This window comes from Rutilus rutilus, assembly GCF_951802725.1.
Source record: "Rutilus rutilus genome assembly, chromosome: 23".
NCBI classification, from domain to species: Eukaryota; Metazoa; Chordata; class Actinopteri; order Cypriniformes; family Leuciscidae; genus Rutilus; species Rutilus rutilus.
Window position 1 is genome coordinate 17566589 of NC_140233.1, and position 68593 is coordinate 17635181.

The window sequence follows — 68593 nt, forward strand, 5'->3', positions numbered from 1 at the left end:
AGGCCTCAATTCAAATCTAACAAAGCAGCTGGGTGACAGCCTTGTACAGAGGGTCAGGGAACATGCAGTAAATTTGGAATCAATAAGTGTGATGACCATGCCCACGTTATTGGATCCCAGATTCAAAAAGCTGGGATTCTTAAGTCAAGGGAGACTGCAAGAAGCGGTATCAAGACTAAAATCTGAATGCGCTACTGTTATCAGAAGTTCTGGTCTCCATTCTGCTTCCACACCCCCAGCTCAGCTGCCAGCCTCTTCAGAAGCAGGTCAATCTACAAACAACAGTAGTATATGTCTTTGTTGTGTGAATGTTCACATTAGTGTTTAGTACTGTGAACCATTATTAATGGATTTTTTTTCTTTGTTCCTTTATTATTAGGTGACCTTTGGCATCTACTGGATAGCACGGTTCATCACAGCAGAAGGAAGTGCAAGTGCAACAGCAGATGCTACTGTAGAAGTGGACCGATATTTAACAGAAGTGAATCTCACAAGATCTGAGGATCCACTAGTATATTGGGCTCAACACAAGCTGATGTATCCTCATTTATATCAGCTGGCACTGGTGTTTTCATGTTCCCCTGCATCCTCTGTTCCATGTGAAAGGATCTTTTCCAAGGCTGGAGAGGTTTTGTCCAAGAAGAGGAATCGTCTAAACCCCAACACACTTGAAAAGATTCTGTTCCTCAATAAAAATCATTTGTAATTCTTCCTTCACCCACCGCAAACTGCAGTGTTGCAGTTTGCTCCTCTATATCCCCAGTCCCATAAGCACAACACTGCACTAAAACTAGTAACAGTTCAATGCACAAAACCCCCCAGAAACAATTATTCATCTTTCCCACCCCACACTTTTCTGTTGTAGTTTGCTTTATTACACTCCCTCCACCATAAGCACTGCACTCAACACAATCTCACTTTTGTTGTTCATACTGTCACTATCCAAACAATTTATGAATAATTAATGAACTGTGTGTGACAGTTGTCTCTGCACAAGTAAATTCAGACAGAGAAAAATACATATTTTATTTTATACTCAGGCAAAAATGTCTGCTCAGGTCTTTTTATTATTGCAAATGAAAGGTTACAGACATTAACAGCGAGAAGAAAATAAATAAATACATAAAACGGGGGGGGGGGGGGGGGGGGATTGGGGCACTGGTTCAGAATGAATTAATTTGTCTGCTATTTCTTTGCACAGTCGCTAGGTGTCACTAGTGAGCAATGTTGAATGAAGCTTCGAGTAATGAACCTTTATCTGAAGCAATGGCCTGCGAGGTCTCAGTGGTTCAGAAAGCCTCATTTTGCCATCACTATTGGTCGGTCAATCTGTAACGTCTCAGGGTTGATGAAGAAGATGAAGGTAGGCAAAGATACTAAATACTCAATATTTATTTAAACTGAAGAATATACAGAACAGTGTGCGTGCATAAACAGAGTGCTAACACAAACATTGACCGACCAGTGAAGGGTGAACAGAAGGAACTTAAATACACACACAGATGAACACAAGACAGGTGATGCAGATAATGATGATGATGAACAGGTGGGTAATGAAGGGAGTGAGTTCAGGTGTGGAAACAAGGAGGATTCTGGGAACTGTAGTGAAGACAAGACGATGACAGACGGTGAATGTGACAATAGGCCACCGGCAGCCAGTTAAGCGACAATAAAATTGGAGTGATATGTTCATGTCTGCGGACCCCAGTTAGGAATCTGGCAGCAGCGTTTTGGACCATTTGAAGCCTTGTAATAGAAAACTTGGGTAATCCTGCATATAAGGAATTACAATAATCCAGGCGGGACAGAACAAATGCATGTATAGTTCTTTCAAGCTCTAATGGTGATAAGAAAGACTTTACTCTGGATAGCAGCTTCAAGTGATAAAAACATGATTTAACTACTGTGCTTATATGTTTATCAAGCTTAAAGGGGTCATATAATGGTACATGCACTTTTACAAGTTGATTGCACTGAAATGTCTGTTGGCAGTGCCTGTACACAACCATCCTATCATGATAAAAATCCATCCAGTGGTTTTGTTTTAATCTCCTTATATGTTTGACCATCTCTGAAATCAAGCCGTTCGATATTGTGACGTCATAAGATCGTACGCCCCTCCCGCTATTGTGATTGACAGCCGTGTTTCAACACAAGACCCGCCCTGAGCAAGCTGTGACAGCCGCCGTCATAGTAGTCCGCCATTGTTGATATGCTGGAGTAGAATGGCGTCTAAGCGATTGTGGTGTTCTGTTCTTAGATGTAATAAGGAACACAGCAGTCATTTGGATGTTCCTAAATCCGAGCCGTTGAAGAAGCAGTGGCTGAGTTTTGTTTTTGAAGCCATATGCCCAAAGGATTGACGCGGGGATTCCCTCACGGGGATTCCCCACGATCGTCTGTGCTTTCATGTTTGCGCGAATCATTTCACACCAGACAGCTTCACAAACGAGAAAAAACGGATCGGTACCAACGTGTTCCTGCTGAACCTCCAGAAGATGTGAGTGTAATGTTTTATTAACCTTTATATTAGTATTTATATTAATCTTTGCGAAATTTGCAAACCTTGCTGCAGGCTTCACGATGAATGCGTCTAAGGTTTACACTCAGGGTACATTACGGCATGTTTTCTATGTACGACGTTCTCAATATAATTCATAATCCCACGTTTATAACGAATAACACGTGGTTATTGTGTTAGATACGGTCAGAGAATGTCTAATACGGTGTACCCACAGAACAGAGGGGCGGGGTGAGCAAAGCTCATTATCATTTAAAGACACATGCACTGAAACGGCGTGCTGAAAACAGAGCTGTTTTTGACCAGGTAAAATTAGTGTTTTCTTACAATACTAATGAGAATTTTTAATTAAAGTATATTACAAACTTTTAATTTAGACCCTAAAGAATCATATTAGCTTGTACAAAAATGGCATTATATGACCCCTTTAAGAGAGGAATCCAACGTAACTCCCAGACTCCTAACGGTAGGTTTAATATCACAAAATTGGTTTGCAGCATTAAAGGTGGTTTTTCCATTTCCTATGGAGGGCCCAAACACAATAGCCTCAGTTTTGCTTGCATTCAGATGTAAAAAATTTGCGGACATCCAGGATTGTATTTCATTTAAACATGCAAAAAGGGTTTCCAGGCCCTTTGAGTCAGTACTTTGAGTCAGTTTAAAAGGCAGATAGATTTGAGTATCGTCTGCATATAAATGAAAAGACACTCCATATTTCCTAAGAATTGATCCCAGCGGTAACATATATAATGAGAACAAAGTAGGAGCCAAAATGGAACCTTGTGGATCGCCACAGGCAAGAGGAGTTACAGATGAAACAGAACCTCCAATGCTAACTGAAAAGGTTCTATTTGTAAGGTAAGACTTGAACCAATTGAGAGCATTTCCTCGGATGCCCACAAACTTTTCAAGACGTGATAATAAAATACTATGGTCAACAGTATCAAATGCTGCACTCAGATCTAAAAGAATTAGAATGACAGAATCCCCAGAATCAAGAGATAAAAAAAATATCATTCAAAACTCTTAACAAAGCCGATTCAGTACTGTGGTTGATCCTAAAACCAGACTGGAATTTTTCACGAATACTATTCTCATCAAGAAAGCTCTGTAACTGTAGTAACACAGTTTTCTCAAGAATCGTAGAAATAAATGATAAATTTGAAATGGGTCTGAAATTTGATAGATCTGTAATGTCCGTGTTTGGCTTTTTCAATACAGGTTTCACCATGGCATGTTTACAGAGGGCAGGAACAAAACCTGAGTGAAGGCACTTGTTTATAATGGACAAAATCCAAGACCCAATGTTATGAAATATTAATTTGAAAAACCATGTAGGCACAATATCAAGAGATGAGATAGTAGGCTTGAGCATAGCGACTTTATCTGTTAGACTGGTTAAAGTAATTGGCTCAAAGGAATTTAAAAACCTGGTAGCCGTGGGAGTATCCGAAAAGTCAATGGTGGAAGGTACTATAGACTGTCAAATTTTAGTAAAATTTAAGAAATTTTCACATGTAGAAACAGATTCAGTCAGATAATTATTAGCCACAGGATTAAAAACCGAATTTAAAACCTTGAATAACATCCTAGGATTGTTTGAGTTTCTCGCTATTGTGATAGAAAAATTAAAGCATAAGATAATAAACTGTATTTTGAACTAACTCTGATTCTAACAGTAATAACACATCATTTTGATTTCCTCTTTTTAGGTCTAACATTCTAACACTTGGAAGCACATTGTACTAGGACGTTTTGTTCTTGTCTATTTGGGTGATGGAAAAATTGTTTAATGCTGACTATAACAAAATCAAGAATATCTGTCTATCCTGTCTCGTGATATATTGAGTAATCAACAGAACTTTTAACCTTTACTTGTGTTTTTTATGTTTTTGCAAATGCCACCAGACAGAGGGTGAAAAGGAGGGGGCTTGCATCAATCTGTTAATAGTAAATGACGATATATAAAGTCATGAGTTAGGCTGGTGATTTAGTTTCTGTGCGTCATGTTTTTATCCTATATAACCTGATGTATTTTTCTATGTGGGTGAGATTTCTTTGAGAACTGCTCGAGAAACTCTCCCGGCCGTGATTAAAGCATTTTAAAGGACAATTGCCAGAGTTTGTCTGTCATTTTGCTGCGCAGCAATAGAATAAGTAAGTTAGGTGAAAGTGACTTAGTTAGAGTAATACTACAAAGCTGAAGTAAAAAGGTATTGGTGTCGAGTGTAGACGCCAGAGATATTAAGATAATTTGGGTGTCGAGTGCAGACGCCCCAGATAGTTAGATTAGGGGAAAAATCCTTCACACTATCAACTCAGAGAAATAATTAGACTTTGCTGTTTTAACAGCTCTTTGGTATGACCATAAAGCTTCTTGTAATATCTCATAGGACACCTGGAGCTTATCCTTTTTCCATCTCCGCTCCGCTCTTCGGCAGAGTTGTCTTAAGTGACGAGTGTTTGTAGTTCGAATCGAGTCCTCGTCCAACACACAACGGGTTGTGGGCAATATTAGCCGTTGAGTGTGCTGGAAAAAGAAGACCATCCAGGTGTCTTTGGAATACTCATTTTAACATACTAGGATTTGGGTCACACTAATTTCCAAAAGGAAACACGATGCATTAAGAGCCGGGGAGTGAAAACGTTTTGGTTAACTTGGTTACGGTTAATTTTACTTAATTTGTTTTCCAGGAAACATGCAAGTATCTTCTATTGCTTCTGAAGGGCAGTACTAAATATATATTTTTTTATATCTAAACAAAATAAGAAAAAATTGGACATCTTTATTCTGTTCAAAAGTTTCCACACTCCGAATAGGGTTAGTTCCCCAAAAAATGACAATTCTGTCATTAATTACTCACCCACATACACCGGTAAGACCTTCGTTTATCTTTCGAACACAAATGAAGATATTTTTGATTCAACTATTTCTTCTCTTCCGTGTCAGTCTCCTACGCTGTTCACGTTGTAATCACAGTGCAACACCTACCAGGTTCTATGTCAGAATGGCGGCTCAGAAATGGCCGGCTCCTGCGTGCATGCCTCGCAGTGCTCACGTTAACATCGTCGGAGAATGAGAAGTCCATCGTCACATGGACTTTTTTAACGATACATTTCTGGGCCTTGAAAGTGGGAATTGTATTGCAGTCTTTGGGGGATCAGAGAGCTCTTGGATCTCATAAAAAATATCTTCATTTTTGTTCTGAAGATGAACGTAGGTCTTATGGGTTTGGAACGACATGAGGGGGAGTAATTAATGACAGAATTTTCATTTTTGGGTGAACTAACCTTTTAATACACCGTGTTTCCTTCCAAAGCATCAGTGAATGTTTGAACCTTTTTAATAGTTGTGTTAAGAGTCCCTATATTGTCCTCTGTATGATTTTGGGATTCACGTTTTCACACTGTCACTGCTGGAAAGGGTTCAAATATGCAAAAGACGCTGGAAAACTGAAGAATTTGCAGGACTAGGAGGATTTTTCTGAAGAGCATTGAGCAGCAAGAGCACTGCTCAGGACAAACAAGGGACTCAAGAACAACCATCACAAAACAAAACAAAAATAAACAGTCATGGCTCATCCAGGTAACGACACGCAGTATTGAGAATTAAGGGTATGTAAACTTTTGAACAGGGTCGTTTTTATAAAAAAAATTGTCTTGTGGACTATATGTAAACATATTTTATGTAAAATATCTTATTTAGGACAGTACTAAATAAAATGAACAGGCATTTTGTATGATCCCTCTTATTTTGCTAAAATACGTAAAAATTTTCAGATTCTGCAAGGTGTATGTAAACTTTTGAAATGTATAAACATTTTAGTTGTGGAAAAAACATTAAATTTTAATTAAACATTAAAAAAACATTTAATTTTGAATTCCTACTGAAATAAATGGATTTCATGAAATTCCACCAAACAATCATTCAACCCTGTATTTTACTCAATATTAACTTGTGTCAATGATGTCAATGAACGTTGAAATGGTGCCAGTAATGGCGTAGTAACAATTGTTTTTATCATTTTGGTTTACAAGAAATTATGTTCAAAGTGTAGTTGTAGTTGATTTAAAAGTGAACTAAAATGATTGCCGTTATAGGGGATATGTTTTGGCGCCAAGGTAACAAATTAGATACATTTGTTAATTTAATGTAAAAATGGCATGGACAGCTAAATGTGCAAAATAATTGTGCAAGATTGTAATAGCATAAAAGTTCATTTAATTACTTGTGTGGGGGCTCATGACCTATCGACTGTCAGTACAGCACCATGCACACCTGGCCTAAGATGTAGCTCATATGGCCATGGCTAGTAGGGCTGTGCTCGAAATATATCAACAATGTATCGATTCGTCACACACTCCTTGTCGATATGAATATCAATGCAGCTGCTTCTGTATCAATTCCACTGCTCGAGCACAGACAGTGTTTAAAAAGAAATTGAAAAGTGTCAAGGTTTCTGAAACTAATGAACATATAAATAATAGGGCTGTGCAATTTATTGAATAGTTTCGATTTCGCCTTCCAACGATCATGAAAAACGATAGTCAAGATAAAACGATTATCGTGCGCAATTCTGTTCCTTTAAAGGGGTCATGAACTGCATTTTTAACCCTCTGGGCTTCTTCGTAAAATAGTTACACTTAGCTTCCTCCCGCCCGAAAACGGGCGAAGCCTTAACATTTTACTTTACTTTTTTCCCAGGATAACCAATCAAATATATTTTTGTTCTATAATGTTTTCTGATTATTATTTAGAATTTTAGAATTTTTTATGATACTTTGCATTAATTATATAATTTTTATGAGCTATTTTTTCCATTAGAATTAATATATATATTTTTATTTTATTTATTTTATTTTATTTTATTTTTCAATAAATGCAACATTTCACATCAAAATAGAGTGCAGGCCTAAAAAAAAAAAAAAAATTCAAGTGAGAAGAGCGCCATCTGGTGGCTTCAAAATGTATTAATTTATGTCATGTCCTATAACCGCCTATAGGCGGCCTATAGCTTTTTTATTTATTTATTTGATTTATTCCCATTCGGAAAGATTTTTTTTTATTACTAAGCAACCACTGAATGGAACAACACAAATTATATATCATTTTAAAGCTTAGGATCTCAGCTTTTTAATGCATCTAATTACATGTATTAACTCCTAACGAGTGCTGAGTAATCCCTCTAAAACCGAGTGTACCGCCAGCAGGTGCCGCCTAGCTGCGAAAATATTCATTACCATATTTTTCAAAAATGTCATTTGAAAGCTTAGAGTCTGAACTTTACAGTGAATGTATCCACTTTGAAAAACTCTTAAGTATTGCTGAGTTATTTGCTGATAAATAGAATTTCTTTTTTTTCATAATCTATAAAATAATGTACTGCAATGTGTCAAAAACATCATACAGCTCATGAAACATTCTCAGATAATTGAAAATGGCACTTCATTTTTTACAGCATATTATTACAATTAAAATGAGCCCAAAATTAACATAATCTATTGCTTTTATGACAAGATATTCTTCATGGAGAATGAGGGGGTGTCAAAGACTGTACAAAAAGGCTATCTCTTTTCCAAATGCTGTAACTTTTGATTCCTTTATCCAATTTTTTTTATTTTTTTATCCAGATGCAGCTAACATGTAGGGGGACTTCACTAAAAAAGAATTTTCCTCCTACCTTGAGTTATTCCATGACAAATAAGAAAGATATGCAAAATCATAATAAAAATTATATATATATATTGTATTTTATCCGCTGTTTCTTGGCAGGACAATGTCCAAATGTAATGTAATTTATATTTTCCAAAAATTTAAAAAGAGTTCTTTCAAACGATACCTACCTTTTGACTCTCCTTGCTATAGTTTTGGAGTTATTATGATTATATAATTTTTATATAGTTTGGGGCAAAATTTGCTGTTTCAGTCTTACCAGTTCATTTCTCTGTGTGTGTGTGTGTGTGTGTGTGTGTGTGTGTGTGTGTGTGTGTGTGTTTGTGTGTGTGGGTGTGTGTGTGTGTGTGGGGGGGGGGTGTCTTATTTGCACTCTTGATGTTTTAGAGTGTCACCCCTTCATTGCTGAACACTTTTTTTCAGCACAGTGGCTGATCTGTAGCTTGTACCACCAAAAGTTTCTCTGAGTTTTCCTATTTTTTCGTATTTCCCATTCATTTCCTATGTCCAGGGTTCCCACACCTTGGTTAACTTCAAATTCAAGGTCCTTTCAAGAACTTTCTAGGTCCAATACCCTCAAATTCAAGGATGTGTAGGATCTTAATGTGGGGACACATTTCAAGTGAGAGCAAGGTTACATCATGTTACCTTGTAAGATACATTGTTACAGTTTTGCGCACGTGAACGTCATGGCAACGTACAACACGAACTCACGCGGGAAACACTTAATGTAACGCGGAAATGCCCATAACTAACGAAAATCAAGCAAGTTTGTATGCATAGGCCACGAAGTGTAGGCGAAATAACACATTAGCGGACAGGAGCAAATAATATGGAATGTTTTACAGAAAACTTCTTGCAGAAAATAAATTCAAGCACTTTCAAGGACCTGTATCTATGTATGTTTATTTTCAAAAACTTTCCAGGGCCTTGAAATCTTATTTTCAGATTCACAAACTTTCAAGGATTTCAAGGACCCGTGGGAACCCTGTATGTCGCCCGTTTTCGGGCGGGAGGAAGCTAAGTGTGACTTTTTTTTTTACGACCCTTTAACATATCAGAATCAAAATCTCCTTGATTTTTTTGTGTGTTCATATAGGTAATAAAACAAAAGTCACCAAGTTTCACCCCCATCCGATGAAGCAAAAAAATTAAACAATTCGAAACGTTCAAGTTTTCGCCCGTTTTCGGGCGAAGAAGCCCAGAGGGTTAAAACATTTTATAATGTTCTCTGAGGTCCACTTATAATAATATATATATAAAAAAAACCATAATTTAGAAGTAATAATATTTTCTATCCTGTTTTTGGCCCTCTCTTTGAAACTCTGTTTTGAGGCGTGCCACATTAGAGACTTGGAAGTAAACACCCACTGCTAAAGCTATGATTGGATAATAGTTTTACACATAAAAATATTTTCAACGTCCCCGCATTACACGTGTGGACGAACATCTTTATTTACACTCACCTAAAGGATTATTAGGAACACCATACTAATACTGTGTTTGTCCCCCTTTCGTCTTCAGAACTGTCTTAATTCTACGTGGCATTGATTCAACAAGGTGCTGAAAGCATTCTTTAGAAATGTTGGCCCATATTGATAGGATAGCATCTTGCAGTTGATGGAGATTTGTGGGATGCACATCCAGGGCACGAAGCTCCCGTTCCACCACATCCCAAAGATGCTCTATTGGGTTGAGATCTGGTGACTGTGGGGGCCATTTTAGTACAGTGAACTCATTGTCATGTTCAAGAAACCAATTTGAAATGATTCGAGCTTTGTGACATGGTGCATTATCCTGCTGGAAGTAGCCATCAGAGGATGGGTACATGGTGGTCATAAAGGGATGGACATGGTCAGAAACAATGCTCAGGTAGGCCGTGGCATTTAAACGATGCCCAATTGGCACTAAGGGGCCTAAAGTGTGCCAAGAAAACATCCCCCACACCATTACACCACCACCACCAGCCTGCACAGTGGTAACAAGGTATGATGGATCCATGTTCTCATTCTGTTTACGCCAAATTCTGACTCTACCATCTGAATGTCTCAACAGAAATCGAGACTCATCAGACCAGGCAACATTTTTCCAGTCTTCAACTGTCCAAGCTCGTGCAAATTGTAGCCTCTTTTTCCTATTTGTAGTGGAGATGAGTGGTACCCGGTGGGGTCTTCTGCTGTTGTAGCCCATTCGCCTCAAGGTTGTGCGTGTTGTGGCTTCACAAATGCTTTGCTGCATACCTCGGTTGTAACGAGTGGTTATTTCAATCAAAGTTGCTCTTCTATCAGCTTGAATCAGTCGGCCCATTCTCCTCTGACCTCTAGCATCAACAAGGCATTTTCGCCCACAGGACTGCCGCATACTGGATGTTTTTCCCTTTTCACACCATTCTTTGTAAACCCTAGAAATGGTTGTGTGTGAAAATCCCAGTAACTGAGCAGATTGTGAAATACTCAGACCGGCCCGTCTGGCACCAACAACCATGCCACGCTCAAAATTGCTTAAATCACCTTTCTTTCCCATTCTGACATTCAGTTTGGAGTTCAGGAGATTGTCTTGACCAGGACCACACCCCTAAATGCATTGAAGCAACTGCCATGTGATTGGTTGATTAGATAATTGCATTAATGAGAAATTGAACAAGTGTTCCTAATAATCCTTTAGGTGAGTGTATATTTATTCCCTATGTATTTGTGAGGTACTTATAACATTAAATTAGTGTTTAAAGAGTGTTTAGTGTGAAAATCAAGTTTTTAATGTTGTGTATATGTCTATGTGGAGATTTGAATATGCTTTAAGACAAACCATGAGCAAATTCATAAGCAACACCATTGCTGAGTATTTTCTGCTTAAAACTGCAGTGAAAAAAAGACAGTCTCTAAAACACAGTTTAAAAATCACAGGTGTTTCTTACGTCACAAACTACCTTGTCACCAATCACATCAACATGCGTTTGAACTTTAGCATATCATTAACTGCGAAACAAGGGAGTCTCAAGAGAAGCCAGGTTATCCCGGTATATTTTTCTGTTGATAGGAAAAAGCAGGTACATTTAACGTTATGGTGGGTGAATTATGTATATGATGTATATTACGACGTTATGATGAACTAAATGCTTTTCTCCACGGCCATTCTAAGTTGTTCCAAGCGTTTCTAAGGATACTGATTTTCAGAAGGCAGATGTCTGACTCTGAGATGGCGAACGGGAACATGGTTTGTGTAACATTAGCAACACATTATTAGCTGTTTGATAACGTAGTCAAGCAAAAGGCAAATCATATTAATTACTATTATATGTCTGATGTTGTAGAGAGCGATACATAAAACACATTTAATACCATTCTGGCGGGGCTAATTTGCATATTCTTGGATCTGTGTATTTTAAATGAAACCAGGGTGTAAAGTTACATTAAAGCTATTTTAAGGTCATTTATGTCATTTTGATAATCAAAGATGAGTTTTAAGGGCTAAAATTGACTACAAGAGGACTTTAAACAAAGACAATACAGAAAGGTGTATATCTCATTACATAGGTGAAACATTTGCCAAATGTGAAACGTTAATGTGCATAACATATGCTTCATAAGTCTAGTTTGTGGCAAATAAAGTACTTGGAGTTACCACAGTTATAGTTGAAAAAGGATAACTAACAGTGTTTCATGTAAACGGAATTGTGAATGAATGTACCATCGTTTGTCGCATTGTAATTTTTATATTCATGTTCGTCATTTTCAGTAAAGTAAAAGTAAACTGAGTATATGAAACATTGTTACTCACCCTTGTGTGTGTTGCGAAATTACTGTCGGATTCAGTCGGCACTGCATCATCTTCGTCTCTATGGAAAGCCTGTTGAACTGCGTCTTGTTTATAAATAAATCTGCATTTCAATAAAGCAAACAAATGAGCAGTGTCTTACTGATGCAATCTTGAACTTTGTTAAAAAATAAAGTTCATCCATGCTTTCTTAATGTTAGGATCACAAGGAAGGCAATGCAAATAAGGCTATGTTTTTTCACAACTTGGCACTGCATCTTGTAATCCTCAGAGGCATCTATCATTCTGTTGCCCGAGTAATCCTGTGTTTGCGTCTCTCTGGTATTGGACTAACTAGGAAGATTTAAAGGGTTAGCGCATCACACACATAACCAGCTTCGGCCAATAGTGAGCCTACGTGGTGACGTACAACCCAGACGCGCTGCGCTGTTACACTACGTGAATTCATTCAGGCCCACACAGACGAAAATGAATAGTTGAATTGTCGTTATTTTTTGCACGCAAAAAGTATTCTCGTCGCTTGATAAACTTGTGGTTGAGCCAATGTAGTCACTTGGACTATTTTAACGATGTCTTTAAAAACTTTTCTGGGCCGGCAAGTTTCGATCCCATAGAAGCCTATGGAGTGAGCCAGCTCTCAGATTTCATCAAAAATATCTTAATTTGTGTTCCGAAGATGAACGAAAGTCTTACGGGGTTGGAACAACATGAGGGTGAGTGATTACTGACATAATTTTCATTTTTGGGTGAACTATCCCTTTAAGCTCTGAAACTGACCAATGAGGCCCGCCAGTTTGTCATTGTTGCCAAAATGACATTGGAAGATCAGAGCCTGACCTGTGCCTTGGATAAGCTGTTCAAGTTCTGCTGCTATCCCATATGAAAAAGTCAGTTGTGTGTTTCTGTTTTTTTAAGGACTGTTAAAGTTAAATATTTTGATGATTACTTTTACTCATATGCTGTGGAAAAGATGGAGGAGTACAGTAAAAATTCCTTCTGGTCTGTCAGAGTCCCAACCAATATATATATATTTTTTGGATGATCAGATCTACTTTAATCCAAGATACAAAGTTATGAAGTGATTGAAATGAGGTAAAGGGTTATCTGCCTAATGAAATTGGGGAAAGAAGAACTGTTTCTGCAGGTTGATTTTTGTGAATTTTATTGTCAATATTTAATGATTAATTAATGTGTTGAAGTTAAAAAATAGTTTATTTTATTGTTATTTTTTGTCTAAACTATTTATTGTGTCAAAACAGCTAATTTTTTTGTGTACGGTTTTAGGTGCTTATTTAAACAGCTTAGCCAATGACAGCACATGATGTGTTATGACACGTGTTAATCTTCCTGACACATTTCACCGTTGGATACAGTTTTAGTCAGTTCAACACATTCTTTCTAAGAGTGTAAAATAAGCTGAAAGTGTCAAATTTTAAGTGGTTAACCCTGACAGACCATGCTTGTAGTTGCCTTTAGGCACCATTTTCTAATGACAGCCATTAAAAAGTAACCATGTGTTCCTAGTTTTCTTTTACAAAAAGTATATTCATTCATACATTTTCAATATCATAGTAATGTTTTACCAGTGGCCAATTTTGTGTTGAGAGATCTTAAAAGCATGAAATGGACCTCTATACTGCCTTTCATGTCATATTTGTTTATTATGGTACCATGAGCCAATCATATTGTCATCATCTCGTATTTTTTTTTATTATTGTTTTTTTTTATTGCAACAGCAGAAAGATTAATCACAGCCCAATTGATAGTCTCAAAGTTGTGTTGTGGGGTTCTCTGTTAACCGAGCAACAATGATATGTCCTACTGAAGTATTTACAAAGCTAGTTTGATAATCTGATATTATGGTGCCCTGTCCTGGAGACTCGTTAAAATGGACTATTTTAATAAACTAGAACTGTATGAGAATATAATGCCATGTAGAATAAACTATTCTTCAGAATGGCTGTATGTTGAAGTTACTTTTTACCAAACCTAATGTGGACTCAAAGCAGCTAAGTTAGTCTGTATCTTTCAACAGCAATAGCCCAACCGGAGGTAAGTCAAGACAGTCAGAATCATAATGACAGAATGTTGATTTTACTTACCTCTTTCTTTCTTTCTTTCTTTCTTTCTTTAGTGAAACACACACACACACACACAAAACGGTAGGCAGCTTTCATACGCGCATGGTGATTTAAACACCAAGCACGATGATAATAATAAAAAGTAGCCTATCCCAAAGTCTCATTACAACTGGTGTGTAATGTTCCATGTCCTCTGAAGCCAAATGAATGATTTGTTAGAGGGATAACCTCGTTACTTGTCGTTATGCCTGCCGTTGCCTTTAAATATCATTCATTTGAAAAATAGCGCCTTTCGTTCTCGCAGGTCACGTGACCAACGATCGCAACCTTGCCGCGTGTTAAAGGCTATATTTCATTCAGAGCAATGACACTACAATATATAAAAGCATAATACATAATTTCTATAGGCTATAGGCCTATGCAATATTTGTTCATAATGTTACAATATGTAGATTACTTTTACTAGTTATAAGCTGCTTACCGGTATACTATTCATGTAGGCTAAACTGCTTTTATTTATATTCCATTGCAGCTTTAAACAGGTCTAAGGAATAATATGCACATGAATGAAATTAAACGTGTTGAACTCACCTCAACATGTCTTTTACAATCATTTAACCCGCCATGGGCAATGCTGAAGTCACTGTTACAAACTGTACAGTGTGCAAGACTATCATTATGTTTTACTCTTATAAGACAGGGGTACACTTTCATGTAGTCTGCCGTAAAATGTATCTTATACTTTCGTTTTTTGCATGTTTTTTTGTGGCACTCTCCCTTTGCCATGGCGCTCCTGTTTCTAGATACACTGAACTGATTAATTCGGTTCGGGAGAAGAGATAAAACCCGCCCACACTGACAATTGATTGGTTGATTTACCGAAACAGGCCAATCAGATGCTCTCTTTCTTACGTGCGCACACACGCAAGGTCTCTCGCTCCCTCTCCCTCTCTGCTGTGCACGCGCGCTCTGGCTCGCTCGCTCTAGATTCCGGGAGATTTTAACTCATTTGCTGATAAGGAGCCGCTATCAATATGCGGGAGACTCCCAGAACTTCCGGGAGACTTGGGATGTCTGTAGTCCACATGAAACGGCTTGCTTGCTGTTTAATAATAATCATTTCAAACGTAGTAAACTGGCAGCTGCAGTATAGTAATGAAAATATTTATCTTGAACTCTGCCATGGAAACTAGCATTAACCTTAATTAATCAATTAGCAAATTTGAGCGCTGACATAATTACCATAGACAGTATATAAACTGGACACAGCGACCCCATTGGATTCAACGGAGGCAAGTGAAGTCAATTAGAAGCACTAACTTCCTGATGGTCGAGCGTACTGCGCAGACTCACACTGAGCTTGACGACGTAGATGTGACGCGAGCAACCCGTCTGTCTTCTAGTAGCTGTGCCAAGCGAAATCTGAATCATTCCCTTCCGAAACTTGCAGAGACGGAGAGTGTGAGTAGGAGCTGTCCATGAGCTAGGAGCAGGAGAAACTTTTGCTAAGTATTCTGATTAATTACTTTGCCATTTTGCCTCCACGTCCCCCCGATTGCGCGCGAGCTTCTCCTCCTGTCCATACGGTAATCTCTCTACTGTGCGACAGAGAGTCGCGTTGGTATGACGCAATCGTTAGCCTATTTTTACAAAAACTGCTTCTACGGGGCCATAACGTAAGATACAAGGTAATGGAGCCTTTTATACATTTTCGTGTTTCTTTAGAAATAAATAATGGACAAATGGAGTCTTTAAACGCCTCAGATGTAAAGTTATTCGCTGTCAAAGTGACGCCAAAATGAATGGGAGTCAATGGGATGCTAACAGCAGGTGATGGTCTGATAGCCAATGGCGGCGCCCGGGGAAGCTTCAACATAATATGAAACGCTGCCCCCCTGATAATTACAGGGTGCCAGAGGGCGTGTTTAAAAAAAATAACGAACACACATCAGCCTAAATTTGTATAGCCTATAAATAATAAGAATTATACAGATTTTAGGCTACTTTGTAGGCTAACCATATAACGCACTTTGTCAGATTTGATGTTTCATGTTTATGTGTTCTCTCAAATTTAAATTGAGCAAACAATGATAGGCAATATTGCAATAAAATAACATACAAACAGGGCAAAACCTGCAGGGAACTTTCTGGGAAGGTTCTCTTTGGGTTATTAAATAAATAACCTACAAGGAACGTTCTGAGAAGGTTAAGGTTATAAAAATAAAACCTAAAAACAACCTGCAGGGAACATTCTGGGAAGGCTCTCTTTTGGTTATAAAATAAATTACCTGCAGGGAATGTTTCAAAGTTCTCTTTAGGTTAGAATAAATAACCTGCTTGGAACAATCTGGGAACATTCTCTTGGTTGCAAAAAAAGAACCTACAGAGAACGTTCAACATTCTTATTTGTTTCCCAAAAAAATAACCAAATGGGAAACATATGGGAATGTTAGGGGGATATTCTGTGTTTGCTGGTGTAACGGACGTAGGCCAGTAAGAGGCACTGGCCTCAAGAGGCACTAGCGAGTAGGACTGGTCTTTAGCGTCCTTGTTAGCGTGCCCGCCTCCCACGCCGGAGACCCCGGTTGGAATTTAAATAATTTTTTGTAGCTTGTGTGTGTCTATTCAAAAATATACTTCACATCTTCATTGAATCAATCGCTTGTATCCATTACAGTATTTTTTATCTTCATTTATACAATTAACCTGCTTTTGACTGTATACAGACAACATCTTATAAGCATGTTTTGCCTCTAAGTATAGTTAAGATCCAAGGAAATGTCACTTAATTGTCCCCATAGAAATGAATCCGTGGCTGGTAACCAGATTTCTCCATGGATGAGCGGTCCCTACCTTGCCTACCATTTCCTGCCTTAGTTATTGCCGCATCTCTGTGGTATATGAACCTGAGAAGCTGTTTCATACCTTAGTGGCACAGTGGCAGTAGTTTCTGGAAGGTCTGGTTTAAAAATGCTAAAGAACCGAAATGGCATTTAACAAACATAGGATTCTAAAAAGAATTTCCATTTTTTCACTGAGTACAACACTGTCCCTCTATCTGCTGAACTGCATAAGGAAGAATTGTCCTTCTAATGGCAAACGGGACCTGAATCACTTACTAAAGCAGGATGTTGGAGAACTACAGGCTTGTTCTGCTATTATCCAAGGAGACATGGACAGAGTGGACAAGGACATTTTTTGGAAACTAATGGCCTTGAAAAAAAAAACATCCCTGCTATCAGAGTCATTTTATCGCAGTGCAACCAAGGATTGTCCATCCTACATCCGAGACAGAGGGTTTCTGACGCTTTCTCTCAGTAAAGAGGAGAGAGATTTCCCCATTGCTTATTCCATGGTGATCCATGAGAAGATTGAGATGTTTGAAAGGCTCTTAAGAGCCATTTACACTCCTGACAATGTGTACTGTGTTCATATGGACCAGAGGTCTCCTGAGATCTTTAAAGAAGCAGTTAGGGCCATTGCGTCCTGTCTGATCAACGTGTTTGTGGCCAGCAAACTGGAGAATGTGATCTACGCCTCCTGGTCTCGAGTTCAAGCGGACATCAACTGCATGCAGGATCTGCTCAAGTCACCCGTCCAGTGGAGGTATCTGCTCAACACCTGTGGCACTGATTTCCCCATTAAAACCAATGCTGAAATGGTTCAGATCCTAAAACAACTGAACAGAAAGAACAGTTTGGAGTCTGAGGCTGTAGTGTCTAAAAATGTGCGCTGGCAGTATCATCACAATGTTACGAACGGTGTGATTCGGACCAACGTTAGAAAGTCACCCCCGCCAATTCAGAGCCCTATGTACTCAGGAAATGCTTACTTTGTGGTTTCAAGAGAGTTTGTGGATCACATCTTTAAAAGCAAAGAGACTCAAGATTTCATGGAATGGGAGAAAGACACATACAGTCCAGATGAGCACATGTGGGCTACGTTACAGCGGATGCCTTCAGTACCAGGATCGAACCCTCCAAACAGAAAGTACGAGCAATCGGACATGAACGCAATTGCTCGTCTAGTGAAGTGGAGCAACCATGAAGGGGATCTAAGGAGTGGGGCTCCCTACCCACCATGCACTGGGACGCACAGACGGGCGGTGTGTATTTATGGAGCTGGGGACTTGAAATGGATTGTGAGGCAACACCATCTTTTGGCAAACAAGTTTGATCCAGAAGTAGATGATGTGGCGATCAAATGTATGGAGGCTTTTTTAAGGTACAAAGCTATTAATGGTCGATCATTACTAACAGTTAAAAAAATCTGACATTATTTTATGATGCCAGTAGTGATGTGTTCAATAACTGTCTAGCATTTTTTTCTAAATATTCTTAGTATGATTTATTTATTTATTTAATTAGTACTGTGCATGTATATGAAGGACAAGCAAATATAATTTTCACAGTTTTCTAATTTGTTCTAGATAATAACAGAAGTACAGATACTGCTTTGTAAAAAAAAAAAAAAAAAAAAAAAAAAAATGCTGACACAATATTGATTAACTATTGCAGTGTATATTCACAATGACAATGTGATTTTTGTGTGGAAGTTTACTTCCAAAAACATAACATACAAGTACCCCACCCTTCCAAACCATTAATAAAGGTGAATTGGAAAATTTTTACTGGTTCAATTCATTTTTGATTGTTTCCTTACTGTCTCCTTTCCACATTTCTCCACATTCTCAAATCAAACAAGACATTCAGCAGTAAACAATACAGTCATGCTCAAAAGTTTACATACACCTTGCAGAATCTGCAAAATGTTAATTATTTTAGCAAAATAAGAGGGATCATACAAAAGGCCTGTTATTTTTTTGTTTAGTACTGTCCTGAATAAGATAGTTTACATAAAAGATGTTTACATATAGTCCACTAGACAAAAAAATAGCTGAATTTATAAAAACGACCCTGTTCAAAAGTTTACATACCCTTGATTCTCAATGCTGTGTGTCGTTAACTGGATGATCCACGACTGTTTTTTTTTTTTTTTTTTGTGATGGTTGTTCTTGAGTCCCTTGTTTGTCCTGAACAGTTAAACTGCCCAATGTTCTTCAGAAAAATCTTCAGATTTCCAGCATCTTTTGCGTATTTGAACCCTTTCCAGCAGTGACTGTATGATTTTGACATCCATCTTTTCACACTGAGGACAACTATTAAAAAGGTTCAAATATTCACTGATGCTCCTGATGGAAACATGAAGCAGTAAGAACCAGGGGGTGAAAACTTTTGAACAGGATGAAGATGCCCAAAGTTGTCTTTGTTTTTTTAAATATAAATATTTTTTCCTTTAATACTGCTCTTCGGAAGCAACAGAAGATACTTACATGTTTCCCAGAAGACAAATTAAGTACAATTTACCTTGATCTTCAAATTCAAAAAGTTTTGTGAACCTTTAAACAGCATCAGAGACCGAAACAGAATGAAGAGAAGAAATTGTTGAATAAAGTAAAGTTTTTTATTTTTTTATTTTTGCGCACAAAAAGTATTCTCGTTGCTTCATAAAATTTAGGTTAAACCACTGTAGTTTCTATTTTAATGTTTTTACTACCTTTCTGCTGACTATATGGGGGATCAGAAAGCTCTCAGATTTCATCAAAAATATCTTAATCTATGTTCCGAAGATGAACGAAGGTCTTACAGGTTTGGAACGACATGAGGGGGGAGTAATTAATTACAGAATTGTCTCTTTTTTTTTTTACTCGTGAAATGTGTATTGAGAAGAAACAATCCGTACAGTATGTCTGACTGGTAATGTGAATTTGAGTTTTTTGAAAGCATTATCTTCTAAAATGATGATGCTTGAATCTTTGCTTGAAACATCTCAACTATTGATATCTTTATGCAAGCTCTCAGCTCAAAAGGTAAAATCATAGTCAAATCCAATTAGTAAACCTTACTTAAAAAAGCATGCAAACCGATTGCCATGAAAAAAAAACAGAGTAAAGTGAAATAGGAATAGTATAGTACTAACAAGTGCCTGTCTAGTAGTGTAAACTTACAAGAGTGTTCCAGTAACTTAAAACTAATTTGTATAGTATACTTGATCATTTACTTTAGATGTACTTGTCTTGGTATAGACTACTCAGAATTACTATTTTTAACAACTAAATCATTTCAAGTAAAATGCACTTGAGAGTATTCCTAACTACTCATTTATGCTAGTTGTGTTAACTGATGTTTTCTGCATACAACTTGGAATTACTGAGTTTATTTTACTTCAAAAGCAATCCAGTTCATCTGTTAAAACCAAGCAAACCGATTGTCTTAAAAGAGCAAGTAAGCGTTACTCCAATAATTTAAGTTCTATCAATCTATTATAAACCATTGAGAATAGTTTCACAAATTTACAAAGATAGCATTTACAACTGGACAAATAAATTTAAGGCAATGATACAGTTCAAAGGTAAATTTATTGTATTTGTTTTCTTAACAACTGACACAGGGTTGGTCCACACAAGTTTGGATTGGGGTATACAATTTACGTAAATAGTCACTTTAGGCAAAAAAAAAAAAAAAAAAAACTTTATAATAAGGTTCATTAGTTAACATTAGTTAGTGTATGACCTAACATGAACTAACAATGAGCAATACATTTGCTATTGTATTAATTAATCTTTGTTAATGTTAGTCAATACAAATCCTTCTCTTTCACATCATTCTCCTATGCTGTTGACGTAGTGTAAACAGTACAGCGCTTATGGGTTGTACGTCAGAACGTAGGCTAATTATTGGCCGACGCTAGTCATGCGTGTGATGCATGTGATGCTGCCCAATAATAAGCTGACGTTCTGACGTAGAATGCAGAAGCGCTGTACTTTTTACACTATGTCAACTCAAGAACCAATGGGCTGACAATTTTAAACAAGTGCCTTAGTTTCCCTTTTATTTTTCTATCAACTAATCTAATTCCACTGTCATAAACGAATGTAATCTAATGCCAAACATCATCAATCTTGCACATTTGATTACTCAACAGGAGATTTTTCAGAGATTGCAGTTTTGGTGGGAGTTTGTTCTGTTCCAAACCAAGCATCAATTTCTGAATGAAGTTAAAAGTGGTTTTCATGTCTTTTGGGTAATCCAAATTTAAAGCATAAGACAGACCAAAATAGATGCAAATTGCCTGAGGCAGGTTCTGCAGATTATCCATTACAATACCAATCTCAACAATGATGGCAGTAGAGACTGGGCAAGGGTAGAGTTTATTTAGAGAGAGGGGTTCTTCTTCATCAATGACAGTCAGCACCCCAACAGATACTTGTGGCCAGGATTCATCAACATCACATACCTGAATGAAATCAAACAATATAAATATTACAACAGGGAAAAGTGAAAAGGAAGGAATGATTAATTGTCAGTTATCTGCCCTGCATACACTGTCTTTAATCCATGTCCCATTAAGTATATATCATTTATCTTTTTTTTAAATCCCGACTCTTAAAGGGATAGTTCACTCAAAAATGAAAATTAGCCCATGATTTACTCACGCTCAACTCCTCCTAGGTGCATTTGACATTTTTCTTTCAGACGAATGCAATCGGAGTTGTGTAAAAAAATGTCCTGGCTCTTCCAAGCTTTATAATGGCAGCGAATGGCCGTATATTTTTTGAAGTTGTGGTAGATTTTTCCCTAAACCTAACTATCTGGGTCTCGTCTACAAATCGATGTCCCCGAACGTCTACTGTCGACGTTTAGTCTTTCTGGGTCTCGTCTACAAATCGACGTCCCCATTCAATAATAGTCACCTAACTAACTTGTTCCCCTAAACTAGCTTCCTTCCTAAACAAGCTTCCTGCGCAGGAATAAATCGACAAACAGACCTGCAAATGTCCTTTAAATGCTTTAATCACGGCCAGGAGATCTTCCCGAGCAGTTCTCAGGGAATCTCTCCCAAGAAGCAAGGCCGGAGGATCTCAGACAAATTCCATTGAGAATCCCACCGTAAAACACAGAGAAAACAAATAAGACCAACATGTCACCTTCAATATGATTGGTTCAATTGGTTCAAAAGCCCCAACCTTTTTCCTCTGTCCCTGGCACAAGCAAACTCTGATTTTATGAAAACTTATCACAAGGTTTGAGAACTAGTCATCTGTCTAGTTTCACTTCCCCTTTCTGTTGTTTATACATACACATACTCAAAGTCACAAGTTTTCCCCAAAGAGTTTGGAAACATTATAAGCATATGAATGTTATTCCTGCAAGAAAAACAAATGTTAGTTGATTAATTAAAGTTGATTAATTAAAATCCATCACAAAGTCCATCAAAATGCATCCATCCATGATAAAAATGCATCTATCCATCATAAAAGTGCTCCACGCGTCTCCGGCGGTTAATAAAAACCTTCTGAAGTGAAGTGATGCGTTCATGTAAGAAAAATATCCATATTTAAAACTTTATTGACTAAATTAACTAGCTTCCGGCAGACAGCCGTACGCAAGTCGACTAACACCACAAGAGTAGCACTTGACGATGTATGACGTAGATGTAGGAGTAGCGTAAGTTTAGACGCCTCTCGCGGTTCAGACAAACAGGGCTGGGCAACAAACTCAAGCTCCTCCCACATTTCTCTTAAAAAATTGTCATTTTAGACATCTTATTCGTGACTGGTGTTTTGTTTTGCAAAACAGTTGCAGTTCCTCTGCACTTCCGCGTTGTGCATCAGGTCAAGTGTTACTCTTTCGCCGTAAATCTATGTGTACGGCTGTCTGCCAGAAGCTAGTTATCGTGGAGCACTTTTATGATGGATAACTTTTATCATGGATGGATACATTTTGATGGACTTCAAAAAATATACGGCCATTCACTGCCAGTATCAAGCTTGGAGGAGACAGGACATTTTTTAATATAACTCTGATTGTATTTATCAGAAAGTAGAATGTCATATACACCAAGGATGACTTGAGGGTTTAAAGTTAAACTATCCCTTTAAGTATGCAAGGTATTGAATTAAAGCCACAGTACAAATAATTTTGTTAAAGGGTAAATTCACCCAAAGATTTAAATTCTGTCATTAATTACTCTCCATACCTGTGAGACTTTTGTTCATCTTCAGAACACAGATGAAGTTATTTTTAATGAACATAAAATATGAAATGAAAACAAAAACAAGAACTTTCGTTCCCTCCATAGGCAGCCTAGGCATCTAGCACTTTAAAGCCCCAGAAAGGTAAGAAAGACAAAGTAATCCATGCAAGTCTAATGGTATAATCTTACATTTATGATGCAATGCAAGTAGCCTACTTTGTTTGTGCAAATAAACAATATTCCACTTCATTTACAAAAAAACTGACCTGCAATGCGTGTTCATGAGGACATCACAAAGTATGTGTGTTTTGCTAATGCATGAGCAGCCAGTTGTTGTTCTGTGATATTTGATAAGATTTAGTAAATACAAATTTTTTTTTTTTTTTTTTACAAAAAGCACTCATGTTGCTTCATGAAATGAGGTTAAACCTCTGTAGTCACATGAGCTACTTGAATGAGTTCTTTCATTGCTGCCTATGGAGGAACAGAAAGGACTGGGATTTCATTAAAAGTATCTTCATTTTATTGTACTGAAGATGAAAAAAAAAAGGGTTTATCACCCCACAACACTTTAGACAACAGCTAGATAGATTGTAAGCAAAACCATGATCACCTCAGAATAATAATAAAAAATGAAGGCTGCAGTAAACTCACCCCTGTATTAATTTGCTGCATAAACTCATCCAATTTCTCTCCAATGCTTCTTGAAGACTTGAAGATTGTGACAAAGCGTGGTCTGTAGCGATCCACAGAGCCATAAAAGTTACTCTGCAATCTGTAGATCTGTGGTGACTATCCTGTTAAATTCTGCAAACACCTACAACACAGGCAAAAAAAAAAGGTATGGGACAGTGTGGACATTTGTCAATGCATGGTCAGGCCTACAGGCCAATTCTAAAGCCAAACCTAAACAGAATGTGGTTTCAAATGGTGGAAAAAAGGGATATGAATAAGTACTTGCTTGTCTCTCTGTAAAAAGAGCTGGCCACTGCTCCATCTGCATCCACAATCTCATGTCTTCGCATTGAGAAGGTCTGGTCCATCTTTGATGCAATAAGAGCTCCACTAGGGTTAATGGGCTGCTTTAATGGGCTGCTGCCTCTCACTGGTTTAGTAACATAATTACATCCTTTGTTGCTACTTGCTTGTTTCAAGTAGTGTCACTCAAACAATTGAGTATAACTTGTTATTTTCACCCTGCAATTGACTAACTCAACAAAACCTAGTAAGAAGTATGTATTTTATATTACTGGGTAAAGTTAACTATGTGAGTCAGGAGAGCTATTGGATTTTACAGTGATCCTTTATCTTTGAATTTAAATAAAGTTTAAGCATGTGAAGTATCTCAGTGTGCGTTAATGTTCACATTTTATGTTCTTATTTTACAAAATCAAAACAATTAAACCTTTATCTAACAAGACACATACAAAATGACAGTTTTAGACAGCTGTTTTCTATTCTTTAACATTTTAGTGGCCACATCTGCCAGACCACATCACGCAGGCAGGTGGAAAATGGCTAATGAAGAATACAACAATTCTACATGTGTCTCGTTCAATGGTGTTAGGGACTGTGAACCGTATGACAAGTCCAGTAAACACTGTTTAATGCCATGTGTTTGCTCGATCTCTGCGAATCAGGATCAGGTTTTTCTTAAGTTATTCCTTAAAGCATTTCATCTCCATTGTCTAATAAATGCAAACGTTTCTTGCCTCTCCATATTCAGCTATGAATTACATGAATCATGTCAAGCATATTTTCAGTTCAAAACGATGAAATTTCTATGAACCGTAAAGCCCCGCCTTCTTTGATCTGATTGGTCATCTCAGACTTCAGATGAAAGATTTGTGAACATCACTGAATACTGCAAAATTCACTCTTCCGAAATTGCAATTGACATAGTGATAACTAACTTTTCCTTTCGCTCAAAAACGTTGAAGAGCCCCACCAATTTATTTCCATGGACTGCATATCGGAGTGATCACCCTTTACTTTATAAATAGCTTTTTCCTAGGTATATTTTTCACAGTCGTTTGTCAGGTAGGTTGTTCTAAGCATCTTAGAGATGATGTCACTGTTCTGCACAACCCGATTTAAACACGTTTAACATGTTCCTGGATCAACTTTGTCAGAGAGGAATTATCATGATTTAATGATCTGGTATACATAATTTTATTTCAGCTGTATTAAGTGACCTACCAAAATAGGGCCCATAAGACGGGTTCTAAAACAAACACAGGCAAGGTCATGCAATCTCAGTAGTAATGTAATAACCATCTATTATGTTTGTTATGCACTGTATTGTATTGCATTCTTCTTAGAATCTACACAAAGCCAGACAAAAGTAAGCAAAAGAAAGACAATTCATGAATTTATTTCATGATGATATCTTTTACAGATAACTTGCTATAGCCAAAATTCCCTGCATTTAGGGTACGTTTACACGGCGATGTAAAAAAACGTTTCCTTTGCTTTTTTCACGTACAGACAACATTGTCAAAACGTTCACAAGATTCTGCGAAAACGACTTAAAACGCTGTATTATGCTGCCAACTACTATAAGCCTAGTTGGTGATGTCGCTTTGTAAAGAAACAAACATTACTCACCTAGACTGAACACGTAATATGCGTCTTTGCTGTTTACATGGCGACAAAACCGGTATCGTTTTCAAAAACTTTTTTCAGTTTTTAGTTGAAAATGGTGATGTATAAAAGGCCCCTTAGACCTTCAAAGATTAAATGTCTCATGAACATGTCAAAGTGAATGGGTCGAAGCTACACGCTAAAATGGACGCTTCAATTAAGTGAAGTGAAGTCGAAGTAAGGATATCCCACACTTGGAATTTGTCCTCTGCATTTAACCCATCCAAGTTAGTGCACACACATTAGGAACAGTGAGTAGTGATGTTTGAGTTGGGGGAGGTAATATAGTGTCGCCGAAACTACATCATCTTTAAGTAAATATTGTTTCAAAAAGGCAGTATATTAAACGGACAACAATGAAACATAAGTAAAAGGACAATGGAATGTCTGTTCTCTGTTGCCTTTGATGTCACAGCTCAAGAAAGACAGTTGGGCTCCAGAGCTCTCACATAAACAATTCAGATACATAATTTAATTTGATGTGACCCTAACAGTCCATAATTATGCATATGCTCTAGTCATTGAGTGTGAGTTGGACACTTCCTATATCGCAGTACATAATAATGGGATTGAATGAGTGCACTTTATAATTTCCACTGTGGTTTCAGACTTCACTACAGAATGTCTCACAAACGTCTCATAAGGCCGTTTTGCATGTTCAGCAACATTCCTTCAGCCCCTGCCCTGGTACTGTATGTGAACACAGCACTGACAACAAGTTTAACAAGTGCATCATCCATTCATCTCTTTCTGTTTCATCTCTTTCTTTTAACCTACCCAAAATATTCATTATTAATTTTAGTTTAAAAAAAAAAAAATTAAAAAATTCATTTTATTCTGACAAAAGTGGGCAGCATCTTTGTACAGCAAAAGTAGTATAAAGAACAACACTAAATTAAGTTAGGCATCAAGGTTATAATTCCTCTGTAGAAATATATATATAAAAATCGGTCCAGATATGCTTATAACTGCAAACAGATTACTAGATCAGCTAAAAGAGTGGCAATAGGCTATATAAACATAGTTAACACATACTTGTCAGAAAAGCTACAGATCTGGTAACCAAAATATAAGATAATCAGCTTCCTCAAAGAGGCCACCCTAAGTTCAAAATCAAAAACATATGACACTTGTTACTTTAAATATTCCTTAATGCTTAAAAACATTTTTATTTATTTAATTTTTCTTAATTATCTTGGTGTGCAAAGTTTACTTTTTGACAATGCTCGTATTGACTGTAAGATCAGACAATCACACCTTCTAGCCACACCTCTGCTGTGTAACAATTTCTATACCTTTTCTTGTAGACGTTAGTCCTTCCCCTTTGTATATGCTTTGCTGGCTTCCTACCACACCTTTCTGGTATATTAACCAGAGAGACTGTTTTATACCTCACTGACACAGGTCTCCTCTCCTGGCAGGTTCTAATCTTAAAGAAATCAACATGGTATTTAACAATCAGAGGATTTTGAAAATTATCTCCATCCTTTCTGTGAGTACAACCTTGACCGTCCTCTTGATGAACCATCCGGAACAAAGGACAAATTGTTCAAATAAAGAAGAGACGGTCTTGAATCACTTACTAAAGCAGGATGTTGGAGAACTACAGGCTTGTTCTGCTATTATCCAAGGAGACATGGATGGAGTGGACAAGGACATTTTCAGGAATCTCATGACCTCGAAAAAAAGAAAATCCCTGCTATCAGAGTCATTTTATCTCAACGCAACCAAGGATTGTCCATCCTACATCCGAGACAGAGGGTTTCTGACGCTTTCTCTCAGTAAAGAGGAGAGAGATTTCCCCATTGCTTATTCCATGGTGATCCATGAGAAGATTGAGATGTTTGAAAGGCTCTTAAGAGCCATTTACACTCCTGACAATGTGTACTGTGTTCATATGGACCAGAGGTCTCCTGAGATCTTTAAAGAAGCAGTTAGGGCCATTGCGTCCTGTCTGACCAACGTGTTTGTGGCCAGCAAACTGGAGAATGTGATCTACGCCTCCTGGTCTCGAGTTCAAGCGGACATCAACTGCATGCAGGATCTGCTCAAGTCACCCGTCCAGTGGAGGTATCTGCTCAACACCTGTGGCACTGATTTCCCCATTAAAACCAATGCTGAAATGGTTCAGATTCTTAAACAACTGAACGGAAAGAACAGTTTGGAGTCTGAGACTGTACAGTCTAAAAATTGGCGCTGGCAGTATCATCACAATGTTACGAACAGTGTGATTCGGACCGATGTTAGAAAGTCACCCCCGCCAATTCAGAGCCCTATGTACTCAGGAAATGCTTACTTTGTGGTTTCAAGAGAGTTTGTGGATCACATCTTTAAAAGCAAAGAGATTCAAGATTTAATGGAATGGGAGAAAGACACATACAGTCCAGATGAGCACATGTGGGCTACGTTACAGCGGATGCCTTCAGTACCAGGATCGAACCCTCCAAATAGAAAGTACGAGCAATCGGACATGAACGCAATTGCTCGTCTAGTGAAGTGGAGCTACCATGAAGGAGATCTAAGGAGTGGGGCTCCCTACCCACCATGCACTGGGATGCACAGACGGGCGGTATGTATTTATGGAGCTGGGGACTTGAAATGGATTGTGAGGCAACACCATCTTTTGGCAAACAAGTTTGATCCAGAAGTAGATGATGTGGCGATCAAATGTATGGAGGCTTTTTTAAGGTACAAAGCTATTTATGGTCGATCATTACTAACAGTTAAAAAATCTGACATTATTTTATGATGGCAGTATATGATGGCAATAACTGTCCATCCATTTTTCTAAATATTGTCAATGATTTTCTATTAATTTAATTGAATATAAATGATGTAAGAAAATATCATGAATGTTTATGATTTAGTTTTTAAACTCTTTTTAAGTTATTGGCAGGATACAAATTGATCTATTCTACTACCACAAATGTGTTATATATATTTATTTACATTCTATCCATAAAAGCGTGTGTGTGTGTGTGCATATATTTATGTCAGAATTTGTGCAAAAAATGTGTGTCTTTAACATTATAAAGTCAGTACTGTGCAATATTAAGGACAATCAAATACAATTTGCAGTTTTCTTTTTTGTTCTAAAGGAGCTCATAATAGCAGTAAAGTAAAAAAAAACACACAAAAAAACCACTTCATGTCCTGTTCTCTGTAAGGGAAATGCTGACACAATACTGAAAAAATATTGCATTGTATAGTATTCACGATGACAATGTGATTTTTGAGTGGAAGTTTACTTGCAAAAACATAACATACAAGTACCCCACCCTCCCAAACCATTAATAAAGGTGAATTGGAAAAATGTTACTGGTTCAATTCATTTTTGATTGTTTCCTTACTGTCTCCTTTCCACATTTCTCCACGTTCTCAAATCAAACAAGACAAAGCAGTAAACAATATGTGGTATAACTATGAGATGTTCAGTGAGCAGATGACAGACAATGCCAGATTGTGGCCCTAAAAAACCCATTTCAGTCATAAAAATATATTAATCTTTCTCCTTTATCGCCTTTTGATATAAATATAGACATTTAAATGTAATGAAGAACATGCATCGACTAGTTCAAAAACAGAGTGCCTTAACTAAGGGCAAGATATAGGAACTAGAACATGTTGACAGTATCTACTTATTGAAATGATACATAAAAGGTTACTAAAATGTTTAACGCACAGAAACCAGATATCATCTTACAGGTGTTTGGCACACAAATGCAACAGGGAGAAAAAAGGTAACAAAGTAACAGGCAGTCAAAGCTTTAAAGGGATAGATCACTCGAAAATAAAATACAAATCTGACATAATTTACTCACCCTCATGTTGTTCCAAACCTCTGCAATATCTAAATATGACTCTTGTGTGGAAGACAAAAGGAGATATTTAGCAGAATGTACAAGTTGATCTATTCCATTCAATGAAAGTGAATGGGGACCACGGCTATCGAAAAGAGCAGCTTGGACATTCTGCTAAATGTCTACTTTTGTGTACCACAGGGGGGAAAAAAGTCATGAGGCTGAGTAAATAAGGACAATTTTCATTTTGGGTTGAAATATTCCTTTAAAAGGCACTTTTCTGACATCAAAATCTTGCGTTCTCCAGTTAAAAGAAACCCAATACATTCTCTTATTCTTCCAGCTTCTTCAACTCTTCTTCTAACTCACTCTGGCACTGCAGCAGTTGCTATCTCCACTTTTCCATGCATGTCCTTGTCAATCCTACAAAGAAAAAGAAAAATGATAACAGTATAAGGGATAAGAATAATAACTATACCAACACTTTAATTTGATTAGAAAAGAACAGCTTTTGATTTTTTTCCTCCACATAATTCAAGACAGAGAGAACAAAAAGATGGTCTCATGACTTTACACTCAAAGGTTTAGTTTAATCACAAAGACAACTTTTCGATTGAGGTTAAAAACAGTTATAGAAGCAAAAAAAAAGCATTTAAATCAATTCATGTGCAACTTGAGTCAGTTGATTCTGCACTGTTCATTGTACAAACAAAAAAAACAAAACAAAAAATGTATGAAGCTTGTAAGCATGTTAAACTGGTGTGGGTGGTTTTCAAGGTGTTGCCATAAGGCTGCTAAGAAGTTCTGAGTGTTTTTAGCATGATATGACATGGAAAACAATGTCTGTAAGTGCACTCTGACTCTTAACTCTCTGTATTGTCCCTACTTTGAGTTTTACACATTGCATCCTGCGAGCCTGCGACGTGTACAGTGGGACATGCAGTGAGCAGTGAGAATGTCCATCAGCCAGGCATGCATTTGAAAAAAAAAAAAAAGTAAACCACCCGTGATTTAACTGTTCAAATCCTTCACCATAAAATTTCATTTACTGGCATGGTCATACATACCATACTAACAGTGGCAGAACTGAGAGGACAGAACGTCAGAATCTAAATCTGTGAGACGTTCATTGCAAACACAAGCATTAGTGCATTTGGCCAAAGACCTGAATGGAATTAATAGCAGTAATTGGATGACTCAGATTTGGTGTTTGACTCAGATGTTCCATCTAAACAACACTTCTGTCCCCCACACCCCACTTTATTATTATTATTATATTTATTTATATATGGCCACTTTATTAGGTACACCTTGCTAGTTCTGGGTTGAACCCCATTTGCATTCAGATCTGCCTTAATTCTTCATAACATAGATTCAACAAGGTGACCTGCCACTCACTGGATATTTTCTCTTTTCAGACCAATCTAAACCCTAGAGATGGTTGTGTGTGAAAATTCCAGTAGCTCACCAGTTTCTGAAATACTCAAACCGGCCCGTCTGGCACCAACCAGTTCAACCACGTTTAAAGTCATGCAAGTCATCTTTCTTCCTCATTCTGACGCTCCGTTTGAACATCTGCAGATCGTCTTGACCATGGCTGCGTTCAGCCCCGACAAAACGTTGCACAACGGTGAAACAGTGATGCGTTGAACACACTGTTCTGATGACGCAAGAGTTGCAACTATGGCAGCTGAGAAGGCCATTCTTTGTGTTCTTTGTGAAGAATTTTCAGAGCCTGATGAAGTCGGTATAAATATGTGTTTAATACTACAAAATATGCCCGATGTTACAGTTACTGCACTTGCCGCCCAGAACAAAAGAGAACATCCCAATCGAGTGAAGGGATTGCTGAAACTGAAATGGAAGCACACATCTTACCTTATTCAGACTAAAACACACCTATTTAGCCTCACATACTGACTTTATTTGTAGTTCATACTGTTTTAATACCCTGTATTTTCTTTCTCATTTTTAGGAAAAGCACTTAATTACCATTGTTTATTTCTATACCAAATGTCATACACTTGCAATGAAGCTAAAAATATAAACAACTACATCATTATGTTGATATCCTATATTTTTACAATAAAACTTACGACAAACGTGTCTTCTAATATCCTCAGTTGTTGCGTATACCGAGCTGCATCGAACACATTTGTAAATTACTTTCCTTGAACCCATTGTGCGAGTTCACTTTAATACGGCGTGCTTTATATACATGTTGCTGCTGATTGGACTGCAGTTCTGACACACCCACCAAACAAGAGAAAACATATCTCAAACCCCGTTGCACACCGGTGCACGCCGTTTCCAGGAAACATGACGTTCAACCCGGAAACCGTAGCAAAACGTTGCGCACCGTTTTGAACTTGAACGTGCCCCATGTCTTTATGCCATAATGCTTTGAGTTGCTGCCATGTGATTGGCTGATTAGATATCAGTGTTGACAAGCAGCTGAACAGGTGTACCTAATAAAGTGGCCGGTGAGTGTATAGTATATGCATAAAAAAAGTGGTTGTTTTTAGTATACAACTGAGTCAACCAAAATAAAATAAATAAATAAAAATATTCTAATAAATCAATAACCTTATAAAGAAATTAACTGCCTCAGATGTTTGTTTTTTTATGGTGAACACAGCAAGGAATCTGAAACTGTAACAGCGATAGGACAAAAACTACAGGAAATATTGCTTGCCTCACTGGATTTTATCATGCAAGTCAAACCTTTTTGCTTAGGAAATGTGACAAATTGTGCTCAATGTAAAATTAAAAAGTGCAAAACAGCTGCATTATAATCAAAATAATTATAGTTAGATGGCACACAGAAGAAATTTAGCATCTTTATGACAATCAAGGATGAAAAGAAACTCAAAAAGCAACTTTTGGGCCAATGACCAAGTATAGGTGGACACTTAATAAAGCCAAACGCTTAATTGTTAGTTTCGTGCAATTCAGATGAAGTCTACAGAGATCTGGCAGGGATCTCTGGAATGAAAATACAGATACCTTTTATGTTTTTTCCTATTTTTTTCTTCGTCAAACCTTAGAAGAAAGGCAGGGAGAAGGGGTTAGGGCATAGAGAGTTTCTGAAGATACCACAGCCAACAGCAGCTAGTACTTAGCAGCAGATCAGACTTTCAATCAAATAATTACAAAGCTGGAATACTGCTGAGAGAAGAAAACAGTATGGAAGGTAATTTAGGTATTTAGCATTGTCCAGTGAAATGCATGTACAGTAGAAACAGATTTTTCCTATAAAAAAACAGGAAGTAGTGCTCTAACAGGCAGAAGGAGCATTCTAGAGGGATACTTACTCTTTAATACAGTCTGGTATGGAAACATACTCCATCGGAACAAGCTCAGCCAGGTCTGTCAGGCTGAACACATACTTGATTTTCTGGCTAAATTTTGAGCTGTAATTGGACATTTTGCAGTAAAATAAGGCAGCGTTAAGATATCAGGTCATTGCAGAAAATCAATTCATATTCAAACATATCTGAAGATAACTAGAAAAGGACTGACCTTATAAAAGGTTTCGTGAGGGCCAAGAGGGTGCGAATAAACCAGGACGGGTGCACGATTATCAAAGACTTTAAATTCTTCCTTAACCTTTAACAGAACAATGTTGTGCGAAACATAGATTATTATTTTGTTTTCAGGGTTCAGAGATTGTATATATTAAAAGTTTGAGAAAATGTTCACATACATACATACATACATACATACATACATACATACATACATATGTACAAGATTTTTTATGTTTTTAAAAGAAGTTTCTTCTCACCAAGGCTGCATTTATTTGATAAAAAAAAAACAAAAAAAACAGTAATATTGTAAAATATTATTAAAAATGGTTTAATTCAGAATATTTACTATTTTCTATGAATATATAGTAAAGTGTAATTTACTCCTGTGATCAAAGCAATTTTTCAGCATCATTACTTCTTACATTGCATTACATTCTTCAGAAATCATTCTAATATGATGATTTGATGCTCAAGAAACATTTCTCATTATCATCAATGTTGAAAACAGTTATTTACATTTTTATTTCAGGATTATTTGATGAATAGAAAGTTCAAAAGAACAGCATTTATCTGAAATAAAGCTTTTGTAACATTAAACAGTGACTACCGTTCAAAAGTTTGGTGTCAGTAAGAATTAATTTTACATTTTTTGGGGTGAATGAAATAAAAGAAATCAATCCTTTTATTCATCAAGGATGAATTAAATCGATCAAAAGTTACAGTAAAGACATTTATAATGTTACAAAAGATTCTACTTCAATAAAATGCTGTTCTTAACATAATATTTTTATATTATTCAAATGATCATTATTATTAAAATGTTTTTACACATTACTGACATTATTTTACAGCTGAACAGGTTTAAAGGGATACTTCACTTTTTTTGGAAATAGGCTCATTTTACAACTCCCCCAGAAGTTAAACAGTTGAGTTTTACCGTTTTCGAATCCATTCAGCCGATCTCCGGGTCTGGCAGTACCACTTTTAGCATAGCTTAGCATAGATCATTGAATCGGACAAGACCATTAGCATCTCTCTCAAAAAAATGACCAAAGAGTTTTGATATTTTTCCTATTTAAAACTTGACTCTTCTGTAGTTACATCGTGTACTAAGACCGACGGAAAAAGAAAAGTTGCGATTTTCTAGGCTGATATGGCTAGGGACTATACTCTCATTCCTGCGTAATAAACCATGAGTCCAGCAGGCGTAATGATATGACGCAGCGCCTGAAAATAGGTCTAATAGGTTAGACAAACTTAGTCCCGGTCACGTTGGAAGTTACTGAGCTGGGGACTATTTTCAGGCGCTGCGTCATATCATTACGCCAGCTGGACTCATGGTACGGCAGCAAAGTTTCTTGATTATTACGCAGGAATGAGAGTTTAGTTCCTAGCCACATCAGCCTAGAAAATAGCAACTTTTCATTTTACGTCGGTCTTAGTACACGATGTAACTACAGAAGAGTCAAGTTTTAAATAGGAACGAAACTCTTTGGTCATTTTTTTGAGAGAGATGCTTATGGTCCTGTCCGATTCAATGATCTATGCTAAGCTATGCTAAAAGTGGTACCGCCAGACCCGGAGTTCGGCTGAATGGATTCGAAAACGGTAAAACTCAATTGTTTAACTCTGGGGGAGTTGTAAAATGAGGCTATTTCCAAAAAAAGTGGAGTATCCCTTTAAAGGGTGATCCATGTTTGAAACAAAATGAGAGTGAGGATAAAGGTAGAAAGTTCATTTTTGGGTGAACTATCCCTTTAAATGACTAAAATGAAATTAAAGTCTGTTAGTAAATACTGTCAAAGAGCCACTCACCTTCGATCTATTTGCTGATAGCACTTCCTGAGCCAGCCCACACTGGGCATCTTTCGGCGCGAGGTGGCTCCGTTCAGGTATACAATCATATAGTTCTCAGCTACAAGCAGTTCTAGAGTTCCTATGACATACCTGAATGATACACAAAACGTTATTTGCAAAACTACCTGAGGTTTGAGGCATCTGGTGAGGACTTGTCTACAACACTTTCAGTGTGTCTAAGAAACAGTTATTCACGAGACTAAAGGTGCGGTCACATTAGTGAAAATTCAGCAAATTTTTAAGGACAAAAAAGGTACATTGTCTATTGAATTAATCAATGGTTTGGAAGTCACTTTTAAACAAAGCAACTTTCTGTTGGTCAAGAAGCCAAATCCACATAACCCACTTGTAAAACATTAAAATATAAAGAGTAAACATTTCACCCTCACACCAACTTCTCAATTGCGTGGAATCCTATTGAAATGCCAAACAGTGGTAAATGTGACTGCACCTTCAAATACGTCTAGACATGTTAAGTAGTTCAAAAGAAAGGCTTAAATCATTGGTCTCCAAAACAAAAAAAAGAGCCTCAGGTGGCACAAGTATGGACTATGGAGACAAAATTATGATGCATATTGTTGGGGAAAAAAGACAATACTGCAAATGGAAAAGGCTGTATTTAATTGCAAAAAGTATGTATGCTGTGACCGTAACCCAAGAATTGCGATATTTTCTTTGGAAAATAGTTGATAACATTGATAAAAAAATAAATAAAAGAAAAAATCAGATGAGATTAACACTGTACTATAATCTTATCAGTCCAAAGGGGAATCAATTTGTTTACAAAGTGACTAGGTTGGGCATACTAGACGTTTTAAATGTCAGTTTTCTCTTACTATTTTGAAGGGTTCTTGACAAGAATAAGTCATGTGGAACCACTAGAAACAACATCTAGAACTTACTTGAAAAGATTGTCCATGATGTATCTGTAGTTTGGTTGATTGCTCTCAGGCATAAAGCAAACAGCAAACACGATGATGGCATTCAATCCATCGCCATAGTAACCTGTGAAAAAGGGGAACATGTTTGAAAGTGGCCACTGGCAAACGTTTGAACACTAGTTCGCACTTTTACAGCTATTAAACAACTTGACTAATCCAATCTATCTAAATCAACAGCACAATGTAGAGTCTGTGTAATTGTTCATTAAATAACCACATGCAAAAGAGGCATTTAGAATGAAAGCAACAGCTGGAGGCTTGCAAAAAGGAGGACGTGACAGACAGTAACAGGCTCTTCTGACTGAAAAGGTTATCAGGAAAAGTGAGAATGCAGCTACATGCCATGAGAATGCTCTGAATGTATTCTGTATCTCATAATGACAGGTTTGAATTACATGGAATTCACTTCCTGAATGGTGCAAAAAGAAACCACGCTTGTATGAATCACGCACAGGACACACTGGCATGGAAATATGTGGTCACTGACCTCCATGGCTGATAACCCTCTTGTAGGGCTCAATGGCCTTCATGTCCACTTTGTGCTCCTGCTCTCCAAAGCGGAAAACTCTCCAGCGACGTCCCTCCTCCCGTTCCTCTGTGTTGGTGTACTCCTGCACCGACTCCACTCCTTTACGCAGCAGGTCTGTGTTTTTGGGTTTTGGAAGATCATCTGACAAGGGAAATAATGGGATGTTATCTATTTAATACTTGTATGTGTGCCGTTTTCTTTCAGGGTTCAGTTCAGTGACTGTATGAGTGCATTTATGTGATTGGAAATGATGCTTTACCGACTTACAGTTCAAATGAAAAAAAAAAAAATGAAAAAGAAAAAGAAAGTAAAATTTACCCTCTTGTTATCTCTCAATTTTGACTTTTTTTTTTTTATACCTCGCAATTCAGACTTTATAACTATAAAATCTCACAATTCTACGTAAAGAAGTCTGAATTGCGATTAAGTATCTCACAAATGTATCTCTCAAAAAAGAAATAAGTCAGAATTTTCATATATATATATATATATATATATATATATATATATATATATATATATATATATATATGAAAATTCTGACATTTCTTTTTTGAGAGATACATTTGTGAGATACTTAATCGCAATTCAGACTTCTTTTCTTAGAACTGTGAGATTTTAACTCACAATCGCGAGTTATAAAGTTTTATATATATATATAAAAAGAAAATTCAGTCGTTGTGAGAAGTCGCAATTCACGTTATTTTTTTATTTATTCAGTGGTGGAAACAGGCTTCCATTTAAACTTCCTAGGAGCACAAAACAAGGTTGAAAAAACTTCTGTGTGCCAGAAAACAAAGGCAAATGAATGAGTATTAAACAATAAACATAACTATGATAAAAATAAACTCTTTTATGCATGTTCATGTCTCTGATATTCTTAAATCGCAGCAAGTCTGTAGTACGAACGTTGGCCAAAAATCTCACCCCGGATTTCCACCAACTGCGTAACGGCTCCGTGCTCCGCCGTCCTTCAGTACCCACCAGGTCTGGATTTGTTGCGGAACGGCTGCGGCCATGACTGACAGCTGAAGTCAGGAGGACCCACGAGATCTCGCGAATTCACGTATGATCGCGCGATATAACAGGATGTAGTTTCTATAAACAGAACCACAAAACCAGCAACAGTTTGTTTCCATCCAGAGGAGTAGCCCTTCAGGCCTGTCTCCGCCCATTATGACGTTTTCAAGGTGTAGTGCAGGGAAATATGATCCGCCGTGAGCACAGTGTATTTTATTTTGATAATTATCTGGATGTTTTATTTTGTTTCTGTGCTCGACTTCCTGTCCCGCACAATCTGCCCTGTGCTGAATTGTTGCGGAGCTCTCCGGCATCCGGCAAAAATAGACTTTAATGGAAACCTATTGACTCCGCCGCCGTTCCGGAGTTGGTGGAAATCCGGGGTCAGGTAGCATCGTCACATAACATATCTTTCTTCAAAGAGGAATAATCCAGAATACATTTCAAGACACTCCATGGAAATGTCCAAAGATGGTAGATTCAAGAGAATACACATATATATTTTATTCAAGCATGACAGAAACAGGGTGGCAGTGATGCGATGTGGTTGCCAGGGTGGGCAAAGCAAGGGCGGTTCATCACGCTCAAAAACATCTAGGCCTCCAAAGAGATAGGTGAAGCAACCAAAATTAGAATTTTCAACTCCAACGTGAAGTCTGTTCTCCTATATGGGTCGGAGACATGGAGAATGACTTCAGAAGATCCAGACTTTCACCAATGGATGCCTAAGGCGCATATTCAAGATCTGGTGGCCTGACCGTACCAACAATGAGGAGCTCTGGCAAAGAGCCAATCAAGAAGCCATCACCCAGCAGATAGGGAGGAGAAAGTGGGGCTGGGATTGGACACACATAACGTAAAACAACGAGTAATGTGACACGCCAGTCCCTCACTTGGAACTCTCAAGGAAGACGAAAGAGGGGACGGGCCAACAACAGCTGGAGGCGAGACACTGGGACAGAGCTGAAGATGAGCGGTATCACCTGGACTCAAAAAGAAAAGACAGCCCAAGACCGTGCCCGCTGGAGAATTGTTATCGATGGCCTATGCTCCAGGAGGAGCGATGGGCCTAAGCAAGTAAAAGTATGCAGTGATTAGCTTGGCAACAAGCTAATATAAGACTACAGGAATCAACTGTAAGCATAACTTATTTGAGCTTTTCAAATCAGTCACTTTAATTTTGATTGGTACATTGCCTTAGAAGGGAGCTGCCTATTTAGACAGCAAGGCAGCTAGCTAGGGTTTGGAACAGAGGGTTTCCTCACATCCTGATAGTAATCAATAATAGAAGTGGTCTAAATATTAAAACATGTAGAGCCTACATATATCGTTCTGTGGAAGTCCAAAAAAATTTTGTCCAATCATTGCATTCGGTCCGACCGATGTCCTACCTGCCTGTCAACATATGTATTTCCATACCTCCGCACACCTGCTCACGCAGACATCATATGTCATCAGTGCGTTCAATGAAGCTATGTAGAGTTGTAGACAGACGTCACTCACAAGCACCACAAACAGCCACCTTTTACAGTTCCCCCTGAACCAAAACAACGAGCTTATGCTGCGTTCACGCCATGTTGTAACCGTAATTACGAGAGGTCAACCCGTGACGTTCCACTAGGAGCTGTTCACGTCCTCAGACTTGGATGTATGCATTTCCATGTCAAGACTATCAATCCTGAAATGAATCTGCAGCAGTCAGGTGATACAACTAGAGCTCTGTAAGTTGTTTATGTTTATTATTATCATTATGTGCTTTGAGACATGAGGTAATTTAATGCCGTCTTTCATGAAGCTTTGCAGACTCTGCTGTGTGCGTTCATGTGTTTTGAAGGAGGCGTGGCTTTGGAGACGCTCTGAAGGGAGGGTGGGATCTAATGCTTTCAAAGCTAGCTTGCTATTGCTAGCCGCTCCGAAATTGCATAAATTGCTCAGAATTTACTAAACCACGTGTAAAGAACCTGATTATAATTTTAACGGTAGTGTGTTCACATTTTATCTAAGTGTCAAAAATTGCATTTAACACAAATTTAAACTAGAATACATTTTAATTCAATTGTAAATAACATGCAATTAAAGGGATAGTTCACCCAAAAATGAAAATTCTGTCATCATTTACTCACCCTCAAGATGTTCCAAACCTGTATGAGTTTCTTTGTTCTGCTGAACACAAAGGAAGATATTTGGAAGAATGTTTGTAATCAAACAGATCTCGGTCCCCATTGACTTCCATAGTAGGAAAAAAATATACTATGGTAGTCAATGGGGACCGAGATCTGTTTGGTTACAAACATTCTTCCAAATATCTTCCTTTGTGTTCAGCAGAACAAAGAAACTCATACAGGTTTGGAACAACTTGAGGGAGAGTCAACGATGACAGAATTTTCATTTTTGGGTTTCATTTCCTTTAAGTGTCTAAAAACATTACAATCAGTTTGCACTAAAGTATATTCTTTAAAAACTTTAATTATTTTCGAAATAAGTACACTTTTTAAAAGTATGCTAAAAGTACATATTTTTTCAGGAGGGAAATCTGCAGTGATTTAACAAAAATGATCAGGACACCAAAATGAGGCTGATTAACAAAATCAGATTTGATGAGATTGGAGGGAAAAACCATGCACAAATCAAAATCCAACCATCAAAATGTTCAAACAAAAACAATGGATAACCTCTGATTTGCAGTGTCATTCAAAACCATACTAAAAGGGTGATATCTCATAAAGAAAAAGAAATCAATGCTGTAGGACTTGATCGGGGAGTAAACATCCAGTCAGGTAACCTTACCACAAACCGCAGGCCTGTGGCCTGTCGCAAACGAATGGGAAGAAACAATCCTTCCAGGAAAGAGAGAAGAGAGCAGCGGGACAGAAAAACAAAACAAGAACACATAACACTGTTTAACTAAGAGTTATTGCACAAAAGCTGGTCCATGAAAAGATCTCTGTACTGTTAGTAAGAAACATTTCTACAGGATCAGAAAGACATGAGCTTGAATGGCTGCAAAATGACTAATTAATTAGATTAGTCGCTGTTAGGGATTATGTTAAAGGGATCATGAACTGGATTATTTAATTATTTTATAATGTTAGTATGATTTTTACATCAAAAATTGTCATAATTTAGAAACAAAAGGCATTTTTCCAAGCCTGAATTTTAGCCCTCTGATTTGAACGCTCTGTTTGAAGGGTCTGTGTGAGACTTCAGTGTACACGCCCACTGCTGTGATTGGCTGACATCTTTGCATATGAAATAGCTAACCCTATCAAAATCTTTTACTACGGTTTTACTATTACAGCTATCGAGATTAACGAATCGTGAAAAGTTAGATGTGTTCCCATCACATGAAAGGTTGCAGTGATGAGCATTGAGTTGATCGCGTGAATGAAGAGATCTCATCATTGCAACACAATTTCTGCACTCTTACAAATGCTTTCACCAAATAACAATGCAAACACGATGTTAATACAGTAAGAGCTTCGTTGTGCAGTGTAACAGCGTCATTGATTACATAACGGGAGTGTCCAGATACTATTGACAGCTTGGGCGATTGGAAAGGGAGCGTTCTTTGATCGCTTTCTGTATGTAGTTTAATCACAGTTTAAATAAGACTATTTTCATCCAACTAAGAGAAACAACGTGAAGTTGATCGTTTAGTCACGGGCTTGATTTACTGATGCATAAACAGTATTGAACGATTTTGAGAGATAATCTGTCTGAACTTGAATAATTATACATCAGAAAGCACTGATCAGCTATTAGAACATGATTACTTACATGTTTGTGGCATTGCTGGCCGACCCATATCATAAAAGTCTGTTTGCAAAACCTGCGCCGAAATTGACCTAATAATTCACAGTGAAATGTACCGAATACAAACAAATAATGCACCGCTGAGACATTCACATTGTAAAAAAAAAAAAAAAAAAAAAACACCTAGCATTAGGATCCTTTGTAAGGTAATGGTATTGATCCTGTGTCGATCTTATCTCGTTCTCATGTCACTATTCATTAACGCTCCAGTGGCCTTGGTTTCAATTAAAGCCGTTTTTGGAATAACAAGGAAGTTTTGAGTTTTGAACTCAAACTATACATTTAACATGAGCTGAAACTATATTTTTATAGTATAACAAACTCTTAACTGTCATAAGATCAAGGAAAATTTGAATTCTCAGTTCATGACCCCTTATGTTAAACTGTTAACATTTACAGGTTTAACCACCATCTTACCTTCCCACTCAAACTCGTTGCTGTTATCTGAAGGAGTGTCTATATCATCCAGGTCCAGTTCTGTACTCTCATCCAGCTCATCAGACAGGACCGAGCCTTCACTGTGGTCTAGGTTTAGGCTGATGTCCGGAGCCAAAAGTTTCTTTTTAGATTTCTTTGCACTGTTTAGTCCGTAAGACTGTGGAGCTGCAATTTAAGTCAAAAGAACAAAAGCTATCACAATGTTTCCTGACTATAGTAACAAATGAATAATTGTCTTTACATATAACATATATTGGGAATATATCATTACGGCTTACCAGGTGCCCCTTCACCAGAAGACCCAGTGAAAAGCTCCTCATCAAGCTGAATATCTTCCTCCTCTGGGAGTGGCCTGGAAACCCAAATAAAAAACACACTCAAATTTATTGTAATATAATTTAGATGTTACTATAGGCTTTGGCAGTATGACTGTGTATATATCAGTGCTGTCCAAATTGACAATTAATTATTTTCTGTTCAACGTGTTAAAAATATTTAACGCAATGAATGTTACATTATATGATCAAGCCGTCATTCATTCAAATGCTTTTAGACCGTTCAAGCGCTATAAGACGCAAAAGACAACTCATAAAAGACACGTTGTGTGAACGCTCTATGTGAACACAAACATTCGACACACACGTACAGAAAGCTGCTTCTCAGACAGTGCGCCAGCGCCACATTGAGTTCTCCTTCGAGCTTGAATGGACAAAAAAAAAAAAAAAAGCACACAAGCACAGTCCTAAATGAGTTAAAAAGACTTAAATTAATGTAAAAAGTTGGGAGATGTGCGTCAGGTCTTAAAGTGACCGCAGCCTAATAAACTCATTTCATCCCCAGCGACTGAGAAAAATCATAGTAGTAAAAAAAACGAATTTAATGTGAAATTATTACAACATAAAAATCGAATAAAAATGTTAATATTAGGTGCGATTAATCATGATAAATTATCAAAAAATGTGTGATTAATCAGGTTTTTTTAAATTGTTGAACACTGGTTGAAATTCTACTATATTATAAAAAAATAAATAATAAACTAACAAACATTAAAGGTCCACTGAAGTGCTTTGTATGATGCATTGACGTAATTTCCACTGAAACAGGAAGCTAGTCGGGACATATTGAATGGCTCCTCCACCTTTTCAAATAGCCAATAGCGTTTAGTTTACCTCACAGACTACAAGTCGTACTTGACAGCACCATGGAAGCTAGCATAGGGGGCGGGGCGCTTCAGATTCTAGAGCATTTTATTGGACAGAAGATGTGATGAGAAGCTGAAGCCCGCGGTGACGTCATACAAATCCGTGATCCATTTTAGTGGAAGTGAGAGACTTTACGTTTTGAATGCTTATATCTCCTAAATGCGAATTTTGTCATTGTATTGTAACACAGCAGCTTATTCATAACCTTAAGGCTAACATATTCATACTACGAGCTAAAAAACATACATTTTGATTTCAGGGGGCCTTTTAATGGCTAGTATAATTTTTTTTTTTGCATTTATATTTGGTCACATTACATATGTGTATAAGTTAGCTATTTTAAAGCTACTTTGAATATGGCTCATCCTATTAGATTTAAAAGGTATAACTGTTTTGAGTCTTTATTTTTGCTGTAATGCCAGACTTATTCACTTGTTATGAATAATCTTAATATTGTAGTTTGAATTAAACTATGAATCCAGCTATGAATTAAACATCATAAAAAATACATTTATTTAGAGTGCAGTTCAAATAAAAAAAGGAAATCAATTTAGATGAAGTATCTTTCATATGTAAATGGTATAATCTGTACTTTTTTTTTCTTTTTTTATAATTTTATTTATAATATAATGATGAATATAATATATTATACAACATTATATAACAATAATAATAATAGTCTGGTTGTTAGTTATGCATTATAATAAGTTTTGGGTTGAATTTCCAGCACAAGCAAGATTAATTACCACAAGACAAGAGTTTTTTTTTTAATAACTATTTGAATACATTTTAAAATTTAATTTATTCCTGTGATGGGAAAGTTAAATTTTCCGCATTTTTACTCAGTCTTCAGTGTCACTTGATTCTTAAGAAAACATTCTAATATACTGAGTTTGTGCTCAAAAAACATTTCTTAATTTTATTACCAATGTTGAAAACAGTTGTGCTGCTTAATATTTCTGTGGAAACTAATTTACGGGTTTTCAGGATTCTTTGATTTAAAAAAAAAGTAGATATTTGTATCAATGTGAAAGTCTTTAGTCTTTATACTGTCACTTTTGAACAATTGAATGTGTCCTTGCTGAATAAAAGTAATAATTTCAATCAAAACTTTTACTGACCCTAAACTTTTGAATGGTAATGTATCTTGCAATATATAGCCTACATCATTAAAAAAACAAACATAACATACACACACATAAGTAACAGCATACCTGGGGAAATCCTCATCTTGCCACTCCTCCTTTAGCTCCACACCTTCCATTCTCAGCCGAGCCTCTGTGGTCGCCACTGACTCCTGGTGCTCAAAACTAAAGGCAATGATAATAAAAAAATGAATCCATTAGCCAACTGCTTTGACTTTAAAACAACTGTAATTCATTCTGTTATTCACTCACTAAAAAACCCAATACATTCGAGTTGAAAGAGTCCAGAAGTCAAAATCCGATATTGGCTGAGAGTCATTCATCACAGAGCTCAAACTGCTGTAGTAACCGAGAAATGGTTGAAAAGGCCTAATAAGACCACTGCACACTAAGACGCAGTGTATCGCAGCTTACGGCATAAAAAAAATCCATATGGGCTTCTTTGGTGCGTTAATCTCAAATCCAAAGGTATGTAAACTATTGAGGACTTCACACACAGCAAATTCTGTTACGAGATAAGCTCTTTTACAAATGGAAGTAGGCGAAAGAGTTTCACCTTCTTTGGGGAAAGATTTGGGTGGTGACTTTGAAAAAGCCTGAAATTCTTGGATAGTGTTCAAAGTTCAATGTGTTGATGTAAAGAACAAACCCCCTCTAATTTCTTGGAAACAGAGCAGGTTCAGATGCCCTATTTACTAGAACTAAAGTCATTTCACAGCGAGATCATTGGTAGGACAGGACGCTCCTCAAGGGTTGATTTTTTTATATCTAATTAACAAACACTAGATCCAATGTTTGAATACATTTATGATTTAGACTGTAACAGAAGAGCAAAAACCACAGAAAAACAAATTCATTCTCATGAGATGTGTTCAGGCTGAAACTTAAACTAAAAGCATAAAAAAACATTTTTGTTACTTGAAATAAAATAAAGCATAAAAAAACATTTGTTACTTGAAATAAAATAAACGTTAACTGAATTAAAATAAAATATGCAAAAATTTCAGCTAGAAGCCAAGGCAACATTTTAACTTGATCTAGAAAAAAACTGAAATGAATTTAAAACAATATATAGAACTCTTCATTTAGAAATCTAGGTTTGATAATAAAAAAAATAATCATGTTTGTTTATAATTTTACTTTAAATATAAAAAATGTATGATTTTTTAACATTTAAATGTTGTTCATTAGTTAACACAATAGCTAACATAAAATAAATTTTACTTAGAGAACTTTATTATAAAGTGTTACCATAATTCTAAAAATGTCAGTTATTATTCTTTTTTTAAATGTATAATAGTCAGATTAAACAATGAAGAGGTAAGGATAAGACATTCAAAATGTCTGCTTGTGTTGCTTCCAGTTCATTTGTTACACAGGAAACAGAGACAAGATTGAGTGCATTGCATTGTGGGATATAGTATTCTATATAGTGCACTCTTTGCATACTGCATATTTTGGCGAATGCATACATTGAACAAGATATTCCATGCATTCAGAAAATATTCACACTACTCAATATTTAGACTACATACTGCAAAAACAGCAGTTTACAAGTATACTACTGTGAACATAGTCAAACGTCCTGAGTCATGTTCAATCAAATATAAGTTCCATGTATATAAAAACCTAAGATATCTCTTTCCATCAACTTTGGCCTGCTATTTATTTGTTTGTGTGTGTGTGTGTGTGTGTGTGTGTGTGTGTGTGTGTGTGGTCCTGGCAAACCCTAAATTATGGAGACAAAATGTCCCCACAAAGATGGCAATATCCAAAATCCTTGTGGGTAAATGTTTTGGTCCCACTGAAGAAAACAGCTTATAAATCATCCCAAGTGATGTTTAAAAAAAAAAACTCAAGGTTTAGAGGATAGAATACACAGTTTGTACAGTATAAAATCATTATGTCTATGGAAAGACCCTATAAAACATGAAAACACAATGTATATGTGTGTGTGTGTGTGTGTGTGTATGTGTGTTTTGTGAGTCCAGGCTGTTATGTTTTCCGATTTTAATGAATGAGGCACAGCAAAGGAGTCATTCATCCACCAGCTGTTTAATCATTTGAAAGAGAAGCTGGCGCTCAGATGTGAGGGGGAGACGTGGACACTGGTTAACTGTGGACGGGAGCTAATTGCCATGCCATCCATGTGGTGTCCGTCATACTCCTCCAGGGGGAATGTCTGCTGCTCTTTATGCCACCCTTCCTAGAAGAGGTCTGCAACAGTTCACACTGTTCGAATGGGACACAACGCCGCATGCTTTCTCATGTCACTTTGCTAAAACTAGTACGACATAAATAGGAACACACAAAAATATGTTTTTCAAAGGGGTCCAAAACAACTTTGGACTCCACTGACTTTCACTGCATTGACGAAAACTACATTGTGATTTTTTTTTTAAATATCTTCTTTTCTGTTTAATGTCATACAGCAGCTCCTAACCGTAAATTTAGGTAGAGCAGATTCTGGTTCTTAGCACTAGTTTATGTTTAACATTTTGTAACTTTATATTAGGGATGCACGATATATCGGCCACCATATCGGTATCAGCCGATACACCTATGTTCATTTTTAATGTTGTTTTTATCGGTCCGTTAAGAAAATCTGGCCGATATAATAAAGCCGATAAATAATGGATTATTTCCTTCAGATGCGCACTGTTCGCCATGATGTTTTTGAATTGCTTGAAATATGATTGGAATCACTTCAAAAAAGGAACATATGGTAAAGTGCAAGCAACATGTGCAGAGCAAGACTGTCATATAGGCTACATAAAATTAGAATGAGAACATTATAATTGAGTGCTTGGGACGTGGATTTTATTGGTGAGACTTTTTTGTAATCAGGCTCTCAAAAATTCTATAAAAATTTGGATTTAGATTTATCGGCCAATATATCGTTTATCTGTAAATATAAAGAATTATCGGTATCAGTCAAAATTTTCATATCGGTGCATCCCTACTAGTGCTGCACGATTAATCTTATCGCAATCGCGACGTCAAGCCTACGCGATTATATGACGCAAAATGCTGCGATTTTATATTAAATAAACAAATTAGCGCTGTTAACGCAATTAACGCAGCATCTGTTAATTTTTGGCATCCTTTGGCTAGTGTTACATGATCCCGCTCTTATTCATGCTTTTAAACCATTCATGCGCGATAAGACAAAAAAGAACGCTGTCAGTGAATGTCCTCCTGACACACACACACACACACACACACACACACACACGACCCACAGATAGACGCGCGCCAGTATCAAGTTCTTTCGCGGTAGAACGAACAACACACATGTATGCCAAAATGAACGCACTGCTTGTGAATGTCCTGACTGTGACACACAGAAAGACTCGCGCTAATATCGTGCGTGCGCACAAAACAGCACGCGAACTTTCGAGCTTGAACGAACAATAACACACACAATTCTTCCAAAATGTCTTTTTGTCGAGTATCTTCATAACATAAGAGTAGTCTTATGATGAACGTGAAGAGTTGTGACTCGTGAGAGAATGAGGCGCGTGTGAGATCCGCATCTCTGACAGGAGCGACTGGTCTTAAAGGGACAGTACACAGTAGCCACTAATTATATCGGTCGGTTATTATAAGTTAATCAAAGAACAAAGGGAACAGAGAAAACCTTTTTTCTTTAGGCAGATTTATTTTCCTTGAGAACCAAGCAAGTTGATATCGCAATTGCAATATTGACCTCTATTAGCGCAATATTAGCCTGGCTCCGCCCTCCTACGTACTTCCGCTCAATTTCATTTTCCTTCAGTAACTCCGTTTGGGATTGTGGTGTATTCTTTGGTTTTCTTTGGTTTTCTCCGATCAATTTTTAACCGGTCCAGATTTTAACCAGAAACAGATTTTTTTTTACAACATTATTACCTGTAATCCACAGCCTTTGCAAACGGTCCATAGCGTGTTCACAACAGTCTTTATTACAGGTAATAATGTTGTAATGTTCAGTTTCTTGCACAGACCGATCGTTTTGCTTCATAAGACCTCAATGTATCTTCAGGAGCAATGGGTATTAATTTTGTTTTGCCTTTATCCGTTTAGTTTTTTTTACTCTCAAAGTGACGGCAGCCATTGACTTGCATTATACATATCACCATTTCCGCTAAAAGTCTTTTTTGCTGTTCTACTGAAGAAGAAAAGACACCTACATCTTGGATGGCCAGAGGGTAAGTAAATTATCAGCAAACTTTCATTTGTGGGGGAACTATTCCTTTAAATCAAACCTGTCAAGTAGAAACACAGATTAGAGTATGATTAATGCTAGTGGCACACAGAGAATTAATTACTAAAACTATGTACACACTTGGCACAAAGAACATGACTGAATACACACACCTAGAGTTTGTTAGGAGGAAATAACCTGCAGGCGTTCCTTTTGCATGTAACCACTCTTTAAGTGACAATAACAGCACAGAAAGAAAAGGCACGAACAGGGTGCAAAATAAAGTCTGAAACTCCTTCAGAAAATGCTGATCATCAGCACCATGGTTTAAACCCTGTTACCACAATTTGGTCTAAATAGTTAAAAAAATCTGATAATGGGGGATTCTGCAATGTTCTAACAATAATCATGGGGGGGGGGGGGGGGGGGGGGTGACAAAATAAAATAAAATAAAAACTAGTTCAGATTTGGTAACGGGTTTGCAAATAACCGAGAGTAGCTACACAACCTTTTTTTTTTCTCAGATTTACGCATTTCAATTAATAGTAAAATTCCATCACATTGGATTGAATAATCCTTACATATTTTAATTGAATAACTAAACAATTGTTCAGTTCAATTTGATGGAATTTTACTATTAATTGAAATGTGTAAATCTGAGAAAAAGGCTTAAAAATGTTTTGTGTAGTTTGGGAGCAAATGTTTATTGTAGTAGTGTTACTGTAGAATTATTTCGCATTTATTTATATGTTGAATTTGATTTGATTTTTACATTTAGTTTTAATTGATTTGTATTTCCGTTTGTTTAAGTAATTTTAGTACTTCAACTTCAACTTATTTCAGTTAGTTGCAAGACAACATTTCTAATTTTGTACGTTTTTCCATCTAATAGCCTACTTATTTTTAGAATATTTCAGCTTTATTTTAATTGATGAAAATGTTTTTTAACACTTTCGCACACAAGCTTAAAATATTCTAGCTGAGCACCCAGCTTGACCGTTATTTTAGAATGTGTCACCTTATTATTTCCATGGCGTGTCACGTGACACACTGCAGTCACAATAGCACTGTACAGGGTTCCCACACCTTGGTTAACTTTAAATTCAAGGACCTTTCAAGGACTTTCCAGGTCCAATAGCCTCAAATTCAAGGACTTAATGTGGGGACACATTTATTGTGTCCAACAACAAACGTTGAGGTTCCATCGTAGTGGTTTTGTGCGCACGTGAACGTCATGGCAACGTACAACACAAAGTACCTCACGCGGGAAACACTTGTAACCTGTTTGGTTACAATGTTTGTAACCAAACAGATCTCGGTCCCCATTGACTACCATAGTATATTTTTTTCCTACTATGGAAGTCAATGGGGACCGAGATCTGTTGATTACAAACGCTCTTCCAAATATCTTCCTTTGTGTTCAGCAGAACAAAGAAACTCATACAGGTTTGGAACAACTTGAGGGTGAGTAAATGATGACAGAATTTTCATTTTTGGGTGAACTATCCCTTTAACGTAATGCGTAAATGCGCGTAACTAACATAAATCAAGCAAGCTAGTATGCATAGGCCACAAAATGTTGGCGACATAACACATTAGCGGACCGGAGGGAGTAATATGGAAAAAATTTTCCAGAAAAAATAAATAAGCACTTTCTAGGACCTGTATCTATGTATGTTTATTTTCAAAAACTTTCCAGGGCCTTGAATTTTTTTTTCAGATTCACAAACTTTCAAGGATTTCAAGGACCCGTGGGAACCCTGGCTGTATGACAGATCTACCGCTTTAGCTTTTCTTTTTTATTCAAAATATTCACAAACTATATCATGAACTATCTGATTTTCAGCTTTTTAAATATGCGTAAGTGAATGTGTTTTGTTTAATCACCTTTAATGATCTGATTCTGATCTAAAATTTTGAGATCACTTACTCCCGTAATCCTGTAGATATCATCCAAATGACATAGGCTAACTTCTGGTGTGGAGAAGTTTTAAGCAACGTTACTTTTTAATAAGAGTAAATTATACAGTAACAGGGTGGAGTTCACAATCAGCACTAACTAAATGCATCATTTTTAGTCATTAAAAAATAAAATACAAAAAATACTATAATGAACTGAATAACAGATTATTTCAAAATGATGAAGTATGATTTAATTGATACAGTTGGGAAGGGCAAAAACTTTGAACTAGGACGGGCCAAATCTCACAATTTAAGGGGAGATTCAGACATTTGATGTGTTTATAAACTAGCAAATTTTCCTTCCATGTTAATTTCATGGTAAATAACAGTTCATTTTATCAAACTACTTCTCTCAACAAAACCATTGAATTTGTTTTTTGATGACTAAAAAAAAAAAGTCATAGGAGACCAAAGTGTACCGTATTCATGAACTAGGTACTAGGTACATGATTAGGTACTTATTTTGAATAAAGTAGTTAGTAAAATTATATACACGTTCAAACGCGCATACCTATAGACTGAACTCGTAATGTGCATGTGCACGTCATCGGCGTTCTCACTGGTTCGTGTTTTTTAAGTTTGCGCAGAAGGAACTTAAGAGTTTTCTGTTAAAACGGTGTCGTGTTAGCGGCCCCTAAGTTAATAACTAATGATCGTTGCGACGTTAGTGAGTCAATCAAAACTAACTTTAGTTGGACAATAACTTTATTCTAGAGCTGCTATAAAGCCAAAACAATCTCTGTTACCTTAAAGGGTTAGTTCACCCAAAAATGAAAATTCTGTCAGTAATTACTCACCCTCATGTTGTTCCAACCCCGTAAGACCTTCGTTCATCTTCGGAACACAAATTAAGATATTTTTGATGAAATCTGAGAGCTGATCACTCCTCCATAGACTTCTAGGTGACCGAAACTTGCTGGCCCAGAAAAGTTATTAAAGAGATCGTTAATATAGTCCAAGTGACTACAGTGGCTCAATCTTAAGTATATCAAGCGACGAGAATACTTTTTGTGCGCAAAAAAACAACAAAAATAACGACTTTATTCCACTATTCATTTCCTTCTATCTGGGCCTCGAGTTAGTTCACGTAGTGTTTTAGCGCAGCGCGTCTGTGTTGTTCGTCACACGCATCACACACATGACCAGCGTCAGCCAATAGTGAGCCTACGTGGTGACGTGTATCCTTGCATGGTTAATACTGCAATAATTAATTTAATTGCCCAAGTAGTTTTTAAGAGGTTGTGAAGACGTCCACTGACGTCCTTTAAACGTCTAGTCAAGCAATTTGTATACAAAGTAAATATATTTACTTTATCTTGTTTAAATAAATTATAATCACAAAGTGCCCAGTGTGGTTAAGTGATTGCAAAGCCACTGCATTTTAGTCATTATTTCAATCTGTTGTACCTGATGTTTTCGTTGTTATTTTTTTATGGAATGTATGCATATACATGTAAAACAGAAATATATCCGGTCACCATTTATGTCTGAGTTGGATGTAATTGCCAAAACTGTGCTGCCAAGATGTAGTAACAAAAGATCCCGCGATAGGATACTCTATCTCGCGAGATGTTAACGCGTTCTCCCCATAGACTCCGGAACATTGAACAACCACGAGGAGAGGAGGAATTGAGGAGGGAGTTGTATCGATATTATTACAAATCTACTGTTGGGTAAGTACATTTTGTATTATTAGATTAACGTGCTTGAGTTTTACTTGTTTGACATGAATGAACCGAAAGAAATGATGCCCACATTGTCAACTGAAATTTACTGAGTTTGGCTAAAATTAGCTAGTAGGCTAAAAGTTACTTTGAACTTATACAACGGTATACCATAGTATAAAGTATGTTTAATGATACAGTCAAAGTTATTACTGTAACTTATTAACGTAGCCGTTTCTTTCAGAAAGTAAATTATCTGAAATAGAATGAAATGTTTAGCTGGATTTGAACATACATGTTTTCAGTAACTGCTTTAAAAATATTTTGTAATTTTAGAATTATTAAACATGTCCTCTGTATACCAATATTCTCTTCCCTTAGATGCTGTGAAGAGGTGGAGCCCAAATGCTACAGACTCTGAAATTGCTGCAGCAATGGCAGAACACCTGAAACACGCTCCAGGAAGAGCTGGGGGTGGTGGATACAAAAAATTAGCCAAACAATGTGTTTAAGGGATAGTTCACCCAAAAATGAAAATTGTCATCATTTACTCAACCTCATGTTTCAAACCTGTATACCTTTCTATGTTATGCTAAACACAAAGATGTTTGGAAGAATGTTTGTAACCAAGCAGATGTCGCTTCCCATTAACTACCATAATCATTTCTTCTCCAATAATGGTAGTCAATGGCTGCTCTATTTGCTTGGTTACCAACATTCTTCAAAGTATCTTCTTTTGTGTTCAGCAGAAGAAAGAAACTCATACAGGTTTGGAACATGAGGGTGAGTAAATGACAGAATTGTCATTTTTGGGTGAACTATCCCTCTATATAATAATTCAGTATTTTGTAATTGGTATTTTAGTTTGGTTAACAAATGTTAAACATTGAAAAAAATAAAGAGAAATTTTGGCTGTTCAAGATCAATAAAATGTTGTGCTAAATCAGAACATGCTTCTTTTTTGCTTATGTCCACAAATAATGTGTTCTTGTTTGTGATGTACACGTGATTAAAACGTTTTATTGACGTTCAGGTCCGACTGGACCAATTTTGGACCTTTTTAGAACCTTTGTCAAGATGTGTGTAAACCTCAAGACTTGATTGCCTTTCACGATGTTACACAATAGGTGTGTGATTATTTTATATGCAGGCTTATATATACACTTAAATTATGCAGCAACACATTTAAACACACAGATGACGACGCATTTAGACGTCCAGGGACGCGCTGAAGAGACGTGGAATTTACGGTCAGATGACGTCCGTTCAACTTTCATTTTGGAACTATTTTTCAACCATGACGGGACGTGTCGGACGGACGTCTTTTCAACGGTCATTACGTCCAAATGTTTGCTGGGTACTGTGAATTCATACTACTCTCCAGAGGCGGACAGAGTACACAGCTTCATTACTTGAGTAAAAGTACAGATACCCCTTGCTAAATTTTACTCAAGTATAAGTAAAAGTACTACAGTCAGATGTCTACTTAAGTAAAAGTACTGAAGTACTTGTTTTTAAAAGTACTTGAGTATCAAGAGTACAAGAGTACATTTTCTAAATATTGCATTACTACTGCCACAGTGCTTACATCGGTAAACACAGCAAACACTTGAAGCGAAAACTATCATTAACTTGTTCAGAAAATTGAAATAGTCTGGCTAGGTGGGGCCACGGGTTGGCACATTCCCGGGATGGGCCTGCTGCGTCTTCATCCATTGTTTCGTCCATGGTTTCGTCTCTTATCTAAATCTGACCATGGAGTTGACTTTGGCAGAAAGCTGAAGGTGATTGCTGATAGGCTGTCCCAATCAGTGGCGCCTGCACAATCCAATCACGTTTGAGAGGGAAACAACAAATTGAGGGTTTCCGAGATTTTTCTTTTTTCCTTTTTTAATCACTGTTATGGATAGAAATGTAGCGGAGTAAAGAGTACAATATTTGCCTCTCAAATGTACTTGAGTAAAGTCATGAGTACTCCCCAAAAATGATACTCGAGTAAAGTACAGATCCCTCAAAATTGTACTTAAGTACTGTACTCAAGTAAATGTACTCTGTTACTGTCCGGCTCTGCTACTCTCATCACATACTGTTTTTCGCCTACTATTTAGTAGGGAAGAATGCGATTTCGGACGCAGCCAGTGTCCTGCCTACCTAGACAGCATTTGTTTTGAGACACAGAGAATGTTAAATTCGGCATGAAAAGTAAATTGTTATAGTCTTTTCTTTCACCATTGTGATGTGTATCCATATGTAACTTCTCAAACAAGAATAAAATGTAGGGCGGGACTTGATTTTGTTCATAGGGAATTGATTGGCTGTTTGTGGATTGCTATTGGTCGATCTCATGTGAGTGACGGGCTATCCCGCCCTCACGCCAGTAAACACGTCATCATCAGAGAAGAGATGTCATTACAAGAGGGAGGGGGTGTTATTTTGATGAAAGATCATGATTTATAATAAACACTTATATATTCCATAAAAAAAAAATAGAAGGATTGTCAAATATGATTTCACGGGGACTTTAAAAAATACCTTCCATTGTGTTCAGCTGGTGAAGAGAGTGTGTGCACAGGAGTTGAAGTCCTCACGCCTTGTTTTTGTCTATTGTCTGGACTCGCTGCTTCCTGCGGTGGATCTCCCGCTCGTATCCCACTGTTTCCATTCGCCAGTGAATTCCCTGGTATGGAGTCCTCAGGTAGTTCTTCCCCAGAATAAACCGATGGTGATGATAATGATATTGGGCTACTTATATTTCTGTTTTCTTGCGTCTCAGATGTCCAGTTGGGTGTGTCAGATTCGGGATTACTTTTGTTAGCGTTCATATCACTCGAGTCTCTCTGGTTTGAGACTTCTTCAGCCGCTATTGCATCTGTGGCCATGATCGATCACGTCGGGGGTATGTGATCGATTATTATCGATCAGAAAAACAATCCTTCGCACGAAAAACAAACCTTAATAATAAACCAATCGGGACTTTACATAGTCTAATGCACCGTTATCTCTGATTAATATCAATAAATATAATAGATTATGTTTAAAATACGAGCGTTTATGTGGCTATCAAGTACGTTGCAAAACAGTCTAGCCCTTTTAAGTAAACTTCCCGATGAGTGTGTGTTTTTAGTGCGCAGTCAGACCCTTTTCCTCTCCTGCTTCCTTCCTAAAGCACAACGGCTGTAAGTTTAACGGATATAACGGTGAGATTGCGTGTCGATCATATCAAAACACATGCACATAACACTTAAAATGGTAGATAACGGTCTAGAGGGCAGATTTAGTAGTTGACAAACTCTGCGGATCCATCTCATCTGTTGCTTTAACCGGCCGTCATTCTCCTTTTGGAAGTGTCGGGTAAATTAAGGTGAATTCTGACTCAATAATACCAAACTTCCGTGCCTCATTCAAAATAAAAGTCTCCCGGTTTCTACACTAAAAGTCACGAGTGAGCTCAGAAATTATTATTTTATTTTATTTTATTTTTTAAGTGTTTATTAGATTAATGTGGGATGTGAGATGAATGTGTTGGCATTTAAAGCTGGCACCCAATGTTTTTTTGTTCTGTTTTTTAAGTTAGTGTAGTTTACCAAGGAGTCAACACAACAGCGTCGGTGAAGAGTTTGAGATGAAATAGACTTGATGTCCGAAGAAATTCAAGGTAAATATCACGGTTGAACAGAATGTTTATTCTCGTCACTTTGTCAAATTATCCGAAAAGTGTAAAACTTACATTTAATTGTGTGTGTTTAGGAGAATGCTAGTCATAAAATTCGCCTTAGCAAGACTTTCCTTCAAGGAGTTCTAAACAAAGGAGCCTGTTTCGAGATATGGTGCAAATGACACTGTTAATGTATTTTGCGTAGAAAAGTTAATAAATCCCGATATGCAACCGCCAGTGGATATATGATTGTGACTTAATGGATGAGTCGAATAGAGAATAGGCTAGATGTCATAACATAAGGACGTGAAGTATTGATCTATTCAAAAGGAATACAGAAGATGGCGGCAGAACACCTCGCTAAGTTTAGTGATTCAGTGTCAACATTGAAATCACAATGTGTTAGAATAAAATAGTTTTTTCGATTAATGTTTTTATACTCTGTGTTAGTACATGGAGGTTTAGTAAACAAGAAATATACAAGTTAATTTTTCCCATTTTTGATGCCTCCAACATCTGCACAAAAAGTATGATTTCTACAATAAAGCTGATTATAAGATATTGTAATTTAAGTCACTGATGTTTTAGTGATGAATGTCTACAGCAGAGATGTCTTTTATATGTCAGTTTTCAAGAGCCTCATGACAATGACAACATTGACTTTTAGTCTAGGCTGTTCTGAAATTTCAGTTGACTACAGTAATTAGCAGAAATGTGCAATTTTGAAAGCAATGCTATAATATTAAATCTCTTAAATTGTGATGCTTTAATGGTGACTTCCTTTAACAAATCGTCTTCAAATCTTCTTCTGTGCTTCAATCATTATAGTTGTAAGCTTAAATCTTAATACTCTAATTTAAAAAAACACTGTCTATAAATAAAAGTGAAATATTTAAACACCTGAATGTACATAGCCTATATATATATATATATATTTTTTTTATATATGTGTTTGTGTATACGTGTGTGTGTGTGTGTGTATGTAAATCTCTGAAATAATTTTGAAATGTCAGAATCTTTTATGACAATGTCAATATAGAATACTTTCAAAACATCTGAAAATGTCCATTTTCAAACCGAGCAATTATGAGCAAAACCCATTAATACAAAGACTTTCTTTTATTATAAACTATAATTATGTAAATAATTGTAATAATCTATTTATCCTTACTTATAATGGCATAGGTGTATAAATAGTTTACATTTACTTTTTTTTAACATAAGAAAAACAATTAGATAAAACAATCAATATTCCCCCAGGAAGCGATTCATTTAATGATGAAGTCCATGATTTATTGGTCTTGTCTTATTATCAAATGAGGTTACTTCATACTGCACGATGAGAACGAGCAATTAGCGTATGCAAATGAGAGAGGACTCTGAGCTTTCACTAATTTTGTGACAGAACAAAGAAAATTTACAGAGCTTATATCTAAAATGCAAAATAGTCACATTAAAAAAAATATTGTACCCAAGATATTTTCTTAAATTGGACTGATTTTCATTGCAGCATCATATTAACATAGTTTATACGGATATGGATGCTGTATAATGTCTCGGTTGCTTCTGGCTATGGGCGACTGATAAATGTACCACAGATATCTGCGATGTGTGCTCAGGATCATTGAGTATAATCACTAATTAACATACTGCTATTTGCTCTGTCTGATCGAACGGCCTCATTAAGTAACAGATAATCCCACAATATTCAAAGTTTACAGTACCTTTTTGTTTCCGCTCGCCCAGATGTTTGCAGAGGCTCCGTGCAGGCGTTATGCACAAATACAGAGCAGATGCTGACTTTGATGTGTGAATTTGTGCACAGAAAGTGCATATCTGGACCACCAGAATTATCCAGGATGGGATGGTTAGTCGTGGATTTCTCATTAACTAAAGCAAATTTGCTTAACACATTGAATAGCTTGCAAACAAGATGATGTTTTAAAGTTTTTCTCCTTTCTAATTATCAATGTTTGTTGTCTGACAATAAAAGTGTCTTATTTTCCCCGTACAGATGGACTGAGATATTTGTGATGCAATATTAACATCTCAAGGATGGTGTTGCAAGAGTAAAACACATTAACTATTGGGAAGAATAAAATATTGATTTGCTTGTATGCAAATGAGCTCAAATATGCTCATTCCTCACAAATAACCTCTCCCCTCCTCAAACATTTGGAAACCTGTGTGTGATCAGGAGTGGGCTTGAGAAACTTGAGGGCTTGTGTGTTCAACGGGATTTGATTCCGTTGACATCTGGGGTGAGTATCTGATTCCCTTTCTCTCCGCCACTGTTGTGAATGTTTCAAAAGCAAACTTTCTTTTTCCTGAGTCGGGGCGTGAGTTCCGCGCGGAGATGTTTGATGTTTTCCTCTTGTGGAGCGCGATGAGATGAAGTGAGTTCTTAATTTATGAGGACATAACAAGGAAGCTATTAAGCAAACATATTTCCCTGCTTCGGCTGGCATGAAAGAGCCACTCAGGGCGAGAAAGTCAGCGCTTTGGTTTTGCGAAAAGATAGGCTAATTGCCTAAATGTTTACAAGTTAGCAAGAGTTTAAACCGCTCCAACGGTTGCGCTAACAAAGCATCGTTCAAGATGACTGTATATAAAGGTAACAAAAGGAATTAAAAGGCGCCTTTCGGTGTAATACCAAGAGGCTATAACCAATTTAAGCGATGATATTGAGGGATACAGCATCCAATTTCCACAAGTGGGGCAGTGGGAAGTGTTTAGGCTAGTTGAAGTACACGTTTTAATGAGAAAAGACAAAAAAGACTTCATGTGCATGATTTATGCAGTCTGTTTCTAGGAGCACACGCATAATTATTTATGATCGCTGAGCCCGGGAAAGACGTGTGGAGAAAGAGAAACTGGTAAAAAATTCAAAAGCAGAAGAAGTTAAATGAATATTTAAGGGACGATGAAATATTAAGGGGAAACAAATGAGAAAAACATTTAAAACAGCATGATAAATAATAGTGGGAGTTGTCGGGTGGGAAAAAAAAGTGGCTGCCATGAGGCCTTAAACATCCGCGTGGTGTCTGATCCCGGCCTCGGCGATTTGTTTTCCATATGCCGGTCGTTACGGGGGCACGGTCAGCGGACGGGGGTTGGTGCGTTGCAGGGGAATATTAGCTTTTTGTTGAGAGCCGTTGGATGGATGCCATGGGCTAGTCACAATTTAATGTGTCGACTGGTCTGGTACAAGTGGAGGGCAGGACACTGGCATTGAGATGATGTTTTATGCCAGAGGACCTGACGGTTGGTTCGACAAGGAAAAATGCGTGTGCTACTAGCATTACGTTCATGTTGTTTGAGGCTTTATTAGCGTCCAAACCCTAACCCTACCCTTAAAACAATGCAAATATAGTGTAGGTATAGCACAATCTGATAGGTAGCATCTTTCGTCGAGACACCGGCCTCCACCTGATGAGGACAAACATGAAGAGTGTCAGGATTCAAGTAACTTGTGTGCTGATTTTAACCACAATATTTGAACGTGTTCCATTATTTCCAGATAAAAGTCCCAATTTTAAACAGAATTCACATTTAGGCCTATACTTCAAGTATTTTGTTGCGAGTAAAAATGGCAAACCAACACAATGCCAATGTTTATCATACATGAGTAATCAAAAATGTTAATATTACAATAAATGTAGACCAAATAATATGCTAAATTATTAATATGTTTGAAGTTGAGGTCATGTCATTTACATTATGTGACCCTGGATCACAAAACCAGTCACAAGTCGCACAGGTATATTTGTGGCAATAGCCAACAATACCTTAATATGGGTCAAAATTATCGATTTTTCTTTTATGCCAAAAATCATTAGGATATTAAGTAAAGATCATGTTCCATGAAGATATTTAGTACATTTCCTACGGTAAATATATAAAACATTTATTTTTGTGAGTGAATGCAGCACAATCGCGAACATAAATGTACAGATTTTAAGGCGATTTTCTCAATGTTTAGATTTTTTTTTTTTTAACCCTCAGATTCCAGATTTTCAAATAATTGTATCTCGGACAAATATTTTCCTATATCCTAACAAACCATACATCAACGGAAACGCTTGTTTATTCAGCTTTCAGATGATGTATAAATCTCAATTTCAAAAAATTGACCCATGTGACTGGTTTTGTGGTCCAGGGTTACATATGTGGAAGGATATTCACATCCTTTTTAACTTATTTGCATGATTATATGGTTTGTTGCATTTTGTTATTTGCATTCAGTGTAAACAGAACAGATCTGTTACCCAATTTTGCATTTCACTGTAATATACATCATATAAAGATATTCAATATTGTAAACAGTGTAACTGGAATAGGCAGAATAAATAGAATAAGATAATATAAATGAGTAAACATGAATTTAAAGCATTTTTTTATGAAATTTAATTTCCTAAACATATAAGTACTTTGGTCAAATATTTTCTGTATATCATAAATAAAGATTTTTTTCTAATTCTTTTATCCCAAAGATTGATGTGGCACCATGTTATGTCTTAAAATTCAAGATATTTTGCTTGGCAATCAAAATTGACATATCAATTAATGTTTTTATGTTGACTTTTTTTTTTTCTATTTAGAAAGCATTGGTAAGGACATCATTCATATGGGTCCTGTTTTTTGTGTTGTTTTTTTCTGGCAACCGTCATTGGCCTCTTATTTAATTTCCATTTTTCCAGATCTGAAAATAATTAAATCAGCAAACAAATAATTAATTGAGTCAATGAGAACAATTAGTTCAAAGACGCCTTTGAGAATTGGCCATGCATAGTGAATTGGTTAATTATCATACTACAAAATAATTGAGTGGAGGAGCTCTCCGCGTGTGTGAAACTGCATGTGAGTAGTATTGACTTTTGCAAATGAGAAGAAACGGAAAGGTTATGGATGTCAAAGGCTCTTTGTGGAACCATCGATGCCAATAAAGAAACGTTAGTTTTAAGAGTCTGTCATTTTTGAAGCTTTACAGTCCCCATCCACTTTCATTATATGGAAAAGAGCAGCATGAACATTCGTCAAAACATCTCCATTTGAGTTCCACAGAAGAAAGAAGGTTATACAGCTTTGGAACGACATCAGGGTGAGTAAATAATAACTGAATATTAATTTTTGGGTGAACTATTTATACATGAATTGGCATTCTAGAAGCGGAAAATGATTTTAATGGCTGAAACCGTCTCTTTTACAGGTCATCAAAACTTGGATTGATTTTTTTATTTACTCTATCATTGCTCATAACTGTCCTGCACTGGCCTTTGACAAAAGTAATGCAATGACACCCATGTTAAACTCCATTATAATTCGTACTGAAGGTTGTGACACTAATCTCAGTGACCTACACGGCCCATACATCAGAGCGTGTCTGTCTGCTGACAGCGTGCTGTATCTGGGGGCCCGTGCTGCCGGTGGGGCCACGAGGCAGATCGATCGGAGCCGCCGCTGTAACCCTGTCCGCAGTCGGAGATCATTACCCCTGTGACTGATGTGCGGGGCGGGCCGGAGTGAGCGCGTTTATTTCCCTACGCAGGGGTGGGTGTCTCTGCCCCATGAGAAGGACAGCCCTTCACGTTTTGTTAGCTTGGTCATGGCTCTCGCGTAAAAATCGAGGCCCTCTAGCGCACATACGCCTCGGCTTATCCTCCATCCTTATTTCAAGAATCATCCATCTGTGGATGCTGTGCTTGGTTTTATGAAAGAACAGATATATAAAAACAATAGTTGTTAAGTATAAGGAAAAATGTCAAGTTAGCTGGTCATGATAGCAAAATAAAGTTTATTTTGTTATAATTACCAGCTGACTGTACATTATTCTGCTTATTACAGGATTATTTAATACATTAAGTGAATAAATGGACATTAAGCATTGATTTGACTTTTTAAGAAACAAAAGCAAGAAATGTTATTGTTTTAAGATGCCACTGAGTGATATGAGAAAAATTAAACATAGCTATCTAAATTATATATAGCTGTCCATTACACTGTTGTGTAATCAAAATGATATGATCAATAAGTTATGACAACATGTTTTTACATTGCTTTAACTTCAATTCAACTCACTTTTAAGTCAGATTAATGTCATTTAAATTGAAATTACTTAAACATCCAAGTTGACTGTACTTAAATTAAGGTAGCAACTTTTTTACAGTAATTATTTTTAAACTTTTATGCTTTATATTTAATATATTATAATATTTATATTTTCAATAATACTATTTTATAGTTATATATATAATAGCATTTTGTACATTGTTTAAAAAATAGTTCAAAATTGTTAAAAAAGTAGATGAAGTCTTATAAAAAATTACAAAAGAATGATATGTTCAGTTTATGGCAAACAGGTCTCATACCCATTTATGTTTTTAATGGTTATGAAGTTTAACTAATTAATTAAATGAATTCTAAAATCAGACAATTCAAAATATACCTAATACAAGGTAGCTTTATATTTATTATACTTTATTTGGTAAACTATAACATTAACTACTGTCCTGGCTGTAAAATGTTTCCTTCCTTAATATGTCAAGAGCCATGTTTAGTGCTGCTGTTCTACGGTGGCTGCAGAGGATCAAGTGATTGTTCCTTTTGCCATTACAGTGAATCTTACTGTAATTTACAGCCCAGGCCAGATATAAACCTTAAGTCAGATTTTACGACTAAGGTGAAGTGTGGCATTGCACGTTACAGTGTAGTATTTTCAGACAAGCTCATAAAGCAGAATAATAGTAGTGTTTGCCTCTTAAAGACGGCTGCGCATGGCCCAGATAGATGACCTGGCTTCATTTTTACAAAACTAACGACCAGAGCAGACCGCTGCAGGTGTGCCATCCAAAAACTTAATTTCACACATTCAGCGTTTTATAAATGCACTCCTTAATTTGTCCATTTATGGGCCCGTGATTAAAATCTCTGGCCCTGTGACCTAAGGGATCGTTCTGAGTGATAATGAATGGGATCAGGGCAGAAACCTGGAAAAGATGGCATCTCGATACATCTTCAAGGTTAACAATGGAGAACAATGGACTGTGTCTTGTACCCTAAAGTGATGAATGAACTTTTTCTAGCATTTCAATAAGTGCCATTATATTAGATAGGACTGAACTAGCATTTCGTTTGAAAGCATAAATTTGTGGTTCTAAAAATTGTCTTTAAAAAAAGTTTTACTCCAGCAGGCTACATGATGACAAGAAGTGACTCTTTCTAACTGTTTCATTGAATCATTCACTCAACCGATTCATTCAAAACTGCTGATTCATTCTGAAACAAAGCGAGTGAATGGCATCCGAAATCGCACACGCATAAGCGAAAAACAGTATGCCCAAATACACAGTACTCAGAAAAGATAGGCAAAAAGTACCCGGATGACCTACAACTTTTTCGGCGAGATTCTGAAGTGTGCATATGATGGACACTTTACTATCCCATGAGGCCACGGGAGAAGATTAATGAATGGCAGTGAAGCGATGTAACTGACACTGGTTGATCACATGATAATGACAACATGGTGGATGTAGTACATCTATATTACATTTATACGACACTCATTCATACTACATGTGGTCGTGAAGTAATTACTTATTTAAAATACCTATTCAAGAGAGTATGCAATTTTGGACGCAGCCAATGCATTATGAATGAACCATTGAATCATTAATATAACAGATTTGTTAAAAAATAGTGATTCATTCAGGAACGAAACATGTAGCATTGGTAAACTTTGCTTTTTTCTTCGCTTGGAACTATATTCGTTTAAAGTAAAATATAGCCTAAAACATTTCTAGCATTGGAAAAATGTAAGTTACTTGATATTAAAATCACTTCACTTAAACATTGAATGAAAAAGCAATATCAGTCGCAATTGTTTGTTTAATTCCGTTTACGTTGTAAATAATTATAGGCTACTTTTTAAATTGGAAAAAAAAGTCATAAAAAAGTCAAAAAGTCTAGCTGATTAAATGTTTACTGATATGAATGCTGTGAATTACAAATAGTTTCATTTTTAGAGCACACCAATGTAATCCTCTTTGACAGTTATCGTCAATGGAATATTACCCTCATAATATTGGTTCATCATAAATTGTAGTTATTTTAGGGGCTTGACATGGCAGATGCAAAGCAAAATTAAATATAAATACATAGGAAATGAACAAAAGCCCCTATGAACAAGATTTGGGGAAAAAAACAAGAAAAAAGCAACGTTTGTTCCCATCCATCTCAGCGGTTTGTCTGTCTGTCATAAACGCAACTCGGACGCGCGAGCTGTCAGTGCCTCCCGTTTGATGTTTCCTTGCTTTGACTTCAAAATTCTCAGGATATAAGCACGAGCTCTGTTTGAGCTGTGTGGGAAAGGCCTATTGACAACCGTCGATCCATTGATCTGTAGCAGGGGACAGAATCTGATGGTGTTGCAGCTAAACTTATAATTGCGTTCGCTATCATAAATGTTTAACCGATTATCGGTGCGTAACTGCAAATAAACAGCACAGATGAGTAACTACCTCGCTATCCTGGATTTCCTGCCCCATAAAGAATTTAGCATCTCCCTCGCAACCAACCAGACGACTACAAAAATACTTCCCCTTTCTTTTTTAAAAAAGAAAAGAGAGGAAAAAGATGAAATATTTTCTCTGTGGTTACTGAGACCTCTCTGTATTTCAAGTGATACTGACCTAAAAAGGTTGATCAAAGCCAGTTGGAACTCTGCAGCCTGCAGCAAGCAATAAATTGGACCATTCGATGTTTTTGCACTGACAAATTATTCTCCTGAGTCCTAACATTCTTGGTAGCAACTCAATTAGCTGGAGACAGATGTAGCAAGTATTCAACATTTAATGTTTAATAGATTTTTCAATATTTTAACATTGCTAGCCCTAGTTAGAATGGAAATGCTCCATTTCATGAAAATAATAACTATTTGCTTATAATCCCCACATAAACGGTGAGTTTGCGCGGTGTACGTGACAGCATCCAAATCTGCCCGAGACGGTTCTCGCTCTGTTTAAATCCCTGCAGGCTATTCTGTCGTGTTGAAGTGGCTCACAGCATCTCTCCTTTCATGTGGCTGTTAAAAGACAATATTTCTCCTTTTTTTGTGGAGGATAGACTTTCTCCAGACACCATTCCTCCCGCTTTAGGCATGGATGATGGGGGGGGGGGGAGAAAATGACTGAGAGATGGATGGAACAATCCGTACGACCTCTGAAATCATATTAACTCACATTTGCTGCACTCGTGTGCATAGCTTTCATTTATTACCTCAGCATGATCATGTTCACTGTAGTGCTTTAGTAAAAGTTTCATATTAAATCTAAAAGGGGAATCTATTAGACTGTGGCTGTCAAATGCGGCTTTACCGTGCTCAAGGGCTCTGGCCCAGCTGTGATATAAACAAAACGCTATTGGCTATTTTAAAAAAGGGGGCGGAGCTGCTCGATATGCCCCGCCCTGTCTTCCTGTTTCAGTGGAAATTACATCAACACATTGAATAACACCGCGTGGGCCTTTAAAGAAATAGTTAATACTTCATTATATTAGGCTACTCACCCTCATGTCAATCCAAACTATGGTGCTACAAAAGTAGACTATAGCAACCAGCTAAAAGCAGATATGTTATTTGGACACATACATCTTGATGTGATTATTTTTGAGGCCCCATAATTCAGCGAGAGCATGGCTATAAGAAAGGCCAAAAATGTAGTAATTTAGCTCCTGAAAGGACTTTTCTCAAAGTTATGAACAAATAGTCATGTAAGAATGTTTGTTCAAAGTTATCTAGTCTTTAATAATGTTCTCAAAACGTTAGGCACAAAACCGTCATTCATTGAACTTTTTCTGAAATGTTTTAGTTTGTCTAACACTTCTTTAAACATAGCCCTACTTGTTTCAGGATGTTCAGAGAACTTTCAAAAGTAACGTTCCTAATGTGTGCAAAATTATAAAATGGAATGTTCCCTTAAAGCAGAACTTGGTAACTTTTTTAACTTAATAAAACTGTCTAGAAATCATTTGGATGGTTAAACAACCTGTTCTGGTGATATTGGTGACTTTCCCCGCTCCCCCCAGCGTTCCCAGGCGGAAAACCAACCTTGCAACTTGGGGACTACCGTCCCGGCAAGATAGATATTGGAAGTCTCGTGAGAAGCGAGAACGAGAACGAGAACGAGCGCGAAACACGAATTGCTTTACGGCAATTCGACATAAACACACACACATGTATGATGTATTACCAGATTACCCACCTCGGTAGACATAGCTCCACACGATACAGTTGGCTTGCTCCGATCAAAACAAACGCACATGAGCAGCGGTAGAGAGGACTCGGAGGCCGCCGCAAGTGAGTTTTTACGACCGTGTTGTGAAATATACGCCCCCCCCCCACAGCTGTAGGGGGAGCTCGTGGGGAAAACATGCGACAACAAAAGGGAAAATCAGCGAAGAAGTGACTAGAGTTCGCTAGAGTTGCCGAGTTCTCCTTTAACAGTCGTATAACCAGGAAAAAAACTACATTTTGAACGTTCAGAGAACATTCCGAAAAAAAAAAAAACGTTTTCATAACTTAAGAGGAACGTTAGCAAAAGGTTCTCAGAACATATTTTTGTTAGCTTGGAATGTAGCGTAAAATGTTCCATACGACTATTTCTTTCATATGACGTGAGGAACAGGTTGATAATCTCCCAATGGAACGAAATGAGGGTGAATAAATGATTTTTTTCTCTTGTAAACAGATAATGGATTGTATTAGTAGCGACGCCGAGCCTGTCCATTGCCATTAAATGGCTTGCTAGAGAGCGGCATCATGGGAAGACCTAAATATATGACATGCTCTCACTGAATTATGGGGCCACAAAAATAATCACATCAAGATGTATGTGTCCGTATACCATATCTGCTTCAACCTGCCCCATCGATCACTTCATCAAAGAGCCAAGGTTCTGGAGTGACAGGGAAATGTGCTTAAACTCTCATTGTTTTGGAGAGGGCATGTCATATTAACCCTTGGAAATGAAGTTGTACCAGTGAGCTCACAGCCAGATTTTTAACGGTGACTGATCTAAGTGCTTTTCAAGCATCATTTATCACAAACGGCTGGACGGCCGTCCCGTATGACATGAAGATGTAACTGATCTTCATAACTAGACAACTGGAGCGATTCGGTTTTGGCCAGCCTAGACTGTCTTGTCAGGACAGTAGCACCATTTAACATATAAATGTTGATCTAGATATCGCTGCTGTAATTTAAAATAATTTGCTTAATAAACAACTGTTCAAAGCATTCCATCAAATCTTCTCAAGAAAAAATTTAAATAGCAAATTGTTTTAAATAACAAAACTAATATTAGTATTAAAAATGAATAGCCTAATTTACATATTATTATCATTGTAAATAAAAGTTGCTGCCTTACATTTTTAAGTACAATCAACTTGGATGTTTAAGTAATTTCAACTTAAATTACATTAAACTCACTTAAAAAAAAAAAGTTTTAATTTTCACATTAAAAATGGCTTAACTTATTTTGATGAGTTAAAGCAATGTAATAACATGTCATTACATTATTAAAATAACAATATAATGTTATGGATAAATAATATTTAAATAGGATTATAAAATATTTTAAACAATTTTATTATTAACTTGTAATAGTTTTAAGGAATAATAATATGATTACATAATATTTTGAATAATGAATTTTTGTATTATTTTTATATTATTATTATTATTCGTAGTAATATTATGAAATGCTCTAAAATGATTGCAATCGCCTTGTTAAGAATATGAATATTTAAATGTTTGGGCATTATCAATAAGCATAATTTTTATTGCATGTCTTACTAATTATAAAGAATTATAAGCTGTCAGTTTAAAAAGTAGATCTGATCCCACTAAACATTGGCACTGCTATTAATGTTCAATGTTGTGTTACAGATGAAAGCCTGTTTTTTATTGACAGAACTTATCTTTAATTACATTTTTAAATTAATTCTCATGGTTTATTTGTTTTAGTGTCGGTACATGTCAAAGGAAGCACCATCAATATAAATGTGAAACTGTGTGCTTCTGGCGTAACGTCAAATTTAATAAGAATCAACGTATATGTGTGGAAAATATTCTGTTTTTAGGATCACTAAAGCACCGAAACAGTTGATTAAATTAGTGAAGCACACACAGAGACATAAATAATATGAAATAGAGTCTGAGTGAGTGAACAACCCATTTACCACCATGAAACAACATAATAATCCCTCTGTCTCCGGGGTTAAGTGGAACGCCAATACAGTATTGACAAAATGTCAGTCTGGCGCACTGAGTCCTTGTTCACACACTGCTTTATTTGCGGAACCAGCCTGTGCAGATACACACACAAGTTTATCACTCAAGGTCAAGCCATCCAGCGGCGTGACAGGCTTAAGTTTCATTGATTCATCTTTGATAGCTTTATACTGAGACAATGAGGCGTCTTTGTTAGGTCTGTTAAAGGCAAGTGTATAACTGTTCTGTTGAAGTCATTCTTTAGAAGTACACAAGAATGCTAATTCTCTTGCTGCCATTTGTTTTCAGCTTAATTCCAAGAACCGTAGCATTTCGCAAACCAACGGTGACCTAAAGTTGACCTTTCCGTGCCGTCTTCTATTCATTGTTCATTAAAAAAACGGACCTTTCCCCAACTCTCCGAGGTAGCAGCAGAATTGCAAATCTCTATTTCTCTTCAGAGAGTGCCTGCCTGGCTTTAGCAAGCCGCTATCCATTGGTCTTAGAGCTGAATGCAGCTGTGAGTGGGAATTGGCAGCAGTATAACGGCTTTTATTGCTACACATTGGCTCAGTGGGTTCGAGACTACCACTGTGCATAATTAACTGCCAATGAAATGTTCCCTTGAGTCAATCTGTCTGCTTTATTAACAAAGTAATGTGGTTATGCTTTAATTGGCTCTTTTATTGTTAGCCAAATGAGATCAAATGATAGAACACATGGTTGCAAAGAGGAGACCATTAGTGGTCACAGGCTCTATAAGTAGATGTTAGGGAAGGTGTAATCTCTCCATATCCTGCTTGTCATGATGGGTTTGTGTTTGTTTCCGTGGCTCAGGGTTGGTCACTCAGAAAGTG

General features: G+C 36.9%; 3 protein-coding genes and 1 long non-coding RNA gene across 6 annotated transcripts; 3 read left to right on the forward strand and 1 right to left on the reverse strand.

Annotated features, from left to right (window-relative positions):
- Positions 1-17286: 17286 nt before the first annotated feature.
- On the forward strand, positions 17287-18323 carry LOC311283305 (beta-1,3-galactosyl-O-glycosyl-glycoprotein beta-1,6-N-acetylglucosaminyltransferase 3-like; the record flags this gene model as incomplete). The annotated part of the gene is made up of 1 exon (XM_084397656.1): positions 17287-18323. Exon 1 carries the CDS (start codon positions 17403-17405, stop codon positions 18321-18323), a length of 921 nt encoding a protein of 306 aa, XP_084253782.1. The 5' UTR covers positions 17287-17402.
- A 6787-nt stretch (positions 18324-25110) lies between these two features.
- On the forward strand, positions 25111-28550 carry LOC311283102 (beta-1,3-galactosyl-O-glycosyl-glycoprotein beta-1,6-N-acetylglucosaminyltransferase 3-like). Its single transcript, XM_084397293.1, has 2 exons — positions 25111-25126; positions 27151-28550. Exon 2 carries the CDS (start codon positions 27174-27176, stop codon positions 28476-28478), a length of 1305 nt encoding a protein of 434 aa, XP_084253419.1. The 5' UTR covers positions 25111-25126; positions 27151-27173; the 3' UTR covers positions 28479-28550.
- A 271-nt stretch (positions 28551-28821) lies between these two features.
- Positions 28822-55191, reverse strand: bnip2 (BCL2 interacting protein 2). 3 transcript variants are annotated; one of them, XM_084397292.1, is made up of 12 exons: positions 54349-55191; positions 44074-44169; positions 41936-42009; positions 41637-41822; positions 36345-36527; positions 35819-35921; positions 34875-35006; positions 33052-33138; positions 32844-32942; positions 32536-32571; positions 30597-30644; positions 28964-29952 (listed from the first exon to the last, which is right to left on the reverse strand). In XM_084397292.1, the coding sequence occupies exons 1-11, from the start codon at positions 54693-54695 to the stop codon at positions 30632-30634; spliced, it is 1356 nt and encodes a 451-aa protein (XP_084253418.1). In that variant the 5' UTR covers positions 54696-55191; the 3' UTR covers positions 28964-29952; positions 30597-30631. The 3 variants fall into 3 exon arrangements, with proteins under 3 accessions (XP_084253416.1, XP_084253417.1, XP_084253418.1); XM_084397290.1 differs by lacking the exon at positions 30597-30644 and having other exon boundaries at positions 28822-29952; XM_084397291.1 differs by lacking the exons at positions 30597-30644; positions 32536-32571 and having other exon boundaries at positions 28877-29952.
- A 147-nt stretch (positions 55192-55338) lies between these two features.
- On the forward strand, positions 55339-58410 carry LOC311283103. The gene is made up of 3 exons (XR_014626010.1): positions 55339-55471; positions 57218-57338; positions 57486-58410. It is a non-coding gene; the product is annotated as an uncharacterized lncRNA (long non-coding RNA).
- The last annotated feature ends 10183 nt before the right edge of the window (positions 58411-68593 follow it).

Coding starts and splice junctions, on each gene's coding strand:
- bnip2 (XM_084397290.1), bottom strand. CDS start 54,695: ATGGCCACAGATGCAATAGCGGCTGAAGAAGTCTCAAACCAGAGAGAC. Junction 33,139..34,874: donor TATCAGCAAATAGATCGAAG/GTGAGTGGCTCT, acceptor GTTCTGTTAAAG/GTTAAGGAAGAATTTAAAGT. Junction 29,953..32,535: donor AATAGGAAAAAACATAAAAG/GTATCTGTATTT, acceptor TTTTCTTTGTAG/GATTGACAAGGACATGCATG.
- LOC311283102 (XM_084397293.1), top strand. CDS start 27,174: ATGGTATTTAACAATCAGAGGATTTTGAAAATTATCTCCATCCTTTCT.